The sequence below is a fragment of the Ailuropoda melanoleuca genome, chromosome 2 (genome assembly GCF_002007445.2).
Source record: "Ailuropoda melanoleuca isolate Jingjing chromosome 2, ASM200744v2, whole genome shotgun sequence".
Classification (NCBI taxonomy): Eukaryota; Metazoa; Chordata; class Mammalia; order Carnivora; family Ursidae; genus Ailuropoda; species Ailuropoda melanoleuca.
Window position 1 is genome coordinate 94,002,645 of NC_048219.1, and position 72,089 is coordinate 94,074,733.

The window sequence follows — 72,089 nt, forward strand, 5'->3', positions numbered from 1 at the left end:
CATTTCTAACCTAGATTTTTTTATTTATTCAACAATTACACATATTCTACTACAGATGACCTTAAACAACGTAAGTTTGAGCTGGGCAGGTACACATAGGCACAGATATTTTTTTCTTTTTCTGTTTCTTTTTTTTAGGAGTTGACAGCACAACCACAAGGCATTCATTTACAACTGCTCACCGCAGTCTCCAGGGACCATATCAAAGGCGACTAGTACAAAGGTAGCATCTGCTGCTCTCTTAGCACCCAGGGAGGACTGCAGAAGCTGTCAGGAGCCCCCAGGCCCCGGGACGAAGCAGGTCTGCTGGTAACCCCATATGCCACCCAGGTGGTCAAGTTCAGCATGGCAGAGGGTGGGTTGGCCTCCAGCAGGCAGGAGGAAGGCCTAAAGCAAAGGAATGTGGCCAGAGGGCACAGATGGAGCTGGGCAGGGAGCCTTCTGTTCCTCACCACACACATGTACCTCTCCACATCTCTAGTCCTCCAATCCTCCACTGCTCAGCTCTGGGGCTGCACCAGGACAATCTGGGGCCTGGGGTTCTTCCCAGGCTGTCATGGACCCCTTATGAGAGGCTTCACAACCCCTCCCACTGAGGCCTCCATGAGGCAGGTGCATTCATATATGGCTGCAGCTGCCAAGGGCCACTGCAGGTGATGTTCTTTCAGGCAGATGTTTCAGCTGTACTGCACCTCTGGGGCACTGTTTCTGCCCTAGGGTCTACCTGCTGCTGCTAAGCTAAGGCCACCAGCCTGGGGAACATCACCATCCCTGGGCTGCTGCCTCCCCTGCCCTGGCCCAGCCCTTCTATACACAGATTTTCTTTTTGATACAGTACAGTTCTGTAAATGTATTTTCTTAATAACATTTTCTTTCCTCTAGCTTACCTTATTGTAAGAATACAGTATATAATACATAGAATACACAAAATACATGGTAACTATCTATGTTGTTGGTAAGGCTTCTGGTCAACAGCAGGCTATCTGTGATTAAGTTCTGAGGGAGTCATGAGTCATCACTGATCATCAGGGAAATGCAAATCAAAACCACAATGAGATATCACCTCACACCTATCAGAATGGGTAGAATCAAAAAGATAAGAAATAATAAGTGTTGGCAAAGATGTGAAGAAAAAGAAACCCTCATGTACTGTTGGTGGGAATGAAAATTAGTGCAACCACAATAAAAACAGTATGGAGTGTCCTTAAAAGCTTTAAAAAAATGGAATTTCCTTATGACCCAGAATTCACTACTGGGTATTTACCTAAAGAAAACAAAAACACTAATTTGAAAAGATATATATGCACCCCTGTGTTTATTGTAGTATTATATACAATAGCCAAGATATGGAAGCAACCCAAGTGTCCATCCATAGATGAACGGATAAAGATGTGAAAGATAGATAGATATAGATAGGTATAGATGATATAGATATAGATAGACATAGATATAGATAGATAATGGACTATAACTCAGCCATTTGCAATTACATGGACGGACCGAGAGAGTAAAAATGCTAAGTGAAATAAGTCAAAGAAAAACAAATACCATATGATTTCACTCATGTGTGGAATATAAGAAACAAAACAAATGAACAAAGGAAAAAAGAAAAGAAAACAAACAAACAAATCCAGACTCTTAAATACAGAGAACAAGTTGGTGGTTGCCAGAGGGGAAGTAGGTAGGGGAGGGATGAAATAGATTAATGGGACTAACTGTAAGTCCACCTATCTTGATGAACACTAGTAATGCATAGAAATGTTGAACCATTATATTGTATACCCAAAACTAATATAACACTGTCAGTTAATTATACTTGAATCATTTTTTAAATTTATAAATTCAAAATTGATGGAAAAAAAGTTATACATGGATTTTCAACTGCATTTTAACCCATGCATTGTTCAAGGGTCACCTTACCAACCACTTATCTAGATTCTGGACATGCTGTGGGGAAAAAGAGAGAAAAGTCCTTGTCATCATAGAATAGCAGTGGGAATATTGATGGACCAAATATGTTCTAAAATTTGAAATTTTATTAGAAGAAAGAGATTAATCTGATAAATATGCAAATGATTAACCAAGTGTAATTCTTACAAAGACTACAAAGGAGAAAAAGACGGTGCCATGAGACTTATAATAGGGGGACCCACTTATTTTGATGGATTATGGGAAGATTTTCTGAAGAAATATTATTTATTTTAAAATTTGAAGAAAAAATAAGAAGTAGCCAGGCAAAATATGGAACAGAAAATACCTGTGACAGGAAAGCTCATACTAGGACATGTTTTCTGATAGAAGCATAGCATGTCTGAAGTCACTGAAGTGGTATCTTTGAGGAATGGTTAGAAGATCAATGGAACTAGGGGTAAGAATCATGATACATGAGGCTAGAGGTAGGCTGCAGGCATATTATGAAAAGTTTTGAAGATTTATGAAGATTTGCTCTTTTCTTAGGAGGAAATAGAGATGTTAAATAAGGGCCCAAACGATTGCATTGGCTCATGTACCTTTCCAGGAGCAGGAGCTGCCACTCACAGATTGAGTCATTCTGGACCCTGCCTGAATCCCACCAAAAAGTGACTTTATCACTCTGTTCGTTTGCTAATAATGAATGCGTGACCTTCTGGATGGCCTGTTGGCTGAAGGGGGTGCTGAGGGGACTGTCAGAGTTACTCTCCTCATTCCTCAGAAATGGTAAAACCATCACACATGAAGAAACTTGAAACTGACACTTCATAGAGTGGGCCCAAGACACAACTTCAGAAAGTATTGAAAATAGAAAAATGATGAGATCATTTCTCACCTTGTAACATGCACAAAAATTAACTCCAGGCATATAATCTCCTTCAGTGTGAAATCCAGAAAGAATCAACCTCTTAGGAGACACAGGAGAATCTCCTCATAATATGAAGAAGGGCAAGCTGACAAGTTGATTAAAAAGGAGAAAAAAAAAATTAGTAATGACAGAGGTAAAGATCAATAAATTTGATTACATTAAAAATAACAGCTGCTGTTCATCAAGAGCAGAACTTTAGTGATATATGGAAATTCTTTGCACTATTTAAACATTTTTTAGAATAGTTTTTAGATTTGCAGAAAATTTGCAAAGATAGTACAGTATGTTCTTTTATATCCCTGCACTGCCTTCAGTTTCCTTACTGTTGACATTTTACATTATTATGAAATATTTGTCACATCTAATAGAAAAATATTGATACATGATTATCAACTAAATTCTATACTTCATTCAGATTTCCTGTGCCCTTTATTGTTATAGGATTCCAGCAAGAATCATCACGTCTCCTTAGGCTTCTCTAGATTGTGAGAGTTTCTCAGACTTACCTTGTTTTCGATGACCTCAACAGTGCAGAGCAGTACTGGCCATGAACTTTGTGGAATGTTCCTCTACTTGGGCTTGTTTGAAGTTTTCTCTCAGCATAGATTGGGGTAATGGTTTTGGGGAGGAATACCACAGAGATATCATATCACATTAAGGGTACCTACTATCAACATACATTGTCCCTGCTGATGTTAGGCTTGATCACCAGCCTGAGGTGATGTTTGTCATATTTCTGCACAGTAAAGTTACCTTCCTCCTCCTTTCCCTTCAGAAAGAAGTCACCCTGTGCAGCCTGCACTGAAGGGGTATAGAGATACCTCCTTGAGGGGGTGGTATCTACATAAATTGTTTGGAATTCTACTCTTCTCTCTCTTCTAGTCTTGTTTCTTCTCCCCCATTTGCTTATTTGTGTAATCATTTATTTATATCAATATGGACTTACTGATATTTATTTTATTCCTTGGATTCTAATCTGATATTACATTATTTATTTTGTTTCTCAAATAGTTCTAGCATTAGTCATTCAGAGCACTTTCATTTGGGGCCTGTGTCCCTTTGACACATTCCCATTGGTCTGTTTTTTGAGGACTTCCTTACTTTCTGGTTTAAATACAAAAGTTGGATTCTCTCACATACTAAAAAGCAGAAAGGCAGAGCATACTCCTAGCCTGATGTGAAAAACCATTTACTGATGTCAAAAAGACCCAGATTCCTTTATTTGCCCTACTTGGAGTCAATATCATCCAGAGGCTGGTTTTCTTCCTATTGTGAATAGGAGCTTTGCACTTTATTTTTTTCAAATAGGAGAGAGTGAGAAAATCCTCCCCTGAACCAATATATAAGCCTTCCCTCTGGAATTGAAGAGGAGCAGGTGGAAATGGATGTTGGATTGGCAACCAACAGCGTGTGCTCCATTCCATATTTGTACTAACTCAATAGCTAATTCCCACATCTGTGAACATCTAATCCAAGACAAAATATATTGAAAAGAAGACTAAATAGTGATATAAGATAGGGACTACATGGAATCCCAACTTTATGAATCCAGATACTGAGCTTTAAAGAAGTAAGAACAGCCAGAAGATCTTAGGAAAAAAACAGCAAAATTCAACATTAGCTTGTGTGGTGTCTATATTCAAAGACACAGGTCTGAAAATGAAGGAATTTAGGGTGATATATGCACATGTATGTAGAAGGAAATCAGAGAGAAAAATCAGGACACCATTAAACAATCTCAGAGGAAATACCTAGCACAGGAGGTGTTAAATTAATGAGGGGAACCATAAGTCATTGTTGTAAAATTAATTTAACTATGGTGGGGGAAAATAAATCTAAAATAAAATGCAATTACTACTGGTGGTCCAGGGTGTATGGTAGGAGAAAGTACAGAGCAGTTCCTCTCTTCAATTTGATCGCATTTTGAAAACAAACATACACCAGAGCTTGATTCCCTGGCTAGAAGTATGTAAACTCTTTCATTCATTCAACAAATATTTAATGAACTCCAACAATGTATCAGGTACTGCAGGTATTGTGTCTCAAAGACAATAAGGAAATTGATAATTTAAAATTGGCATGAAATACGTGAACATATTTCTTGTGGACTTTAACCATGCCCCCATTAGTATGGCTCATAGAGAAATTCCTCAAAGACTTTCCACACATCTTCCGTTGTTCTTGATTTATTAGCAGGTCTTCCAAGACCTTTTCCAAATCCTTCTTGACCCTGTTTGTGTTTTCAACCCACAGCCATTCACAAGGTAGTGAATAGCGGTGATGGTTGCACAGCTCTGTGAATATCATAAAAGCTACTGAATTCTACACTTTAGAAGAGTGAATTTTATGGTATGTGAATTATATCTCAATAAAACTGTTATGAAAACAATTCACAAAACAGGAAAACTCCACATACCCACCCTCTGCCTGTAAGCCTATGCACAGCCACGCCTTAGCCTATCTTGCTTGTCAGCATCACCATTTACGCTGAATTTCCCAGAAAGACTCTGGGATGCACCATTGTATGAGGGTACTTTGTATGCCTATCCCACGCTTTTGTTCACATCATTCTCTACTTACATTATTACCTTTTCCTTCAGTGTAACTAAAGTCTGCCTAATAATAACCTTTCTCCAAGGAAGGCAGTGGGGAGAATATTTCCATGTTGCAAGAGCTAGAATTTTCATTTCCTAGATCCATCTTACCCACAGTGACTTCACATTTCAGACTTGCCACCACCACACTAGCCTCCAGGTATGGCCTCTCCCTTAACCATTCTGGTCTAGACTGAACCTCAGTATTACCGCCAACCTCCTGCAGCACAGCAGGGCCCAGGATAGAACATTGGAGGGGACTGAAAGCCCGAGGAAAATTAGCCAGAGTCACTTGGCATTTCAGATGGTGGAGTCCACAGACCCATCCCATATTTTCCTGGCTGCCTACAGGGCTGCCTCCTAACTCAGCTGTAGAGCCATCCCTGATGACCTGGGCACTCTGCAGTGGTGGTGGTTGGGGGAGTCTACTCTGGGGGCCCTGACTTCCTGTGAAATAGGCTATCCTCCTATCCCCCAGGGTTCAGACCCAAGAGAGCAAGATCCAGGGAGGTAGGAGTTCTTTTTCTTTTTGGATCTGCCATTCTCTTTCTACACAATACAGCTAAAATAATAGGCCCCAATCTCCACCTCTTACCCTATTTTATTTTTATTTGTGGTATTTTGGTGTCACATTACTAATTCTGTTATTTATTTGTGTGATTGTTTTGGTTGTCCATGGCCTTCCATTGGCCTTATGAGTCTAGGGGTGTCAATCACCTTGTGTGCTGTTATGTCCCAGCACAAGGAACAATAAGCTCTCAACATTTATAAATGAATTAATAAAGTTCTTTTTCCTATCTGTGGTAGGTAGAATTCTAAGATGGTCCCTAAGTTTCATACTCTGTGTAAATCTGTCCCCCTTAAGTATGGTGCCTATGACCATGCTGGAGTACCCCTCCAATAACCTAATAGTTATGTTATATGGCAAAGGTAAAGTGATTTGCGGATGTAATTAAGGTCTCTAATCAGTTGACTTTGAGAAGGAACAGGGAGCATATTCTGGGAATGGGATACTTACCCTGTGAGATGAGCACCCCAAAAGAAGATCTTGAAATAAAAGACAGGAAGTAGGAGAGATGCTCTTCTGCTGGCCTTCAAGAAGCAAGCTACCATGTTGTAGAGAGGGCTCATGGCAAGGAATGGGGATCACTCCTAGGAGCTGAGACCCTAAATTCTACAACTGCAAGGAACTGAATTCTGGCAACAAATGGTGAGTTTAGAAGATGATCTTGAGTCTCAGATGAGATCAAAGCCCTGGAAGACATCTTGATTTCAGCATGATGAGATCCTGAATAGAAAAGCCAGCTAACCCATGCCCAGCTGTAAATCATGTTTATCATTTATTTTGATTTATTGTCTCATATTATTAGCTACTGTTTCTCTATCTGTAAGTCTTATCTTTCCAGCTGGTGTGTAAATCCTTTGAATTCAGTGACTTCATGAAAGGCAGTATGAGAAAGTAAAAGGATCATGGTCTTAGTGCCTAAAAGAAGTAAATTGGAAGTCCAAATTTACTGTTTTGTAATTTTATGTAAATTATTGTATTTCAGAGTCTTAGCTTAACCTTACTTGTTTCTAAATTTGATATTAGATGAAAAATAAATACATATAAATATCCTGGTATGGAGTAGGGGTTCAGTTGATGAAGTCAGTCACACATTATTTTTTTTTATATCTTTAACAGCTTATAGTTTCTTACATGTATTAGATAATATTGTTGATAAATTGATTCTTTAAATCTTTATAAATATCATTCCACAGGACTGTGTTCTGACATTTTTATATGAAGTTTTGCTGATCTATTCAAAGACTCACCTCCTCTGCTCTCCTCCCAGATTAATTTATCCCATTGCTTTGCAGCTATTTTAACACATTCTGCTCCTGATGAGACAAAGTCTTCCTTGGGAGCAAGACTTGTTTACTCTATTTATCTCTATGTCAGGTACATAGCTTACAAGGCTATGTGTTTGGTGAATGAATAAATCAATAAATAAATCATTCAATCAATCAACAGTGATTGCAAAATTGTTGAAGCAAAAGGTATTTCAGTTTTAATAGGCTTGCTAGAAGAATAGATAATTACTTCAGCCTGAAATAAGGAAAAGCTTGAGGTTTTGATGAATGGGATTTGTTCATGTGATATGAGGACTGGTCCTGGGTTGAAATGTCTCATGCACTCACTCATCTCTCCTAACATTTCCTTTTGGTGGAAGCAATACTTCCAGCCAAATTCTAGTTCCTTCCCTCAATATGTGTAGTGGTTCTATAAAACTGGACAAATCATTTATGCTCTAGGGGTCCAGTTCCTCCATTTTCATAAATGAACATGGTTATTCTTCCTTCCAAGGACTCAATCTCTTAAAGATAGCACATGAGCAAAAGGCTGGCACATAGTAGGTCTTCCACACATGCTTCCCCCCACCTCCACATGCACCTCCTCCCCCTTCGCATACTCCCTTGTCCTTTCTACACGCATACACTGCAGCTACCTGCCCGATCTCACAGGTAGATCTGATTCTTATTGTTAAGGGGACATGAAGTGATTGCCCTAGTGCAGACTTCCAGTTCATGGGGCTGACATTCTGAACTTTCTGAGTCATGTTTCCTAGCTATATGTTACCTTAGGCAATCACTTACTGTCTATAAGTCTAAGTTTCTAACCTATGAAATGGCAATAATTATACTTCTGCTGTTAAGTTGTTGTGAGTTTCAGTGTGGTCATGGGAAAACTGAGGTTAATATTTTGGTGTAAGACACTTGAGTGAGAAATGTTTGCTCTTGAAAAATCTTCATAAAATAATAGTGGATCATCTTAACCATTTTCTACAAAGTGAGGATTGGAGAAACTGCTCTGTCACATTCATGATTTACTCGCAGTGCCTTAAAGATCTGTGCGATGCTGTCCTAAAGAATTGGAATCCAATACTAGAACTTCAGAACATGGAGCAACACGCCTTCATTTCTAGTGGTGTAAAAAAGACAAGCATTGCCAGCCACTAAAATAAAAACTATCTATATCTTATAAGCAAATACAAACAACCTAAAATTAATCAGTAGACTTTCCCCATCATGGAAAGGATAAATGCCTACCATTTAAATGAGATAAAAGTAGAAAATTGGCTATTTTCAATTGAAATAGTGGGAAAAAGAGACTTGAAGCATTTGCATTTTAACAAACCATCTGTAGGAAAATCTGACCAGTGGGTGCTACTACTACTACTAATAAAGAAATAAAAGAAGAAGAAAAAAACAAGGTTTGATTAATAAAACAAAACAATTTTGAGAAGCAGGAGTGCTTTTGCTGCACATTCTCTGAGTTCAGGGAGTGCTCTTGCCCTCCCTGAGAAGGCAGCTGACTTCTGCATTCCCCAGGATCCCACAGCAGCAGCTTTGCTGACTTTCTTCAGTGCTGCTGCTGCTGAGCCTGGCACCATGCATGATTTCAATCAACCCTTTGACTGTAAAAGTAACCTTTTGGTTCCTGAGTTCTCGCTGGGATTATTTACTCTCCTTCCATGATTACTCCTGGGAGCCTAAACACTGAAAAGATGTGGACAAGGTCGGTTTTCCAAACTGCCCCAAGGGCACTACTTTCAGATATCTGAAAGACTATTATGGAAGGAGGGGGTTAAATTTTGTACAGAGGTGTTTAATTATTGTATCATGTAACTTTTAACAACCCTAGCTACCTAGAATGGGAATAGGCAGCTTTGCAAAATAGTAATCTCCCTCTCATTGAATGTGTTCTAGAAGAAGCTATATTATACAGTGTTATAGTAGTTAAGAATTTACATTAGATTTTTCCAACATAAATAGTCCTTTATATAAACATATGTATTTAAAGATATTTTATAAATATTATAAAATACTGATTGTAAAATTTTAATATTTCATAAACATTTATTTTTAATGTATATCTGCATATTTTAATTAATTAATTAACACTGTACATTAACCTTACAGGAATTAAAATAAAATAAATAAAATTTGCAGATGGTGCAAAAATATTTTAATTTTAATTAATTAAAATATTTTATAAAATGATTTGTATGGAACAGAAAAGACCCTGAATAGCCAAAGGAACGTTAAAAAAGAAAACCAAAGTTAGTAGCATCACAATTCCAGACTTCAAGCTCTATTACAAAGCTGTAATCATCAAGACGGCATGGTACTGGCACAAAAACAGACACATAGATCAATAGAACAGAATAGAGAACCCAGAAACGGACCCTCAACTCTGCGGTCAACTAATCTTCCACAAAGCAGGAAAGAATATCCAATGGAAAAAAAAGACAGTCTCTGTAACAAATGGTGTTGGGAAAATTGGGCAGCCACATGCAGAAGAATGAAAGTGGACCATCTCCTTACACCATATACAAAAATAGACTCAAAATGGATGAAAGACCTAAATGCAAGTGAGGAATCCATCAAAATTCTAGAGGAGAACACAGACAGAAACCTCTGTGACCTCAGCCACAGCAACTTCTTGCTTAGACACCTCTCCAAAAACAAGGGAAACAAAGGCAAAAATGAACTATTGGGACTTCATCAAGATAAAAAGATTCCACACAGCAAAGGAAACAGTCAACAAAACTGAAAGACAACTGACAGAATGGGAGAAGATATTTGCAAATGACCTATCAGATAAAGGGCTAGTATCCACCATCCATAAAGAACTTCTCAAACTCAACACCCAAAAAACAAATAATACAGTCAATAAATGGGCAGGAGACATGAACAGACATTTCTCCAAAAAAGACATCCAAATGGCCAACAGACACATGAAAAAATGCTCAACATCACTTGGCATCAGGGAAATAATCAAAACCACAATGAGATAGATACCACCTCACACCAGTCAGAATGGCTAAAATTAACAAGTCAGGAAATGACAGATGTTGGTGAGGATGTGGAGAAAGGGGAACCCTCCTACATTGTTGGTGGGAATGCAAACTGGTACAGCCACTCTGGAAAAGAGTATGGAGGTTCCCCAAAAAGTTGAAAATAGCGCTACCCTACAACCCAGCAATTGCACTACTGGGTATTTACCTCAATGATACAAATGTAGTGATCTGAAGGGGCACCCTCCCCGATGTTTATAGCAGCAATGTCCACAGTAGCCACACTATGGAAAGAGCCCACATGTCCATTGACAGATGAATGGATAAATAAGATGTAATGCACACCCATACACATAGACACACACACACACACACACACACACACACACGCACACACAATGGAATACTACTCAGCCATCAAAAATGAAATCTTGCCATTTGCAATGATTCGGATGGAACTAGAGGGTATTATGCTAAGCAAAGTAAGTCAACCAGAGAAAGACAATTATCATATGATCTCACTCATATGTGGAATTTAAGAAACAAAACAGAGGACCATAAGGGAAGAGAAGAAAAAAATAAAACAAGACAAAATCAGAGAGGGAGACAAACCATAAGAGATTCTTAATCATAGGAGACAAACTGAGGGTTGCTGGAGGGGCAGGGGTGGAGGGATGGGGTAACTGGGTGATGGACATTAAGGAGCACATGTGATGTAATGAGCACTGGGTATTATATGCTACTGATGAATCACTGACCTCTACCTCTGAAACCAATAATACATTATATGTTAATTAATTGCATTTAAATGAAAAAATAAAAATAAAAACATAAGTAAAAAATAATCTAAAAAATTTAAATGTATTTTTATTATATATGTGTATATATTTTTAATCAATTAATTTACTAAACCATGTAAGAGTGAAGAAAAAGGAAATACATGGGGGGAGTGTAGCAATTACTGCCACCAGAATGGCAGATTGGAGGAGGAAACAGAAACTTATTAAAATTGGTCTCTCTTCCTTCAGAAACTCTTCCCACAGCAGAAGGTTCTCTTCCCATTCTATATGTACAGTATGTTTTCATGTTAATCTAGTGGTTTTCGTTCCCACAAATGCAATGATCTCCTTAATTTTCCCTTCGGGTGTTCTGAACATAGAAATATGCCCTTTGGAGTGAAGTTCTGCTATGGCTGTGTAGTAAAATAAATGTTTTAGGATCTCCACCATTTATTTAACTTTTCTTCTGGCAATAATCCTTCAACTTTCTTTTGTAAAAGGGCTTCGGTAATAATGACTGGTTCAGGGGTAGGCATGCATCCCAAGCCGATCCCTGTCAGAGTAAATGCTCGGACCCATACAAACCTTTCTGAGAAGACTCATTCTCTCACCTTTTATCTGTACATAAAATAGGAAGGAAGATGTGAATCCACAGTTACCTAAAGCCAAGACATGGAGCCCAAGAATGAAGAAGGCAAAGCGGCAGAAGACAGAGCCAAAAGATGCAGAAACTTAAACAATGTTATATGTCAATTATACCTCCATGAAGTGGGAAAAATGTTTTAAAAGGATAAAAATAAGCCAAAGTCGCAGAGAAATGAAATCTTAGCTACCTTATTGAGCTCCTAGACTAAGCTGAACCTCAAATCAAACCTAAAACCTTTTCATTACATGAATCAACTTGGTTTTGTTCTTTCAAATTGGTTTCCTATTTTAGTTATCTAAAACGTGGAGGTTTTATTTATTCTCCTTGTGTCAAGGAATATAGGGAGAGGTGCTCTCATTTTTTCCTTTGTTCCTTTACTATCTTTCCCAGTCCACAAGAAGACTGCCCCACTGAAACAAAATATCTTTAGTATCCTGTGGGCCATATTTGTGATGTGAGCAGCTCCTTGACTCTAAGGACAGGGGCCCAGGCTGAGATTTCTGTGTTCCTGCTGCTTGTCTTCAGGTGTTCATTAGCGCCTGCAATTCCAGCTTTCAGGGTAATAATCTGCACAGGCCTGGCTCCTCTGGACAGCCCGCCATCCTCCTCTCTTGTACTTCATTCAGTGATCAGCTCAGGGCTCCTCCTGGCACCTGCCGTATCTCGTTCATTCATTCATTCATTCATTCACTCTCTTATTCATTCATTTATTGTGCTGGTTTATCCTGAAATTGAGGGTGTATGGGTGTGGAGGAGACAGCAAGTGCTCAGCTTTCCTTTAGTTTTCCTACCCTCAGGACAACTTCTATCAGAACTTTTCAAGAGCTCACTTCTTAGCTATAAATAAAACTTTAAGCTGCATTTTTTTTTGTTTTCTCATTCTGTTTTTGTTTTGACTTTCTATACTTTTTTTGATTGAGAACCTCAAAGAGGAGGAGAGTTGATTGACATGATTTAGGAAAAAGTCACCTTAAATCCTGATAATCCGTATTTGTAAAATTATATAAGGCGTTATTTCATTTGACCCCTATAACTCCCTGCATAGTGATTGAAACAGAGCCATTATCGTGTTTTGAAGATGATGAAATTGAGGTTCATAGAGACTAAGAGAGTTACAGAGCAAGTTTCAAAGTCAAGATTTAAATGTGTGTCTTCCGACTCCCAGTTCAGCAAGTCTTTTGCTTGTTGACACAGCAAGTAAACCGAAGTTGTTCCAACTACCATGGCTCCAAGTTTCCACTCAAATTAAGCTCTGGTTACATGCACTAGGACATAGTGAGATTTGGGCTCCCAGACACACAAAGGAAATAAACTCCTGAGATGAGATATGTGCACATGATCTTGGAACTTTGTAGAAACCTAGAGAAGTGGGGCTAAGGGATTTGCCAGAGTCTGAGCCAATTACACTTCAAAATCCAAGGGCAAGGGGTCCTAGAAGCCATCTGGGTCATGTTTCAAAGCCTGAAATTCAGAAGTGCTCAGTAAATGTGATTACTCTTACCTCCCAATCTAATCCTACCTTAATGCTAAAGATTTTCAAATTCGGCATTTATCTTAACTACTTCTCATTCTTCAGCAGTTTTTGTGCTCTTTATCCAATCCTCTCCTAAAGAAGGAGGTAAAAGTCTCCACGATCAAAAATTATCTCTCCCAAGGGGATGTACCTTGTAATGGGCATAGACATTGTATAGGATTGAAGTTCATCTATGAAGGTGCAATTTGAATCAGCAGGACATATGCAGAAACAATTGTAAGAGATGAAAGGGCTTACTGGTGGGGATAAGTCTATGAAAATACAGAGTATTCTAGCCGAGCTATTAGCTAACTACTGTGTGTCTTCAACATGCTGTCACCATGTCAGGCACTAGTAAGACATAAATAAGGTAAACATTGTTCTCTCTTGAAATTGTGGACGGATATGAACATTCCAGTTCTACAGATGTTTACTGAAGCTCTTTATGTACCAAGTTCAATGCTAGGAAAAAAAGGATACAAAAATTAAGATGAGACTTCTGCCCTCCCTCTAACAAGACTATCAGGAAGCAGGGGAGCTTTTCCGGGTTTCACACCATTTTTCTCCATGTGAGATTTTGGTGAACTTCCTGGAGGAAAAGTGATCTCCCCCTATGACTGTGGCCCCAGGAGCTCCACACTCTCCAGCTAGCCCACACTTGGCTTGTAGCTATTCACCAAAATCCCTAATATTCCTTAGGCTTACAGTATCCCACAGTTTCTGATCCAGAAAACACAGGAAGAGGAAGGGCTAGAAGTGCACCATGTCCTGGATTGCTGTCCACTCCCCTCTAGCCCAGACACCTTCCAAGTCTTTCCAAGGCCCCCATGGTTCCAGGCTCTTCAGCACCCACTACATCATTGATACCAGACAAAGAACTGGTTCTGAACTCAGGTTCAGCTGTCCCCTGTTTGAAAATCAATATTGAAGAAAGTGATGGTGAGAAAGGAAAGGCTGCTTTATTCAGGAAGCCAGCAACCTGGAAAGATGGTGGACTAACATCCCAAAGACATCTTCTCAGTCCAGGTGAAGCTGGAGGGTTTTCTAGGGGAAGCCATGGGAAAAGGGAAGGGGTCTGTGTGCAGGAGAACCAGGAGCACAGGTAGTTAGTCATATGCAGACATGATCTTGAACAGACTTGCTGACATCAGTAGCTGCTGTTTTCAAAAATGGTCAGGATTTAGCTTTTGGAATGTCTGGTCCTTTACTCCTCAAGGCCAGTGGTCTGCAAATCTCTAGGAGAATAAGTTAGTTCTGTTACAGACAGCAAGAGTCAGCTAACAAGGAGTGCATAAGCTTGAAGTAAGTCAACCTTAGGACTGGTTGGAGTGCTGTTACGTCAACATGGGTGCCAGTGACAACAGTACTACACAGCCATCTGGATCCTAGCTTAGTGTCAGAGACCAAAGCCCATCATTACTCACATCTAAAAACACTAGACAATGTTCAAAACCACTTTGAAAACAGATTTTCCATGATTTAAAAAGATGAATAGTTGTTGCCATTGTCACCATCATCATCATCATCATCATAATTCTCTCAGAGGGATCTGAGCACAGTGTTTAAAAATACATGTTGAGAAGTATGTATTAGCAGTTCCTGTGCTTCTTCCTTTGCATCTCAATCCCATCTACTTGGGGTTTCTCGCTGGCTAACAACACTTAGTATCTTATACTCATACTATACCAGTTTACTCACTTTGCAAATATAGCTGACCTCTTTTGATATCCCTAACCCCCACATTGTTCAAGGATCAACTGTCAGCTTCCAATTCTATCATTTTATTTAATTTTGTTTATACAGACTTCTGCCATTCAAAAAGTTGTGAAGTGAAAATGTTTTCAATAATGTCTTCATTTCTATTTACGGTTTTCATTTCCTGTCTTTCTTAGCAAGTTCTTGCCAGCTTCAATGTGAGGTACACGTTGTGTACATTCCTTCCTTTTCTAGGCATTTCCTTTTGAAATAAGTATTGATCCAGAGAAGTTAGAAATATGGTAGAGAGAAGTCCCATATGTAGTTCTGTTATTTTGTAGTAAGTACAACCCCAATCAAAATGCAGAAGTTTTCCATCATCACAAAGACCTTTCTTATTCTACCTCATTGTGGTCACTCATTCTTCCCTCTTACCCACCATCCCTAAACCCTGGCAACCACTAGTCTGTTCTCTATTTCTAAAATTTTGTCACTTATAGAATGTTGTATAGTTGCATTTAGGTACTGTGTGACATTTTGACATTGGCTCTTTTCCCTCAACATACAAACTTATGGTCCACCCAAGCTGTTAAGTATAACAATAGTTCCTTACTACTTATTGCTGAGTGGTATTCCATGGTATGGCTGTACCACTGTTTGTTCAGCCATTCACAAATTTTGGTTATTTCCAATTTTTGGCTATTATAAATAAAACAGGAGCATTAGAAATAATTAACAACAGAAAATACTTGTCCTTAAGAATGATACAAGTTAGATGGATATATAGAAATTACAAAGCTTAAAACTGTTAAGGAATTTCTTCTTCTCATCCTAAAGAGACATAAAATGAGATAGGGTGGAATGATGCTTAGTTTTATGTGTCACCTTGACTAGACTATGATCTCTAGTTATTCAGTCAAACCCTGATTTAGGTGTTTCTGTGAAGGAATTTCATAGATGTGATTGAAGTCCATAATCAGATGATAAATCAAGGTGATCATCCTAAATAATCTGGGTAGGCATGATTTAAAGAGTTGAAAGTCCTTGGAGCTGAGGATTCTCTGAAGAAGAAATTCCACCTGCGGACAGCAGCTTCAGCTTCTGCCAGATAGCAGTTATAGCCTGCCCTAGGGATTTTGGAATTGCACAGCCATTCTCTGCAATGGTGTAAGCAATTTCAATAATTCTCTTAATATATATTTCCTTCTCATTCTGTCTTTTGACTGAACCCTGAGTGATACAGGCAGGGAGAGACTTTAGTGATCACATAATCACACATTGAATTTTCTAAATTTTCAACATCTTCAGAGCATTGGGGTTAATTTCAAGTCACACAAAAGCCTATTTTGTAATTCAGATGCTTATTATCATTGGTGGAGTTTTACAGGTGTTTTCTCCCTCCCTCTCTTCCTTCCTTCCATCTTTCCTACTTTATTTCTTTCCTCAACTCATCTCTTCCCTTCCAGGCTGATCATAGGCTTCAAGGAAATTCCATAAGTTATCCTTAGAAAAACTCTGAGTTGGATAACACTGAAACCAAGGAAGATTTAAGAGAATTATACCTTTCATCTATCAAAAACAAACAAACAATCATAAAACCCTAAAACTATTTTAAAGCCCAGTATTAACAGTAGGGTAGAAATATAGATAATCTATACACTTTTAATAAGACAATAAATTGGTGATTCTATTAATATTTTTTACAAGAACCAAAGCATCTACTTCTTTTCCACTAGTGTACTGAGGCTTGAATATTAAGATACACAGGTAAATATATTGGATATAAACTTCTTTTTTAAAATTTATTTTCCATTATGTTATGTTAGTCACCATACAATACACCATTAATTTTGATGTAATGTTCCATGATTCATTGTTTGCATATAATACCCAGTGCTCCATATAATACGTGCCCTCCTTAATACCCATCACTGGGCTAGCCCATCCCCCCACCCCCCTCCCCTATGAAACCCTCAGTTTGTTTCCTAGAGTCCATAGTCTCTCGTGGTTCATTTCCCCTTCTGTTTACCCTCCCTTCATTCTTCCCTTCCTTCTCCTACCAATCTCCCTGCTATTCCTTATGTTCCATAAATGAGTGAAACCATGTGATAATTGTCTTTCTCTGCTTGACTTATTTCACTTAGCATAATCTTCTCCAGTCTTGTCCCTGTTGCTGCAAAAGTTGGGTAATCGTTCTTTTTGATGGCTGAGTAATATTCCATTGTATATATGGACCACATCTTCTTTATCCATTGGTCTGTTGAAGGACATCTTGGCTCCTTCCACAGTTTAGTTATCATGGACAATGCTGCTATGAATATTGGGGTGCATATGGCCCTTCTCTTCACTATGTCTGTATCTTTGGGGTAAATACTTCTTACAACCACAGAAAATTGGAAATGAACCAAAAATACATCAGTATAAGGACTATATATCCATTGTATGCATTTCTATTAAATAATATAATTTATAATAATGCTAGTAATATAATAATAATAATGGGGAATTTAACTTCTGTTAAACTGAGTGAATTAGCTTGTTGAATCCTGGTTAAATTAATGCAGACTTTTCATGTTTTCTTGCCCACAGCCTGGTTTCTTTTTCATTTACACCAATTTCAATGTGGCTCTTATAGTTGTAAGGACCAGCTCATTTTTATAGCTTTCTTTCTCCTGAAGTAAAAGTAAGACGGTGGTATTTGCAGGATACCAAATAGTCTTCTCATTTCTCTACAAAACATTTGTCTTTTATTGGTTGCAAATAGGCAAAGATGGAATTAGAGTCTGGGGACCAAGAAAGGAAGTGGCTGGCATTTCCCACTGTGTTCAGAGCTGGAAGCATTTGTTACTACATTGTTGCCTTCTCATTTGTGTATATACTTGGTATGTCTAACAGTGCATTCCCATTAGAGCAACAGGAATTTACTTGTTCTATTGTACTTTATAATTAAAGGGGACAAATGATATTGCCATTGTCTGAAAATAAATATAATTATGACTTATATCTCACAAGTTACATAACTAATATAACTTCTCTCATGTTTCCAGTTCTATTATATTTCTGACATTTGAAACACTCCTGACAAAAGGCAGAAAATTGTCTTAAAATTGAGGCACTGATGGGACCCCTGGGTGGCTCAGTTGGTTAAGGGTCTGCTTTTGGCTCAGGTCATGATCCCAGGGTTCTAGGACTGAGTCCCATCCTGGGCTCCTTGCTCAGCAGGGAGCCTGCTTCTCCCTCTGCCTGCCACTCCCCCTGCTTGTACACACACACTCTCTCTCTGACAAATAAATAAATAAAATCTTTAAAAAAAAATGAGGCACTGGGACATGAATATTCTCCTCAGCCTGCATTTCTTTCCTTCACTCTGCTCTCAGTACTTTGGGAAATGTTACAAAATTGGGTCCTCCTTGTAAGGATCCTGAGACAGATGACTGAGTTGGTGGAGCCCAAATAGAATACATTTCTAAGTTCCACTTACTCTTTTATGAGTTTTTCAATTCTCTACCCTACCCCCTTTGTCTTAGCGGAAAAGCATCAAGAAACATCTCTCGTTGGGTGTTTCCCCATCACGAGTCCCTTTGACTGGATCCCCTAGGAAGCGCAGACTGAAGCAAGCATTGACACGCTGGCTTTATTTGTGAGGTGGAGGCCCAGTGTTGTGATGGAGAGGAAAAGGGACATGGGCCCAGGAAGACTGCAGAGCACTCCTTGTAGTGTGTGACTGCCTGGGCCACTGGCAGCACTAGAACGGCAAAAAGAACTTCAAAGCTGGAAGCAGGAACCACAGAGAGCAGTTCATTTCCCTGCAGCTGGAAAATGCCTTTAGCTGCACCACCTCTTCCCAGGATGGTAAACAGTGTGAAAAATGGAAGTGTGTGGATATCTCAGCAAAATGCCTAGAGCAGAGGATTGCAGGGAAAGGAAATGAATTGCCTCAGATATTATGGAATTTCGAAGTCCGCTTTGATATGCATTTTAATTACTCTTTGCCAGGACAAGGGGGGGGGCAAGCAGTGTGATTAGCCTCATATTCTCCAGCTCCATCTGGATCTTGCAAACACACCACTGTCCTCACATGACCCTGAAGGCCAGCTTGGCTCAGTCAGAAGGCAGAGTAAGATTTGTTCGATTCCGGGGTAATATTTCTGTGCCTTGTCTTCTGTTTGGCTGCTGACTGCAGATGACCTTGGGTTGAAGTCCTAAAATTCCTCCCTCTATAAAATGTGACGTATGATGCTTTTGACCTACCTCAGTGTGATAGATGGCTCTGGAATATATGAGATCTAATGAGTTAACATTTACAAAATGCTAGGAGCTATTTTAGAGAATGGCATTCTCTAACCACAAAAGATTGTTATTCATTACCCAGAATGCATACAAATAAAAATAAGAGTGTTTCAGAAGAAGAAGACTGATGCAGGGAGCTGTATCTGCCCTGTGTGAAAGACAGGTTGGAGATTAATTCAATGGATAAACTGTTTTAAAACCCGGCAGTTTCACGCTAATGAAAAAGAGGCCTGCAGACTATATTTTGGTCTGGCGGTCACAGCAGAACTGGAAATGTCAAACTGGTATGATTCACTTCTAGTGTTTCCTCTCAGTTTTATTGAATACCTTCAGGCTATGCAGCCTAGGGTTTCTGGAAGGAAAATTATGCTGTATGTAAGTGTAATGATATGAAGAATACAGTTTTCTTATCTGTATCACTCATAATAGATATGATGTGGAGACAACCTCCACCAGAGATCAGGAATCTGACTACATATCTCTGGTAGTTTTAGCTTTTCCCCCTCACCAACCAGGGTTAACTCTTTCACTACTGTACTCTGCCAACCAGATAGGTCAATATATAATATTCTCTGAGTGTTGCCTGTTGATATAAAACTGTGAACCTATTATTTTATAATAGCCCCCTACTCTAAATATATATTTACATATATCAAAATAAATATAGATGTATTTATCCACCTAGGAACATCTCACTTTTGTATATCACTTCTTATCTTACAAAGCATTTTATCACATTTTATCACACTTATTTATTATGATAGTCATGTAACTGAACATAATTTTAAGTTTTATTTATTCACCCTTTGAGCAAATACTCTGTATAGTGGAATATGCCATCCCCAAATATGCCTCTTTTGCATACGAATTGCTTCGAAATGATTATTTTGAGAAATAGCAAACACAAGAGAAGTTCTGAAAACAGAGTCCAGGTTATACTTTTGTAAGAGAAATTTACATTTATAGAGGACATCTCTGTTTGTGAGGGTGGCACCCACTCTGTACCTATAAAAGAAGAATGTCTATAAATCACGAAACTGTTACTCTTGTTTACTTTTCCTTGTCATGTCCCCATCCCCATAACTAACCCCCCTAACCCTCTCTCTTTTGTCTTTATTTGAATATAGTATTCAAGCCTGAATTCTAAGCCATCTCTGAAAATTAACTCTTTTTCCTTTTGCCTCCCATGTATACATGAGATACACATGTAAATTAACTTCTGTTTGTTTTTCTCTTGTTAACCTGTCTTTTGTTACAAGGTTCCCAGACAAGAACTAAGAAGGCTAGAGGGAAAATTATTTTTCCTCCCCTGCAATTCCAAATGCTGATCCAAGTATGGAAGATACAAGATTCTTCCTGCTTACATGAAGTTGTATTCTAGGAGAGAGTAAACCAATAAAAACAGACAAAAATTTAGATGAAGCTAAGTACTAAAAAGGCAACTAATCACATTAACATGATATAGAGTAAAAGGGTGGAGGGATATTTTTGATGTAATAATAAAGGCTTTTTGGAAGAGTTTATGTGCGAGCACATTTGAAGGTTAAGAAGTCAGCTGTGCACACAGAAAGAGAAAGAGCATTACAGGCAAGGTGGGTAAGGGCATGCAGTGGCCTCAGGAGGCAACTGAGCTGGGCATTTTCAGGGATTAGAACAAAGTCTGGGGGGCTTGGAGCATATGGAGCAAAGCGAGGTAAAGTCTGAGAAGGAGACTTGCAAGTCCCAGTATGATTTGTAATTTATTGATGGAATGGGATGCCACAGGAGGATTTTTAAGAAGGAGACTGATGAAAACTTATTTAGATTTTTTTTTTAAAGTTCACTGAATTTGCTGGAAGAAAAATAGATTAAAGATACAGTGACCATATGTCCTGCTCTGCCAGAAATGTCTCCAATTTATGACTATTGTCTTAGGGTAATTATTAATGTTATCCTTAACTTTCAAAAATGTAGATTTGACTGAGGCATTTTGGAATTCCTCTCATCATAAAGAGGGGGCAAAAGTAGAAGCAGGGAGTCTGGGTAGGAAGCCATTTCAGTGGCCCAGTAAGGGATGGTGTCGGCCTCAATACGATGGCCAAGGAAATGCACAGAAAGACAAAGGCTTACAGATTTTCCAAATCTCGTAGATGGAGGGAGGTCCTGTTTCTAAGCCTCAGGAATCTGAAGCTTACAGCTCATTGCTCTTCCTCAATTATGTCATCAGCTCATCAACACAGCAGAATGTGAAATGTGAATTCCCCCTAAATTAACTTCTCTGACAACTGACTAGTAAACTGTGTGTTAGGAAGGGGGATTGCTAGGGCAAGGCAAATAGGGAACAGTGTGGGGGAGGAAGCTTCTATTTTACTCTGGCTGAAAAGAGAGGAGGTAGTGGGATGATGGAGTGTGCTGTATATGTTTTGAAGACAGAACCTACAGGATTTGCAGACGGATTGGATTCAGGCTAGGCAAGGAAATAAATGGACACAAGGACGACAAGTAGTTCAGCCTCGGCACCTAGAAAGGAGTTGTGGTTTTCTTCTTAAAATATGTTATACTCTCTGAGTTCTTAACACAAACCTCCTGAGCATTTGCTAACTTATTCTTGATGGCTCTGGATCATTTGAGCTATACTGTAAGGAAAAGGGCCCAAGCTGAACAGGATGATTATTTATCCCTTCATAAAATAACCCCAGGGGCTACACCTTTCCAGTTCTTGCTTCTACTTTTGACATCTTTTTAACTTGTTTCCTCCTGAATTGTCAGCAGTCACTGTCTGCTTCTAGCAGCCACAGCCCCCATTTTATTTGTGATCAGTCTCCCAGTTTTGAATCTGTAGTTGATTCAATGCACTGTAATCAATACCTTTTTATTATAAATTAACTCTGACTTAGTTATCATTACCATAGATACATTTATGTATATGCTTGTAAAATTCAAGCTAAACATTGTGGTTCACCTTTTTAGCCCAGATCCTGTCTTCTAGAAAGTCACTGCCAGTTCTTAATCCCTTCAACAACCATCCACAGGCCCATTGCCTGCCTTCCTCCCTCCCCTGCCACAGGGCCCTCTTCTGCTCCAGGAAGCTCTACAACGTGCTTCCCATGCCCCAGTACATGAATACACCCTCACAAGGCAGCCCTCCGTGCCTGATGCACAGAGCCCCTAACACTGTGTTAGGTCCACACCATTGCAGTGATGACCATTTTCTTCCCAGGGTCCACCCAGACTAATTCCATCATGTCTCTCATCATATCGCTTATCAGTGTCTCCCTCAGAAGTCTGAATCCTCAAAATTTCTTCTATTATGAGACACTGCTGCCTTAAGACCTAAAGATCTGTCCGCCATTTCTCTTCTCTTTACTCGGTCTCTTGGCATTGTGCATTTTTCACTTAACTGGTGTTGCTGAGAGAGAAATCACACTTCTTCCCACAGTGAAATAGGCCGAAAACACCTCCTGCAGTAAGAGCAGACTGTGCACAAAGGTTGTGGGCTCAGATGGAGCTGCCCTCCCACAGATGATACCGTTTGGAGGGCATTCTGGCTGCCCCACTGCTTACCTGGAGATCTCTCGCTCCCTTCCATATTTGCAGTTACTGCAAAAGTTCCATTACAGAGGTTTCTAACTAGGCATCCTCTGATCCAAAGAGCTACAATACTAGATTGAGGCACTGGGGATACACATACACAAAAACCCCTCATCTTATACTAAGTCATTTAAGAGGCTTGAGATAGAAAATTTCTATATCCTAGCAATAAATGTTTTGTATCCTTTATTTATTAGAGATATTTATTCTATATCTGCTTAATTTCTTTTCCAAAAAAAAAAAAAAAAGAACTTAGACCAGCACATCATAATTCAGTAAGGGCTAATTAACCAAACTTTTGGTGGCAAAATTCGGTAAGTGGTCCATTTTCTTGCCCTGCTCCCAAGAGATGAACTTATAAGCATTCAGCCTGTTTATCCACCATCTTAGATTTTTCTTCCTGCCTCTGCCCTCCCAGGGGCTCACACTTGCAAATACAGATGTCCTCACCTGCAGCCCTACCTACCCCTGTCTGCTATCTGAGACAATTTCTGACAAAACACACACACACACGTGCATGCACATAAGCAAGCAAGCAAACAAACAAACAAAACACTCCTCCGTAGTTCAACCAGCGTGTTCAAGAAGGGCTTGGCTACCGTTACCCATCTCCTATGTCTACTGCTTTCCCAGCCCTGTCTCTAATTACAGGATTGAAAATTATTTTAACTGCCTTTGCCCAAGTAAAGAATTAAGTATGTTTTTTTCTGTCCTTCATTCTGCTATATTTTTAAACCAATTCAGTTGATGAGTGCCTGTGTTCTCATCTATATCTGAGCATTAAGTAAATCTCTGTGTATTACAAATAACTATCAATACTGCAGAGAAGACATTCCCTCCATCCCAGATTATAGATACTATTGATTAAGTCATTACTTTCTGAATTTCTCATTTTCTAGGCTTGAAGATTTGCTTTGCCCAGCGTTTGTGATAATTGTGTTGCTGAATTTTAAACAGAGTCCTCAGTCAACCCTGTATCACATCCCAAGCAGGGAGTAAAAAAGAACACTGTTTCCATTTTCCAGTGATCAACTTCTGTTTCAGCTCAAAGAAAATCATTAACCGTCCTCTTTGTGGGTGACATTTGATCACAATTTGCTAACAGAGTGGGTGGAGACAGTGCTAAACATTCCACTCCCTCCATTTTTAAAAACAGAAATTGCTCAAGAGAAATGTCATTGGAACTGTTGAAGCCAGCAGGGTTATAGAAAGGGGGTGTGAAATTCTAAAGGTTTGAGCTTGCTGTGCATTTAGAGACAGTGTAGATTTCTAGTGAAACTCAGCAGTGAGAGCAGGCGTTACCCTGGAAAACCAAAGGCAAAGGGACAGAGTTCAGTGATCTTATATAGACAAGTCTGATACATAAGAAGGTTTTTTGCTTGTATGTTTTATTTTCCAGGGTTTTTGTTTTGTTTTTGTTTGTTTGTTTGGTTTTTGCTGGGGGTTGTTTTGTCTTTCTTCCTCCTCATGCATGGTGTGTCAAGGACTTAGTTTACTTTTGAAACCAAATAGAAACAAAAGAAGTAACTCTCTTTCTGTAGATATCTGATAACTGAAAACTTCTGGCGAATGATGTGTTTTCTTTCACCAGTGATGCCATAGGTAAAAGATGGTAAGTATCACAAAGACTGATATCCAATATACACTCTCCTACCAGCCAGTTTATGAACTAAGACAAGTTACTTAGCCTCTCTGGGATTTAATTCTCCCCAATGCACTGGATAATCTAAGTTCCTTTTAACTCCAGAATTTAAAAGATGAGCAACAAATAGCGCTTTGCTTAAAGTATTATTGACACTGAAATCTATCAAAGACAATCGTTTTGTAGGAACTACAAGAACTGAATCTGCATCAGGGTAATTAAAACTTCTTTTCATGGAAGAGTTAAGGAATATATGAATAGATAAGGTGAACAAGAGCAGAGTATTCAGAGGAGAATACTGGCCCTTTGAGCTGGGGAAAAGGGGAAGAATAAGCATATTTAGGGTTATTTATGTGACATGTCTTCACCTGCTGTTATGCATTTCCAGTAAGAGCAAAAAAGAATTAGGTTTGCCCGTGGCCATTCATATCAGGGCTTCCTCTCTCAAATGATAAAGAATTTCAATGACTACAGAAATAGATAATAGTATGGTAGACTAACATCAGGCAAATTTGAGTTCCAATTCCAGTTCTGGTATTGGTCTCCTTTGTCTTGCTTTCTTTCTCTGTAAAATGAGAACAAATAATAGCAAATATCTTATAAGGCTTTGTGAAGATTAAATGAATAATAACACCAAGGCACATAGCACAGTGCCTCCCACATAATGAAAACTCAACAAATGTTAATTGTAATGATGGTGGTCGTGGTGGTGGTAAAGATGGTGATGATGATGTTCTTAATGATTCTGGATTGAAGATCATTGATATTGTTTAAGTGTGGCCTCGCATGGCCAAGAAAATATGATTTGGGTTGTTCCAACACTCAGAATATATACAGAAAACATTTTACATTCTAGATTCCTTCTTTGGAGATCTTAGTAGATATTTCTTAATCCCACCTTTATCCCATACAAATCACTATATCCCTGTGACACCTTGACATAGTATATACAAGTTGTGTGTAATCAAGCAATCATAGCAGTAACGTAGCAACAGAAATAAGACCACCATCTTCAAGGTACTTCAACTTAGTTTAGTTTAGCCATGTACTTATTTCTCCTTTCTGATCCCTGTGTTGAATTTGCAAGCTTTTGTGCATTTGTTGGCCTGGCTTGCTTTGGACCAGATTCTGTTATCTTTGTTCCTCATCCAACCATCTTTATATCAAGTTTTATTACACTCAGTTTTATAAAAGTCATGCTGTGACTTGTAACACCCCTTCCTTTTACCTTCAGGACTAATATAAATTATTAATCTCTCATATTCAAACAGTGTCATGGGGGTTGGAACTATATGTAAGAATAAATAAAAAGGCCTAATAATATGGATTGAAAATAATTAACAGTCTCTGAAATCTTGTTTTTGAGTATTATTGATAGTCTTTGATCATAGATAGCTGGGGGCATTCCAATTGCTGCAGATGTCTGGTAACAGCACAGCCCTGGCATGCTGCTAATCCATGTCACTAACATTTGCTTCTACTTCCTGGACCACAAGATAAAAAAGAAATGCTATTAAAGAAATAAAACCAATGATTTATTGCTGTTCCTACCCCCCAAGGAAAGCTGTAATATATGATGTAATAATAGATTTTATTGATACAGTATATCCAAGTAAATTGCTGGTATGGAGAAAATGAGAGGCCAGAAGATGAATAAAATGTATAAATATTCTATCAGCCAAATTCTTACAAATGGAGAACCAAAGATAATAGTGTACAGAAAAAAAAATGGCACCTCATAAGTGAAGTTGGATGAAGGCTCAAGAAAGTAAAATTCTGAGTAATTCCTATGAGTACTGAGATGGATTCTGCATTCTGAAATTAATCTATACCACTCTCTGAGAATGAGAAATATAAAACCATGATTCCCAGAAAGTTGGATTCCTTCAGAGCTGACATTGGGTGACCAATTTTATTATTTGATTATATTATATAAAAAAAGACAATCATACCTACCATCTATTACCATTATTATTTCATAAATAGAAATTATGACTTAGAACAAACTTGGAAAAACATAATAGCAGAAAAATTGAAAGCCCTTTAAGTTGAATACATTTAACAACCTGAAAAACTAATAATAGTATTCTTATGATTTTGATTTTGCTACAGACTCACAAAAGTTTATTCCAGATTTGCACTGCCCCACAGGACAGCATTTAAGAACCATGATGCTGGAATCAGACACTGTCGGGGATCCAGGACCAGCAGGGACTCACGTTCTGTGCATCACTGACTCCTGGTGATGTTCGTTTCCACACCCGGTTCCCTAGGCACCCATGGCATGATGTGTATTCAGTAGGAGAGCTCAAGATGAAGTGTCTAAAGTTCTCTGTTAGCAGGAAGACCCTTTCAGACTCCCGAACACATGGCATGCTCCAGGGCAGAGGCTGCCTCTGAAGGGCAAACAGCTCTTCTAGCCACAAGTCAGCCAATTAAGGGGCTACTTAGTACCTGATGGAGTGGAATCTCATTGTTTGCCTTGGCATCCATATTTCACAGTGAACTAAAAAACAGCTTTTTATTTAGCAATTTTGGGGGTACTCCTTTCCTTTATTTTACAGCCACTCAGTGCCTGACAGTATAAGCTCATACTATCATTTTTCAAGCCATTAAATGCTAACTTCATTTGCTTGTATGAATTATGCTTTGCACTTTTAGTTTTGTAATGAAAAATAAGTACAGGTTATGCAAGCAATAACCCCTGTGTATGAAGCAGCTATCTTTCTAAACGGTTTATTATGCCACAGTCTGGTACTCCATTAAATATAGATTACAGACTGCTGAATAAATGAATATCAACTAAGCGTCCCCATCCTTCTGTATATATCAATGCAAATAATGAATTGTGGCGTCTCATGAAAATGGAAAACTAGAAAGAGTGGGTCAAGAAGTAATTATACATTTGTCTTATCTCATGCTTCTTGTCCTCAAAACAGCAGAATATATCATGGAGTTGAGAGGACATTGCAAAGATATTTCTGATCTGTTATTATTGATAGAAACACTATTCTTGTTTGCTTTCTCCCCACAAAGTTTTATGTGGGAGAGGCCACCTTGAACCTCTTTTCCACTCATGTTTGCTTTTACTGAGCTCTGAAACGAAACCTTCTGAAAGCTCGAGCATAGTTGTTTGAAAAGAGAAAATGGTGTCAGGTAGTTATCCCTCTTTTTCACCTGGTGCCTGAGTGAACACTTACCTCTCTTCACCCATACTGACACTGGAAACTCCTGAGCCAGAGAAAATAGCATGGTGTCATGGTAGACTGGGATACCAATGGATACTTCCATTGCTTCTCTTCATCTTTGACTTTAGACTGGTTACTTCAACCATGTTTTCTTTTAGGGAGCTATGGGCCCTCGTTAATTTCACTCATGTTTTTAAATGAGCACTATTTTAAAGGAATAAAAACAAGGAAGAATTTTCCTCCTGGGAGTCAACACCTTAAGTGGGAAGGTAGCATGAAGGGGTATTTCAGTTTACATTTTGAGAAGATAAAGAATTATGTCAATCAATTGTAATTTTCAACATGAGGATTACCTCTACTGAAGAGCAAAATAGGCAATTTTATTTTCTTTTTGATGGTTTGAATCATTGTCTCTTAACACACTGTTTTACATTGACTCTCACACCATCCTGACCCTTCTAGGACTTAATTACTTCTGTGTCAACTTCTGTCTCCTCATCTTCACTTCTCCCTTTGCCTCTGCTTTCACATGTTAGATTTTCTCATTGTTTAAGGTTAAAAAAAAGATCCTCACCAGGCTAACCCTTCATCCTCCGAAACTCCTTAGAAGAGTGGGAGATACAGGCTTCCGGTTACGTGATGAATGTCATGGGAATAAAAGGCACAGCACAAGGAATACGGTCAATGGTATTGTAATAGCGTTAACCTGGTGAGAGACTGCAGCCACACCTGTGGTGAGCACAGCATGATGTATAGAGTTGTTGAATCATTATATTGTGCACCTGAAACCAATGAAATAGTATGTGTCAACTACACTTCAATTTAAAAAAATACAATGAAATAAGGAAGTTAAAAGAGTCTTGTTTCCTTGCTGGCCCCTCCCTGCTCTTAATCCACTGCATTCTGGTTTCTTCCTTTTTCCCACACTGCTAAACTGCTCTCTCAAAGGTCACCTGTACTTTCGAAATGCTTTCCCCACCCCCAGCCTCGGTCTCATTTCTCACTATCCTTTACTTTTCTATGGCACTTGATATTATTAACTCCCATTCTGGTTCTTGAAACTTCCTTCTTTGTACCACTGCACTGTCTTATTTTGGAAGCCACTATTCTTTTCCTTTTCTTTCTCCCTACTGCTATTACTTCTTTTTCAAATCTCTAAAATGTTGGTCACCTAGGTCTTATCTTTAAACTCCTCTCTTCTTTCTTTTAAAGTTAACCATGATGTTTGCATCTTCAAGGAAGCAAATTTTCTGCCTATCCCTTTCATCCAGGGGTAGTCTATTCCCCCTGTCTCCTGGCCTTTTGACACCTGAATTATCTATCTCCCAAAACAGATGGTTGTAACTTCTTGCATCTTTTCAGTGTTAATGCCCTCTGCATGGTATGTTCTCAATAAATGTGTGTGGAATAAGTTACTGAGTGAAAGCATATTTTAAATTGTTTTTGCCAATAACAAGTTCCAGTGCTTCATAAATATCTCCCCATATTGCCCTTATCTTCCTAACTACAAGGGTGTCATATGTGGCCAGGGCCATCTCGGGGTCACACACCTCCGGCATTTGGTTGTCAGAAATGGCAAATGGGGTATAAATCTCCAAGAGAGAGTTGGAAGTGTACAGGAAAGTGTAAAAGAATTTCAGGAGAGATTTTCCAAGCCTCAGAACTACAGCTAAGATGTAAATCTGAGGATAAAGGCACTAAGTACTCCACATTCCAAGTTTATGAAGATACACAGTTGGAGACAGCTCCTCTGGAATAGGAAAACAGAAACACCAGTGTATTCTTGGCTCAGAAAGGACATCTTTCCCTTCCTAAAGGCAAAGAATGGACTGCCACAAGAATTATGCATAAAGCAGTGATGAGGCTGATGACTTTTTGGGTAGACATCCATATAGTCATGAACTTGCTCTTTGCTATCTGGGCAAGACAGGAAGAATTGGTGAGATGATAAAAAATGGGCAGCAACAGTGGAGTAGAATGTAGTCCTGCCCTTTGCTGTGCCAAGCAAGTTTCCCAAGGATTTGGGGGACACTGTGGAAGCTAGTTGACCATGTACCCCAATCAGGAGAGTTAGTTTCCAGTTCAAAGGCGGCTGGGCAAAAGAGGGTCCATGATGGAGCCCTGTGGTGGAAGCTTAGAAAGTAGAGGAAATGAGTCCAGTACTAGATCTCGTGCCAGAGAGAACAGTGCAGTGGAGTAGGTCCTGGCCATATCCTCCAGAGAGCGTTTGCCTGCCCCCTTTGAAGAAGCCAGTTTTGTTGCCTATTATCTAATATCAACCAGTGAACTAATGACAGCCAACAAGGAGGAACTCTCATTCCCTCAAGTAATCAGACAAGCACCATTTCCTACTCTAATTGTCCTTGCCCCAATACACCTGAGGACTTAACACCTAAGGAAGGGGGAGAAAAAGGAATGTAAAGATCTCAACATGCAGCACTTCCCCCACCTAATCCAAGAGACTAGACTGTGGGACAGCTGAGCCTGAGTTGGGGTGAGGGAGAGGGGTAAAAGGATAAGGACATTTGCATTATGCTTAAGAATAAAGCTTTAAATAGAGAAAGACTGCGTCTAAATATTGAAATGATATATTTTTTTTTTCAAAAAGCCAAGAGTCACTGAGAAGTTATAGAATCTTGCCAAAGTGTCATTAAAGGTATCCATTACCCACCAGGAAAGAGAAGATAAGCAGAGCAGCATACTGAGAGACTACTCTGTGTTTTGAAAACAAAACGAGGGAAAGACCAAGGTCCAGCAAAATGATTGGCAAAATACATCACTATAATCTCTAATATTGAGAGTTTGACTCTCACCTTTACAAATTTGGCCAGTTCACTTTTTTATGTTTTTATTTTATTTGTATTCATGCATCCTAGTATAAACTAGATATGAGAATGCTGATTCATGCCAACCCAACTCATAAAAACTAACCCAGCTCAGAAGAGTGAGTGTGATATGTGAAATTGAATATGGATTTATTCATTAACAATATAGCACTATGTCTCAGAAATTGTAGGAATCTGGAATCTGTTACCCAACTCTTTAGGTGGGTTGCACAAGTAGAAAGCTGTTTTTAAAGTATGGACAGTGGGGGTGCCTGGGTGGCACAGTGGTTGGGCGTCTGCCTTCGGCTCAGGGCGTGATCCCAGCATTGTGGGATCGAGCCCCACATCAGGCTCCTCCGCTATGAGCCTGCTTCTTCCTCTCCCACTCCCCCTGCTTGTGTTCCCTCTCTCGCTGGCTGTCTCTATCTCTGTCAAATAAATAAATAAAATCTTTTAAAAAAATAAAATAAAGTATGGACTCTGGATATAGTGGGCAGGCTAAATATTGGAGGTATCAGATGACACCAGATTCTGAAATCCTGCCACATCCAGCACTACAATAATATCCAGCCTGCTACCAGCTCTGTGGTAAGCCATTTTCCTGAGACAGGGATTCCCCTTGACAAGATGGTTCTGGGACAACACTGTAGGCTTGGTCTCTGCAAGTCTTCCTTACCAAGCTTCAAAGACTGAGGAAAAGTTTAGTTGTGGGGACATATAGTCATTCATTCAGCCATAATAATTTCTAACTATCTCTTAACATGCCAGAAACCATGCATCAAAGTGGATGGAACTGGAGGGGATTATGATAAGTGAAGTCAAGCAGAGAAAGACAATTATCATATTGTTTCACTGATATGTGGAACATAAGCAATAGCATGGAGGACCATAGGGAAGGGAGGGAAATCTGAAGGGGGAGAAATCAGAGAGGGAGATGAACCATGAGAGACTATGTACCCCAGGAAACAAACTGAGGGTTACAGAAGGAAGGGGGTTGGTGGGGGTAACAGGGTGATGGATATTGGTAACAGGGCACGTGTTGTGATGAGCACTGGGTGTTATATGCAACTGATGAATCACTGAACACTACATCAAAAACTAATGATGTACTATACAGTAGCTAACTGAACATAATAAAAAAAAAAGAAAGAAACTATGCTTGATACTGAGGTGTATAATTTGGAAGTGTGGCATCCCATAAACAGGCAAAAACAACAACAACAACAACAAAAACTGCTCAACTAGTCCAGTTTCTTCTACCTTGGTCAAAAGGCAACCACAGAGTAATTGAAAAGGGAGAACACCAGTAGGGAGGGGTCAATTGGTAGGGTAACCAAACTTGAAGATCCTCAGTGCTGAGCCCCTGAGACTCTGCCAACCTCTAGTCCCTAAATGAAAGTTTCTGACTCAAACACACCACATCCCATTAGAGAATTACAGCCTCTCTATTTTTTTTCTTCTTTAGCCATGGTTGCAGCAATTGCCTTTTAAAATGAAGATATATGTCCCAACAGCTAAAACAGAAGGATGCACGTGTACATGAATAGAACAGAGGAGGGAAGGGTTTTACAAAAGAGATTGCAGGAGAACATGGCTTAAGCACATACACATCTGTCTGAAAATAAAAGTATAAATCTACATTTACTTCTCTATTTCCTTCTGTAGTAATAATAATGATGATACGGGTAGTAGTAATAGTAATAGAAAAATCTTATACAGTGCTTGTTCTGTGCCAGGCTCTGTTCTAAAGGCCTTACCTGAATGTATTCACACATTTGTCTTGGTACACAGTTATCATTATTGTTGTTGTTGCTCAAGTGGCAGCAGCAGGATTTGCTCGGGTGGACTTGCTCAGGCACCAGCGTTGTTAAGCACCACGCCTGCACTGCTAGGGAGGCTCCTGTACTAAAGCTCTCTAGTTCCATCTTCCTTTCCCTGCCAGGACAAATGTGCAGCCAGCTGTGAGCTTATGGTGAGTGTGTGTCTCCTAAGCGTCTCAGTTCTGCAATCCCCTCTGAAATCCATCATGAGTATAGGCACAGCATTCCCACAGAGTCTCAGCTTGTAGCCGTGGTTTAAGAAATGCTCAGTTTATGGCTCACTCCTCCCTTAGATTCCCTAAAAGAAGTAAATCGTCCTAATAGTTATGAGAAAAAAGGTGCAGATAAATGGGCATATGGGCTAAAATAGTCAGTATACAGAGAAACCCCTGCTAGCTAGGGAACATCAGTGATTTTCTCTTCATTTACCACCATTCCTGTTCAACCCAGCAGGAAGGCAAAGCAGCACATTAATATTTGCAATAAGGCTCAGAAGTAAAAAAAAAAAATACTTTAGAGTCTTATATGTGATAAGTCTTTGATTTCTTCAGAAGGGTGATAGTGGAAGAATTCACAAGCAGTGGAGAATCAGTCTTTTTCAGTATTGCCATTCCTTGTTTTAGATGCCCTGGTACTTGGACTTAACTCTGAAATGATGCTTCTGAGGCTGTATTGTTATTGTTTGTATATGTATCTGCCATAGATTCAAGCGCAATATTGGGCCATTGATATTTGAAAAACTGAGCGCATAGATGGATAAACACAGGCATACCTTGGCTATACTACATACCACTACAATAAAACAAATATCACAATAAAAAGAGTCAAATGAATGTTTTCGGCTTACCAGTGCAAGTACAAGTTACATTTACACCATACTATACTATACTACCCAGTGTAAATTAGCATTATATTTAAAAAAATAATGAGCAAACCTTATTTAAAAATGCTTTATTGACACAGAGACATGAAGTGAAAAATGCTGTTAGAAAAATGGCACTGGTAAACTTGTTTGATGCAGTGTTGCCACAAAACCTCAATTTTTTTTTAAATGCAAAACTGCAAAGTACAATAAAACAAGGTATGACTGTGAATGAATGAATGAATGAATGAATGAATGAATGAATGAATATAATAGCATAACTTGGCTCCTGGGAGCTCTGTGCTTTGTACCTGTCAAGTATTTTCTTCCTGATGTTTTTGAAAGTGCCAACTTTTATTGCTAACTCATGCTCTACACACTGCTGGCAAGTTTCAAGATGGCAGGTCTCCCATTCACTTGGACTGAGTTCCACAATTCACAAAGGGCTTTCATATGTGCATTTTCTCACATTCCTATTTATCACAAGTCATCCTTCAGTTTATGCTTTTGAAATAAATTGATGTCTGCTGAAATTTTGCAAGTAGATGTATCTCCTTATTTTCTATGAGATTTTGTATAGTGTAGCACGTACAAAGGGGCCAGAATGATGATTAATTTCACAAAAGAAAACCATTGAAAGGAATTGCAGCCATATTCTGACCAAACTTCCCACTTATTTGATGATGGTTACTTAGCCTTAGCTAGAGAATTTTTAGTGTCAAAAGAAAATCAGTTAGCAAAGTTGATAGCAAGCACTTACAGTGGAAAGTCAGTAGATTCAAAGTGAAGTCTAAATGGAACTTAGAACTGGGTCTAGGCTTGGCACTAAATATGCAGGGATTCCTACGCTCTTGGCTTATATCAGACAATGACTGAAACCTTGTGCGCTGTGGGGTCAGACAGATCCAAGTGTGAGATGGGGCTCCGACATATGACTTCCTGGTAGTGTTGCCTTGAGCCGAATTTTTAACATCTTGATTCCTGTATCTAAGAAAGGGAAACAATCAGCTATCTAGCTCATAGGTTTCTAGAGTAATTGAATATGGCGATGATACATGAAAAACATTACAAGTTAGTACCAAGTAGTTGTTCCACAAATGTCATTGAATATTACTATTATCATTATTTTTACAGTCCATTGTAGAGTTAACCATCATATCTCTATAGATCTAATTTTTATTATCAAAGTGCTTATTGAATATCCTCTTTGATTAGTATCTTAGTTTACATTTCTGAAATATTTTAGAATTGAGCACCAATGTTCAAGTAGGGATGCAGTAAGGTAAGAGTGTTGACTCTTGAAGAGTGTTGCTACTAAATCATGATCAGTTGCAGAGGAATTGACTTTGTCTCTCTATAAAGGACAAAGGAGCCTGCATATTCTTAGGTGGGTAAACGTTTTATCCAAAATACAGCTTTGAAACTAGCTGTGTATACATCCAGCCACCAACTGTTTCTCAGGTTCATCAAATAAAAGCATAAATAAAATAGCGCCCGACCTTCTCATTCATTTTGCTCTTGGTCTTCTCATGGTAAAAAGTAAACAAATATTCCTCACTGAAGATTCTAGTCCTTCCAATCACCCAGAGAAATTCTAGCAATTTTGCTTTTGGGATAAAAAGCTTCAAACAATGACAGTTGGCAGTGTCCTATTTTTCTGCCTGAAGGCTATCTTTCAAAGAATTCTCCCTTCTACCTATTTGTGTTTTTAAGCTACTAATCTCTCAGTGTAGGCATTTTTCTTTTTTTTTTTCTTTTAATCAAACAGGGACCTGATGACTGCCCCTTCTCCATCCTATGCCTCTCTGATTCTTCCTACTCAATCAGCAGAAGTGAAGTCTTAGAGAGCTGTGTGCATCCAGAATTCTCTTCTTGGCATCTCTCCTTTCCCTTCAGCTAGAGAAAATGTTAGCTTCATCAGGCTTGCCTAAAAATGGTGGGTTTTGGTTTAGGATTCTTTCTTCTATGAAAATCTGGCAGGTGATTTAACATTTACTGAAGCTTTGGGAAAACTTATTCTCAGAACAAATTCCACTGATTAGTAACCAAGTGCAATGACACCATGTCCTCCATATCTCTAACATTTCCTTTGATTTTGACAAGTACTTTCTAGAGAGGGCATGAAAAGTAAAAGCACTGTCACTCTACGGATACAGAATTTAAGGATCACAGGAATGAATGAGTTTTCTTAAATGGAAGAGGGAAAGGGTAGCTAGACTAGAATCTTCCATTTCAGCACTGTGTAATCAAGGTTATGAGGGATGAGGTTCAAAATCTCTGCTTACTGCCAGGTAAGATTACCATCCTGTGCCCAGGCTCCAAACCCTCTATGTTGCCATGCACTTCCTGGTTTCACAATGGAAGCAGCTTCATTGTTGTCACTGAGAGAAAAAATAATTGCCTTTTTCAGCTTCAGATTAGAAGCAATTGACAATAACAGATTAGCGGACCCAAAAAGCTAGGTACCTCAAGGATGGTTTTTCCAGAGAACTGAAATATGTCATGATAGCCAGTTCCTCAAACTCAGGCTGAACAGAGAAGAAGATCGTGCCAAGCTTCACCTGGAGACATCTGTCCAAGTATTCTGGGCCTCGTGTACCCCACAATTGCATGATGGCCATGTCTTCCGCCTCCCAACTATCCCAAAACTCCCAGGGGATTTCAGAGGGTCTCTGAGAGTTAGTTTCAGGTCTTCCTGAATATGTCCCTTCTGCTTCCAAATGTCATCTAACACTTCTCTTTCCCTCCTTTTAACAGTCACTTTCATTGATGTCACCCGCGAAGGCTCATAGCTACTTCCTGTTTAGTGGTGGACACATAGGAAGATACCTCCTATGTGGTCATAAGACCGTGCTGCTACCACACTGAGGTCACCTGGTTGAGGACCAGCACAACCAAGTGCTGCCTCTCACCATACCACAGGTGAACACAAACACACACACACACACACACACACACACAAACACATAGCTTTGTTTATCACAATCATCACATTACCAAGAATGCTGTTGTGTGTTCACTTCTCATGTGCATTTTAATTTTTGCATAAAACTGACCTATTATTCTTAACCCTCTTCCTTCCAGAAGTATGGACAAGACTCTGTTGGGGTGGGAAGGGGAGTGTGGAAAAGAAGACCAACTTCTGTGACAGTCCTCCATACGCCTTGTACTGCATACTTTTGGCCGTGTGGGTCTTATTCATGGTTTTCCTTCTCTAGATATTTTCCTATTTATGTACTTCCCCTAGACCACCAACTAAAAGTTGTAGGACAATTGGGTTGTGCCCAGCAGTCACATTTGTATCACTATTTATCAGAGTCATGAGTGAAGCCTCATTTGAGTTGAGCCAGTGAGAGCCCTTCCCTGGAAATATGACTCCATACTAGAAGGGTGCAGTTGAAGACTGAGCTTCTCTATCACATGGAGGAGACATGAAAAACACTGAGAACACAACACTCTTTTGCCTTGAGGGCAAGCAGTGGAGAAGGCTGGTTTACAAACAGAGAGGAACATACAACGTTTACAGACAGAAGCATGAAAGACCAACAGAAAGAAAACCTGGAGACTTGTGAGTTCTGGTGCTTGTTTTAGGACCCTGGCTGCATTCCTGCACTTTGGTTTCAGGAGATACCCATAACCCGGAGGAAAATGTGCCGTGAGATTAGATGAATATCCTTAAGTGGCAACCAATTTATTCAAATTCAGAAAATAAGCAGCACTTGAAAAGTTTTCTCAAAATTAAATATATATCTCTATAGTTTATAGATAAAAATATAAATGTATCAAGCATCTATATCTACATATGGCAAAGAATTTTTGAGCCCTTGATGCTAAATATAAGTAATCGAATGTTTAACTACTTTGTCCTTTAGAGTGGTATTAGGTTATTTCCATTTGTCTGGTTCAAAATACCACTTTTCTTTTTAATTTTCTTTAACTGAAGAATAAAGATCTGTAAATTGCCGTTGGTTGCACTTCGTGCGTTTGTGCTCGTGAGCATGTGCATATATATGTTTGCGCGTGTCTTCTAACTGCAGTAATGGCGGGAATTTACTAATACACCCTCTCTAGTACTTGTGTTACTTCTTCCAAAGCATCTTTCATGTCAATCTTTGGCCTGCCTTAGATCATCTGCCTTCACCTGGTCTGAATTTATAGCCTTTCATTCACATCTCACTTCTCAACATGCTTGGAGGACCTCATGGTCCCAGACTGCTGGTATCTGGCATGGTTCTCACCCCTGATAACTGCATTCCTTTATCAGTGGATGCCACCCTCATTTCTTGAATGGATTACTTTCTCTAGTCTTTGACCATCTCTCATGACCTGCTTTCTCAGGGCCATGGCTCCAGTTTGGAACTGTGACCTTTGTGATGTCCTGAGCCTTACGGAGATTCATGTAACTGACTCTATAAGACATAGTTACTAACAGTGAGAGAGACAGGCAACCACAATAATGGGCCATCCTAAAATGAGGTAATTTTTTTAATTTTGGGAAACCAATTCATTTGCAGTTTTAGAATACAACTTTATATGTTTTAGTATGTAGTTTATGAGGGTTGAAGTCAAGATTTCTACCTCAAATAAAATAACTAATTATAAAGATAACAGTTTAAATAGTGGGGGAACATGTGAGTATGTGCCCTGGATCAAGCCAACTACTTGTTCTGACACATAACTGAGGACATAGGAGTCTCCAACACTGGGAATAGGTCAGTCTGGATGAGCTCACTAATAAGATATGCCAGTCCTAACCACAGCATATTCCTTAAGATTTTTCACTTTGACTACAAAATGATTTGTTACTTTACTTTTTAAATTTTCCAAAACTATTTGTTTGTTTATTTATTTATTAGTGAAGTGTAGCTGACACACAATGTTACATTAGTTTCAGGTGTACAGCATAGTGATTTGACAACTCTATACGTTATACTATGGCCACCACAAGTGTAGCTTGTCTCCACACAATGCTGTTATATCATTGACTATATTCCTTATGCTATACTTTTCATCCTGGTGACTTACTCATTTCTTAACTAGAAGCCTGCTCCTCCCACTCCCTTTCATCCATTTTGCTCATCCCCTCCACCCCATCCCTCTGGAGCCATCAGTTTGTTCTCTGTATTTATAAATCTGCTTCTGCTTGTTGACTGTTCTGATTTTTCACTTTAAAACTTAAGGCAGTTTTAAGGTGCACTTCCTCCGTACCATAAATTTCCACACCCATGCAGCAGCCAATGGAAGCAAAGCAATATCTGAGCTTCAGAAGCTTCAGGAAATTAGGAAAGCATAAAATCTCATAATTGTTTAGCCTTTCCTCTCTCTCTGATACACAGGCCCACCCCTATGCTGCTCTTGTCTGCTCAGATGCTATTCTGTGGCTCCTTCATGAGGACTCCTTGCATTTTCCTGTTTCTCACCCCCTCCCAGGCTGAGTCATCTTAGCACCATATCTGTGTGTCCCTGGAAGTGTCTCAATCCACCTGAGGTGCTTTCCTTGTTCTGGATCACTATATGCTCCTGCCCAAGGCAGATGGATCCTGTTTGTTCCTTTTGACTTTTTAACCCAGGACCAACTGTGTCACTCAGGTGGTCAATTCTGTAAAAGCTATATAGGGTCTCCACTACCCTTCCATATTTGTAAGTTTTCCATTGTGAACAATAGTCTAGTACTTTGATTTTCAAATCATGCTTAATGGGGTCTAAAGCAGGGGTGCCTCAGAATAGGCAAGGAAAGCTCTGAGCACACCTGCCCCAGAGCCCCTTGTCTGCATCTACCAGAGCAATTCTGCTTTTTCAATTTGTTTTTATGTTAGATCTCCTTGCAATGATTTGCTTGAAATGTAGGAAATACTATTAAAAAGTAAAATCCTTGCTCTAGGGGGAAAAGTTGGTCCTTTATAATATTAAGTTCAAGATCTTCGAGAAAAAAATATGAGACCTCTTTAGATGCTGTCAGATGAAGTACTGCATGTGTAGGTAATTAGAGCACATAGGGGCTTCCTTTTCATTGATATACTTAGACTAACAAGGTGTATGGAAATCAGGAGAAGTAAGTCATAATTCTTTACACCGAAATAATCCATGTTGTTTGTAAATGCAGTGGTGAAGTACATAATAGCCTTCAGTCTAGGTAGTCAACTTTCTGGTAAATATCACAAATGAGATCCAAAAGATCTCATTCGGATGTGAGAGAATACACAAAATAAACAGTATCCTTTGCTTGGCATTAAAGGTAAGTGAAAATAAAATCCAGGGTTAAATGCAACCACAGCCCACATGCAGGATTCACACAAAAAATCAGTTTGCATTTTATCTGAATAAGTGATTACTTTTAATCACAAAAATATATATAATATCTGTAATTGGTCTAGACTAGATGTCTCAAGAGTTGAGTAGTTATTTCCCCTTTTTGGATTTGACATTTTTATTTACTTCTAGCTCATTCTTTAATAATGATAAAACTCTGTCTTCCTTCTTATACCTATTTATGATTGATTCTTTGCAAACACATGTCACCACATGTGTTATGAACCAAAATAATTCATGTTCAAACTCCACACTATTTCTGCAAATCTCTACTTTTTTTAGTGGCTAACAACAAGCAACAGTATTATCCAAGGTTTTTGTTTAAGTCCAGACTTAAACAAAATACTATAATTACAAATATATTGCATAAATTATTTGAATGTATATGATGTTTAAAAGTACATTTACACTGTTATTAAAGTGTATCTACATATTTTCCTGAGCAGGGGGAATCATTCAAAGGAACTGGGTCACAGAGCCGGGGGCTGAATGAGCAGAGTGGGGGAATTCCTGGCTGTGTTATTAACTGTGAGACCTGAAATCCAACACAGGAAAGACTGTTAAGCTTATTAAACAAGAATGAGGCTCAGAGGGCATAGAAATTAGTTCCCACTAGAGTTTTGGTGCCTCAATCCAGAGTGTCTCATCTACAGTGCCTCAAGTGAGTTTTAGATAGGCAGAGATACTGATTCCATTAGTGTTCTGCGTGTGGGGTGACTAACATCTCCAGGCCAGTCCCCTCCTCCCAGAACAGCCTCCATTACTTATTCTTGGGACAGTACACACAAAATTTCTATGTATGCCAGGACATGGAAAAGTTTGGGGATAGGGTGTGCATAAACTGCTCTAAATCCTCAGAATCAAGGTAATTCCTTCCTTCCTTATTCAATTCAATCAATTATTCTTTATTAAACATGCTAGGCATTTTGCTGACAGACTGAGTAAGATCTAATCTAATCTTTAAAGTAGAGCTTTGTCTATTGAGAGAGGCAGGCACATGCAGATACTTTACCTTGCAATCTGGGAATGTTCCTTCCATGTTAATAATAAAGAGAACTGCAGTTCGTCTTCTGGAGAGCAGTGTTTAAACTGACTTGTGAGATGAGGGAAGCTTTGTTAAGTAAACTCACTGGGCAGGAGCATATCAAGAACCGGATATGGGGCAGCCACAGAAAATGAGGACAAGCTGTAGCAAGTGTGTAGCAGGTTCTGGTGCATGTGATGGTGAGAGATGATGAAAAGGTAGAATTGAGACCTGATCACAGAGTCACTTGTACCTCCAAATTAAAAAGTATGCATTTTACCTTGCTCCTTAATGAAGAATTGCTAATTAATTTCAAACATGGAAGACCTGATATTATGTTTGAATCTTTTCAAAAAATAAAATGTACTATGTGATGATTAGACTGAGTAGAGAAACTGGTTACAAAATTGTTTACTTAACCAATTTTTTTATATCTCTATTATGTGCCAGGCCCTGTTCAGGGAGCTGGGACTACAGCGCTGAACAGAGCAGACAAAAATTCCTGCTTTAAGAGAGCTTATCTTTGGTGAGAGGGCAGACAGCATTCACAAGGTGAGTAGGTGCTGTGTTCTTGATTGGCTTGTGGTAAGTGCTAAGGAGAAAACTGAAGGAAGGGAAGCAGATAGAAAATGTTTGAAGGAGNGTAGTTTTAGCTTTGTTGTCAGGTAAGGCCTTACTAAGTAGGTGATGCTTATGGAAAAACCTGAAGGCGATGAGACAGTGAGCCATGTGGACATCTTCAGGAGGAACATGAAGGAAGATAAACAGCAAATGCACATGTCCTGAGGCAGAAGTATGTCCCGCAAACTCCAAGTCCAGACAGGAGACCATGTGTGCAACCCAGAATGAGTGCGATGGAGAACATTTATATAGGGCTTTGCAGGTCACTGAAGGGACTTTGACATTTACTCTAAGGGCATAGGGAGTTATTGATATCAGGCAGAATCCTCTTAAGATTAATCCAATAAGACAGAAATTACTCTGAACTAAGATATTGGCAAAGGAGGTAATTAGGAAAGGATGTATAAGGAGTTTCTCACACAAAAATGAATGACAAGGAGCATGTAGGAGATGCAGGAGGTTGACCAGAAATAAGTGCCCACAGCGAGAAGGAAAGAGCAGACCAGTGGTCCCACCTCTAGGCCTTAACCATGAGAGATAGTCCTATCCCTACCAAATGTGGGAATCCACCAGGTCGATGTGGTGAAGTGACACATAGCACCAACCTCTTTAATTGAAGTTTAATAAGTGTGCTTTACATACTGTAACGTGAAACCTAAGCAAGCATGGAGGACAACAGCAGGTTTATTTTATTTTATTATTTTTTAAAAATTTTATTTATTTATTTGAAAGATAGCAGAGCAAGAGAGGGAGAAATCACAAGTGGGGTGAGGGGCAGAGAGAGAGGGAGATGCAGACTCCCCGCTGAGCAGGGAGCCCAATGCCGGACTCGATCCCAGGACCCTGGGACCATGACCTGAGCTGAAGGTAGATGCTTAACAGACTAAGCCACCCAGGTGACCCAAGACGACAGCAATTTTAAAGTAACAATTTGTATTTAAGCAACTATTGAGATAACTGGGAATAATTTTATCATCTCATTAAAGAATATACATGATTTTTTGAAAGCTGTGTCTTAACTCTGTCTCCCCTTCCTTTTAAATTTTATTTTTAGAAAAGAATAAAGAGAAAGTCATAAAATAACTTCCTTTAAAAAGTAATATCTTTTAAGTAATTTTTTTCTTTTTTTTTTAAAGATTTGTATTTATTTATTTAACATAGAGACAGCCAGTGAGAGAGGGAACACAAGCAGGGGGAGTGGGAGAGGATGAAGCAGGCTCCCAGTGGAGGAACCTGATGTGGGACTCGATCCCAGAATGCTGGGATCACGCCCTGAGCCAAAAGCAGACGCTTAACGACTGCGCTACCCAGGCACCCCAATTTTTTCTTTTTTGATTCAGGTTTTCCAGGGAATTTTGTGGCCTTCCATTCAGTTAATGATTACAGCTAAATCTGTCTTACACAGGTACACAGATGGCCATTCAAGAGTTGGATTTAATGACAATACACACTTTTCACATATTTATCAAATATATGTTGTGTATATTGCATTTTTCATACATACTGTATTAGTGTCTTATTGCTGCTGTAACAAGTTACCATGAATACGGAGACTAAAATAACAATTTATTCTGTGACAGCTCTGGAGGTCAGAAGTCCAAAATCAGTTTTACTGGGCTAATGGCAAGGCATCAGCAGAGTTGGTTCCTTTTGGAAGCTCCAGGGGATATCTGTCTCTTTGCCTTTTCTGGGTTCTATAGGCTGCCTACCTTCCTTGGCTTGTGACTCCCTCACGTCATTCCAACCTATACATCTCTTACTTTCTCTCCCATAGTAAAATCTCCCTCGGTTTCCCTCTAAGGACACTGGTCATCACACTTTGGGCCCATCCAGATCATCCAGAATAATCTCTCTCTCCCCAAATCCTAAAAACTGCCACATCTGCGAAGTCCTTTCCCATATAAAGTAACAATGACAGATTTGAGGGATGATATGGCTATCTTTGGGAGACCACTAGTCAGCTTACTACACATACTATTTATTATATATCACTTTATGAATTACAAAGGCAGTTTATTGTAGTATAAAATATGTAATTTAAGATCAGAAATAGCTCATTTTTAATTACAACTTCACCACTTTATAACCACTTGATCTTGGGAACTTCCTGAGTTTAGTTAGCCTTGGAATTCTACTCTGTAAAATGGAGATAATACCTTGCAGAATTATTGAATGTGAAGAAAGAATAATTACAGCAGCAATTATTAAGTACCTAATATATCTTTGCAACAAATAATACAGACCTATCCTCACCTTTACAGAAAGCAATGACTGAGTCATGAGACAGGCACTGAAATAGGCAAAAGCACTGAGCAGTGATGGGTGCCAGAACAGAGAACAGATGTTGTCATGTTACAGTAGATTGTGTAGCATCCAAAAAAAACCAAAATAAAACAGAAAATGAACAACAAAAAGTCTTTGAAAACTGGGGATGGCTTCTAAGAGGAGTGACTCCAAACCCAAACCTAGAACATGAGAAGGAGTTAGTAAGTCAGGAAAGGAAGGTGAGGGTTTTCCAGGCAGAAAGGTCTAAAACACATTAGAAAGGGGGTGGGGCTTAAAAAATTAAAAATATAATATCTCTATGGAGTTTAAAAGACATAATCAAAGAGAAGCCTAAAAATTAAGCAGGATGAAGATTAAGACAGGCCAGGTAAACCATGTTGGGGATTGAGCTTCAGAACCATGGACCGAACTAACATTTGCAAAGCCTGGTGGTGACAGTGTCACATTTGTGCCACAGAAAGATCCCTGTACAGCACCTCCCTACAGGCAAGAAAGGCACAGCAGACTGCACTCTAGGAGTCATAATGCCTCGAATGTAGGAACTGGTGGTAGATTTACGGAAAAGAAGAGGAATTCTGCTGATGCTAAGTTAGAGTAGATAGAACTTGAGGTATATGAAGTATAAATGATAAGAAGCAGTTAAGATGAGGTCAAGTTTCTCTCTTGGGTGAATGTTGGCAACAAACTCTGAGACAGACAACAAGGAATATGGACAGATTGGGAGTGTGTGTGGAGGGGAAAGATTGGTAGTGAACCATCCGCTGTGGGTATGTTTAAGATTGAGATGCTGCTCAAAGAAGCTAGCTGTGAGCAGAGAGTCTATAAAAAATGTCAGGATCATATTTAGGTAGAAAGGCTGTGGACTCCATTGCCCAGCATGTATGTGTAGACTAGGGCAGGTAGAGGGATGTACCAGATAATTCTTCACCAGAGGAGGTGATGTGTGGACTATGGATGGGGGAGGACACCGGGCCAAGAAAAGACAGCAGGAATAGCATTTCTATAAGTATCGCATGTGAACATAACTACAGACATTTAAAAGAGTCTGATTCCTTTCATATCGTTTGTGAGCTAGAAAAGTCTCGGAGACACACTGAAAAAATAAAAACCCTCCTAATGTGAGGTTCATGACTACCAGAGATGTGAAAAAAGGGATGTGGAAGTAGTCAATCCCAATATAAAAAAATAGCAGAGAGTCACACAGCTCAGGCGAAACACTATGCTTTTGTCTGTCTGGGCTTTTTCACTGTATCTGAACATATTACCCCCCACCACCACCACCACCACCACACACATGCACAACCTGAGATACTAGCTGTTAATGGACGTGGATTCCTCTGGAGTTCTTGCTCTATTTCTTTCCAGCACGAGGCTGAGCTCTTGTTAGGTTAACACCCCTCTGCAGGATCAGGGAGAAGTGGAGCAGGAGGCACAGAGAGGGCGCTGGAGCCTGTGTTTGTACGGCATTGAATCAGGAGCATCCGAAGAAAACCTGACTGACTTAGATTGAAATGGGATGATGGATTGCCCTGCACTTGACTGTTATGACAGCTGTAAAACTCAAATCAGCTCCTAAATGGTCAATTACCGGTGGGGCACATAAACAGAGGCAGGCAGGGAGTGGAGGATTCAATTTCCTTGAGCTCTGTTGCCTGTTTTTCATTATGCCCACTCTAATTTATTTGGAGCCCTAGGCTTGAGTCTTTGGTTCTTCCTGATTTTCATGCCTAAATGACATTTTCCTAGTTCCCAGCTCACCTTCTGTCCTTTGTCAGCTTCTAATGGGCTCTGCTCTGACCATGAACAGCCTGCGGTGCTGGCGTAAACCCGTGGGCTCCAGAGTATATTCAGTTTGGTTAATTCCCATAAATGTGTTTTAAGTAATTATGCAAGCAAGAAACATGAGCCCCCACCGTGGGAACTGACCACCAGCACATGAAAATCAGTAGCTCAATAACATCAGCCTCCAGTCAAACTTGATAAAGAATGCCAGTCTCTTTCCCTCTCATGAAGCCAACAAGCTTGTGCTAGTGAAGCCTTTGCCACAGTCTTACAAAACAAGTAAGCAAAAAATCACCCCAGAAAATTATCTCTTCTTTCTGTTATTGAAAAAGCAAGGGCACTTGCTGCCACTTCCCTCTAGGCTTCTTTAACTACAAGAAACATGTCAGGAGAGTCCAATCAATCTTATTATACCAGAAAAAAAATTACTACTAAGCAACTGACTTGACTGGAGCTTTCAAGAAGAATGCATAGGTAAAGCCCAGAACGGAACAAACTGGTTAGATGCATCACTGCTCCTGAGGCTAACTTCCCGCTAGGTCAAGGCCAGTTATATTCGTAGCAATAAGAACAACATGACAGCTAAAAGTTACCATTTAGTTACCATCCATACACTGTTTTTACATAAAAAAACCATTTTTAATTTTCAAACTGAAGTTTAAGATGATAAATTAAAAATAAATTATCCAAGACCACATATCAGAGCCAGATTTTGAAAACAGGTCCTTTAAGGGCAGTGTCTGGAAACTCAAGTAGGTCTTGATTTTTGAGTAGAAGCATTGAGCAGAGCGTACCTTGGATCCATACAGTTTTCCCATTGCTCATTCTTGTTCTTCCTGCCATTTAATCATAGTGTGTCCTATACTCTTGGGACAGTGCACATAGAGAGGGAGACATTAATTTTGCAATTAGTCATACTTGATTTCACATCTAGGTTTTGCCACTTTATTTTTTTATTTACATTCAATTAGCCAACTTATAGTACATCATTAGTTTCAGATATAGTCTTTAATAAATTGTCAGTTGTGTATAACACCCAGTGCTCGTTACATTGCATGCCTTTCTTAATGCCCATCACCCAATTATCCCATCCCCCCCAGCCACCACACCTCCAGCAACCCTCAGTTTGTTTCCTATAGTTAAGAGTCTCATGATTTTTCTCCCTCTCTGATGACTTTGCATTCTGTTTTCCATCAGTTCCCCTATGGTCCTCTGTCCTGTTTCTTATATTCCACATATGAATGAAACCATATGATAATTGTGTTTCACTGATTGACTTATTTCGCTCACCATAATACCCTCCAGTACCATCCATGTCGATGTACATGGTAAGTATTCATCCTTTCTGATGGCTGAGTAATATTCCATTATATATATATGCAATGCCACTTACTTTATCCTCAGTTTCTCCATTAATATAATGGGATGTGATCACCTATTTAAAAAACTCCATAAGAGGGGCGCCTGGGTGGCACAGCGGTTTAAGCGTCTGCCTTCGGCTCAGGGCGTGATCCCGGCGTTATGGGATTGAGCCCCACATCAGGCTCCTCTGCTGAGAGCCTGCTTCTTCCTCTCCCACTCCCCCTGCTTGTGTTCCCTCTCTCGCTGGCTGTCTCTATCTCTGTCAAATAAATAAAATCTTTAAAAAAAAAAAAAAAAACAACAAAAAAAAACAAAACTCCATAAGAGGCATAGCATATTGAGTTGCCCTTGTTCTCAGAACAAAGGAAGGATATTTATTTCTACATATGCATTTCATGGGGTCTCTGTATCTTAAAGTAGTCTCTTATTCTTCCTTCCTTCTCCCCATCAGAACATGTTTTTATAAAATTATTTGACATCAGTAACTCTCTACAAAGTCCAGTCATTGAGTTGATGACAAGAAGCTCATTATCTTGCTACTCAGACACACCCTTCTATCTCTGAATGTGTCTATTAGAAATTCAATTGTTTTATGTAGCTGAAACACTCAATTTTAAAAGTTTTACTTGGCCAAATTTTCTCTCTCTTTCCATGACCTGTTTGAAAGCACTTTTAATGCCACTCTGAGTATGAACTACTCCAGGCTAAATGTAGTAAGTTTCTGCAGGCACTGAACTTCAAAGTGGTGTGTGCATTAGTTCGTTTTCCCTTTTTTATGAAAAAAAATGTAAGTAGACTTAAACATAGAAAAAAATAATATAATAAATATCCATTGTAGCCATCACCCAGTAGATGAGATTCTAGAGTGGAGAGTCTGCATTAAAGATGCTAATTAGGGTACAATAGGTAATTTTCCAGCAGCATACGGAAAAGAGTTAACCAACAGTGGTGGTTTCACCATTGTAAACCTGGTTTATTTTCCTTCATTTTTTAGAATAGGTTTGTGACTTGCTTGAGGACGGGGGCTATGTCATTTACCACTGTATCCCCAAACCCTGGCACTATGGGAAGAAAAAGACAGAATGAGCAGGAGGGAAATTGGGAGAGAGAGAAAAAAGTTAAAAGACAGGAAGAAATGAATGAGAAGTAGAGGGAAAAGAGGAAGGAAAGGGATTAATGGAGAAAAAGGAAGATGACTTCTACAATAGGAATCTCTGATGTTTTTGAGGGTTTGACACACTGCTATCAGTTTGTTTTTTCCAGGGAAATTATGTTATATTAACTACAGCAAATGTTTACATTTTGCTTTAAAATTTGTAAAGTTATTTGGTACAATTATCATAGTTTATATTATAATGATAAATAATAAAATAAACAATTTACCAGGCCAGAGTGTGCCAGAGGAAGGATGAAGAATTCCATTGGGATTTTTGTCATTTCGGTGATAAAGCACGTATTTGCAGAAAATCTAAAATTATAGCCTTGTCCTTTGAGAGAAATAAAAACCACTGATCTATGAACTTTCCCCCAAAATATAACAAAGGAATACATAATACTGAATTTACATTTAGAATTTTGTTTAGAATTGTGTTTATTTATTTATTGGCAAAGACTCACTTGGGGATAAAAATATTAAATGTGAGAAGGGGAAAATTTTTAAGTATCCTTAAGTTAACATTAAGAATTTCTGTAAGACTCCAAAAAAACTCCAAATCAACTTAACTGTGCTTACCCTATTGACCTCCAATGATGCAACTTACCAGAGGCTAATATTCCTGCTAAATTGTTGGAGATAACACAGGGCTGTCTGGTGACATGAATTTACATATGGATAAAATGTGACCAGTCTGCTTAATTTCCCTGAGGATGTAAACTTGGTCGAACACTACAAATAAAAAGTCACTTTTTATTCAAAAAGCAGCACGAAGTTCTTCCAGCAAACACGCACGTTCAGAAGAAGCGCTGTAGTGTAAAATTAATTTTATCCTTTTTTATAGCAATCTATTTAATAACACATTCTCTGATATATTGAGTCTGTCATATTGAGCTGGTGGTTTGAAATAGAACATCCTTCCCCCTGCACGCACATGCAAATAGGTCGTTATTAGAAGTTGTACCTTGGAAGTTCTTTGTGTTTAAGTTTCTATTCCTCTATTCTTTTTAAATTATGAAGTATCTACAGTATGCCATGTATTTGGATGAGGTCTCTTACATATAGTAACAAAATAAATGTTCTTCATAATTTGTAAATTCTCCTCCTTGATAGCTAAGTGATGGCTATGATTCCAGTCTAAACTAAGAATAACCTTTTTATTTTATGTAACTTCCTTATGCTTCCAAGTTGAAGGCAATTAGATAAAGTCATCCATAGTCCCCAAACTATGTGAAGACAATAATGACAATTGATGTTGATGAGGTCATGCAATGGTCCTCTTAGAGTCCTGTCTCTCCCAGCTGTGCTTTCCTTCCTGGCCAAATGTGATACCTGAAATCCCACCATTTAAATCAAGCTTTCCTTCAGATTACATACAGAATGCTCTTAAAAATAAGGGCATTTCCTGGAAAAAGCACAAACAATTCATTTTTTGTTGTTTTTTGGAGGAAAAGAGTATGTATAAGAGATATGTGCAATATGTCATTACCAGATACATGATATATAACAGCATACTTCAGTATATATTACTATTTACTAAAAAAAAAANTTAAAAAAAAAAAAAAAAAAAGACTAATGGTTACAGAAGATCTGTACCAAATAAAAGTCACATTTCAAGGGTAAAGGATTCAGAAGTAAACCCTTTGGTGGTTTCTTAAAATAATACTCAACTATTTCAAAATTGATCAAGAGTAAAAACCTTTACAGGCTCCCCATCACACTCATGGTAGACTTCAAATTCTCTGACATGACATAAATCCTTATTTTTTTTTCATTTCTTTCCTTCCTACTCTTCCAGGATCATTTCTCACAGTCTATCTTTCCCTATCCCATTTTTTTAAAAAGATTTTACTTATTTGTTTGTCAGAAAGAGAAATGGAGAGTTCATAACCAGGGGGAGGAGCAGGTAGAGGGAGAAGCAGTTTACCCCCAAGGAAGGAGCCTGGGATCATGACCTGAGCCAAAGGCAGATGCTTAACTGACTGAGCAACCCAGGTGTGCCTCCCTACCCCATTTTAAACTGAACTTCACAGCCATGCTAAATATAGAAATGTGGCAGTCAGATTGCATTCCTGTTAAATAAAAAATAGCAATCTATTTATTCTTTCAGAATGTAGAAAATAATACCATAGAAATTCGGATCTACAAGAAGGAAGGAGGGTGAAATCGTTACGATGGCAATGTAGGTTGCTCCTGACTTCAGTTCCCCTCACAAGATGACCAACTTGCAACTACCCATAAACAAGACATAGAAAATCCCAGAGTATGGGGATGAGACTGAAGCACCCCCTTAACAACCAAGACAAAGAAGGACTACATTATAAAGGTAAAAGGAATGGTTACACGCTGACTGCATTTTTCCTCCCCCAGGATAGCACAAGAGTGCACCAAGAGGACTCCCAGGGCCTCTGGTTCTCCTGTGGGAAAAAGAGTCCAAAGTGGACATCTAGCTTCCCTAGCATTGTGGGTCACTTCCTGGGATTGTGTCACTTCCCACTCAAGCCTTGCCCCACAGAGATAGTGGAAAATTCTGCTTGGCTTGACCACTTGGAATCAGATTACAATGGAGAAGGAGTTTGGTGTTTTCACCAACAGTGCTCAGATCTTGGCAAACTGAGTTCCTCCTCACAGTGACACCCAAGTAGAGACCCAGCTAGAGGTTTCGCCCATTTTCAGAGCCAAACCAGTAACCTGTCTGGCCAAGAAATATGGCACATAGTTCTGTTTGATTCAGGACCCCAAACAACGGGACTTGTTAGCCCTGGGGACCTTTCTGCCACCCTGAATAGGCAGGAAAGGTAACTTGTAACCCATCTACTGCTAAACACTCCGTCTAGCCCTGCCTCATCAGGAAACCCAACTAGAATACCTGGAAAGCTGTGTAGACCATCCTACCACTCCACTGACAGTATAAATTGAGCAAAGAGCCCAGCCAGCAGCTCTGCCTGTTTGTAGAGCTAAGCTGGTGACCTTATCTGGCCAGCAAACTCAGTGTGCATTTTCTGCATTTTCTGGTTTGGATTCACAAACAATGAGCTGTGCCAGCCTTGGGGCCTGTTGTGCCATCCCACTTAAGCATGGAAGTGAATTCATACCCCACTCCACCCCTACTAAATACAGTTCTCCACTCTGCCTGACCAGGAAAACTAACTAGAGTACAGCATCAGGGAAGCTATGTAACCCATCCTACACCCCTGCTTACAGTGAAATCTGAACAGAGAGCTCAGCCAGTGGCTGTCCATTTGAAGAGCCAAACCAGGCCAGAGCGCTTGGTGGACAGCTCTGCTAGATTTGGATCCACAGTGATTAAGCTGTAACAGCTTAACAGAACAGCCGTAGAGCCTGTTCAGTGGTTTCTCTTAGGTAGGGAAACACATTTTCAGTCCTGCCCAGCTGCTGAGAAATAGCACCCAATCCTACCCAACTAGGAAACCTGACCAGAGAATCCAGGCAACCACAGAGCCCGTTCTATAGCTGTACTTGATAAGTAATCAACTCAGCAGTACTATCTGACTGTTCTCAACCAGCAGCACCCTCAGATATCAATTTTCCTTTATATTTCTGTATGTTAGAGATTACATTTTTACCTTAATTAAAAAAAATTTCTTCCACTAACCATTCAGATTGTAATTTCACCAAACTAGTTATCCCAATTAGACTAACTCATTTTTTGGCTTTTTATAATTGAAGGAGAACACATATAGAGAAGTAGGCAAAATGCAGATGTATAGCATTGTTACCATAGAGATCAAGAAATAGAATACCAGCAAGCCAAAAGACACCTTTGCCCCAATCCAATTGCCATTCCTTCCTATATTGCAAATAGTGATGCCTGTTCTGGCTCCTAATGTAAGAGAGTAATTGTGCCTGTCTTTGAAGTCCATATAAATGGAATTTTCCTCTATTTTTTCATTGGTGCTTATTGTTTTTCACCCAGTGATACTTTTATAAAATTTATCTACATTCTTTAACAAAAAAACATAGTTCATTGAATAAGTATACCATTATTTGCTCATTATATCATTATTTGTTCATTCTAACATTGATATATTTTTTCCAGCTTTTATATTGCCAATAATGCTACTACGAAGACATTTATACATTTACTTGGTATACTTTTTCAGACATTTTATTGAATATTTCCCAGCAGTGGAATTACTGGATTATTAGTACAAGATTATTCATATTTAGTAAATAGTATTCCCTAGGTGGACAAATCATCTTATATTTCCACCAGCAAAAAAAGTTACTCATTGCTTCTTTCCTCATTCACACTGTATTTTCAGTCTTTTGAAATATTGTCCATTCTAGTAGGTGTGTATCAGTATCTCATTGCAAATAATTCATGTTTTCTTGATTATTAATAAAATAAGCATTTTGTCATAGGGTAAGTGGGTAGGAGGACATATTCTTTTGCAATATAACTATTCAAGATTCTTGCCCATTTTTATGTTAGGTTGTCTCTTTTTGTAAGAATACTCCTATCTCTGTATATGTCATTTTTGATTATATGTTTCAAATATCATTTTTATATTTTATAGTATTCCTTTTTGTTTGGATGATCTGATTTTTTAATTTGGGGAACCAATTTAACAATAAATTATTCCAACTTTCATTGTTGTCATCTTATTTTAAAAATTATTCCATATTCAGGGCACCTGTGTGGCTGTTGGGTAAGCTTCTGCCTTTGGCTCAGATCATGATCCTGGAGCATCACACAGGGCTCCCTGCTCTGCAGGGAGTCTGCTTCTCCTTCTCCCTCTACTTCTCCCCCTGGTCCTGCTCGCTCCCTTTCTCATATAAGTGAATGAAATCTTTAAAAAAATTCCATATTCTAAATTCTTCAATATATTCTTTTATTTTCTTTTCTCAAAATGTTATTGTTCTGACTTTTTGTATTTTGAACTACAATACATGTGGAACTAGGTTTTGTTGGTCATGGTTGGATGTCAATTTATTTTTCCATATGGATATAGAAATTTCCCAGTACTGTCCCAGAATGTCCTCCATCATTATGTTTAAGTTACCATCAATGTCATAAATTAAATTTCTCTATATATGCTTTGGCTTATTTCTGGCTCATTCTTGTGTTATTACATATCTCTATTTCAATCAGCTTTAGTCCCACTATTATAATGTCTTAAGTATTGTAACTTTATAAAGGTTAGTTTTGGAATCTTGCTTTTATAAATACATGGTACAATTAGTTTTTTAGTCATCAAATTCAAGTAAACAAAAATAAAGCCTGGGATACTAATTAGGATTGCATTGAATTTATAAGCCCGTTTAAAAAAAGGATTCATAATTTTACATTTGTCCTTGAAATATATTAACATAATGTTGTCCTCCATGTACACATGTCTTCAACAATTTTTATCCAAATATATTTTAGCCTTATCACTACTCCTTTGCTATATTGAATTGGAAATCAAAACTAATGAAATAAAGCAAACAAATGAAATAAAACCTTCCCAATATAGATTGGGAAGTAAAAAATAAAATTGTTTTTATTAGCAAGTGATACAATTGTCTAAGTAGAAAATCTGAAAGAATCAAAACAACATCAACAAAACTCCAGGAACTAATAAGAAATTATGGGTTGGTTTGAGGATGCAAGCTTAATATACAAAAGTCAATCACTTTCCAACATCCCAACAATGAATAAGTGGAATTTGAAATTAAAAACACAATACCATTTAAATTAACATCCTCCAAAATGAAACACTTAAGTATAAATCTAACAAAACGTGTGAGATCTATATGAGGAAAATTACAAAACTCTAATAAAAGAAATAATTTAAAAAATAACTAAATAAATAGGTATTCCATGTTCATGGATACAAAGACTCGTTATCGTCAAGATATCAGTTCTTCCCAATTTAATCTATTGGTTCAATGCAATCCTGATAAAAATCCCAGCACATTATTTTATGGATATTAAACTAATTCTAAAATATCCTGTGAAGAGGCAAAAACAAACAAAAAAAACAAAACAAAGCAAAACAGAACAGCCAATAATATGAGATGAAAAAAAGAGGATTGACACTACCCAACTTCAAGATTTACCATACAACTACAGTAATCAAAAAGGTGTGGTATTAGAAAAATAATAGACAAAAAGATTTACTAATCTCTTCTATTAAAGAGAATCAGGAGCCCATTAATATAGCTAAATGGTCTTTGACAAAGAAGCAAAGACAATACAATGATGAAAAGATAGTTTCTTCAGCAATTGTTACTAGAGCTACCTATTGGATATCTGTACACCAAAAGGAAAAAAAAAAACAGGAAAGGAAAGGACAATAATTATGAACAAGAAAAAAATCTTGATGCATAATTTATATGCTTCACAAAACTTAACCTCAAAATGGATCAGAGACCTATATGCAAAAAGAAAAACTATAACCCCCCAGAAGAAAATAGAGGAGAAAATTAGATTACCTTGGATATGGCAATAACTTTAGACACAACATCAAAGGCTTGATCCAGGAGAGAAATAATTGATAAGTTGTAATTTATTACAATTAAAAACTTCTGCTCTGTAAAAAACAATGTTAAGAGAACAAGAAGATAAGGCCCAGAAGCCTGCTTCTCCCTCTGCCCGCCACTTCCCCTGCTTGTGCAGGCTCTCTCCCTCTCTGAAATAAATAAATAAAATATTTTAAAAAATAAATAAATATCTGATGAAAGACTGTTATCCAAAATGTATAAAGAACTCTTAGAACTCGGAGGAGGTTAAGATGGCGGAGGAGTAGGGGACACCTTTTTCAGCCGGTCCCCTGAGTTGAGCTGGATAGGTACCAGATCAGCAGGAATATCCACGGAATCAGCCTGAGACGCAGGAAGATACATCTGGATCTCTACAAATGAACATCTCCAGCGCTGAGTATCGAGGTACGAAGCGGGGAGCCGTGAAACCGCGCACAGATATCGGAAGCTAAACAGAAGGGGGAGGGAGCCGCCGTGTCAGGGCGCCGGGAAGCGGTAGCCACCTGCAAGGGGGAGCGGTCAGACCGCGGACCCGCACGCTTGAGACAGCAGGCTGAGAAGGGAGCTCCGGGAGCGCACGCGGGACGGCTGGCGGTTGGCGGGCCACCTGCACGGGGGAGCAGGCGGACTCGCGGACGGCACCCGCGAGACAACAGACTTAGAACGCAAGCTCCAGGAGCGCGCGCGCAGGGCGGCTGGAGGGCCACCTGCACCAGGGAGCGGGCGGACCACGGACCCGCACTCTGGAAACGGCAGACTGAGTCCGTGAGCCGGGAGCGTGCACCACCAAGCATCTCACGGAGCTCCGGAGCTCCGGTGTGCTCACTGGATCGAGGCTGAGACCGGGAGCTCCGGGAGCGTCCGCGGGGCGGCTGGCGGCTGGAGGGCCACCTGCACGGGGGAGCAGGCGGACTCGCGGTCAGCACCCGTGAGACACCAGACTGAGACGGGGAGCTCCGGGAGCCCGCGCGGGGCGGCTGGCGGCGGGCGGGGTTGGAAACACAAAGGACAGAGACGTGCCGGCCCTGGAAGTGAGGGCTGGGACGCCGGGTGTGGGGCGCACAGCCCGGGATGCTGCAGGGTTGAGCAGCACCAACAGAAACAGAGTTAAAGTGGCCAGAACATCAGTGGAGAACGATCCGCGATCCCTCTGTTCTGAGACAGAGGCTGAATTTCAGCCGCTGCTGCTCTCTCAGAAGAGGCATAGCAAACCGCCAGGGAAAGCCGCCAGAGAACAAAAGCCCGGAAATACCGGCTCACAGGGTGCCCATCCCCATCCCCCCTCGCAAGGGACACAGAGACTCTACCCAAACAGGGTTTTCTGAGTACCTGCAGGCAGGCCCCTCCCCCAGAAGGCAGGCTGAAAAATCAAGAAGCCCACAACCCGGAGCGCCTGAGTGGCGCAGTCACCAAGCACCTGTCTTCGGATTAGGGTGTGATCACAACGCTCCGTAAGGAGTCCTTCATCGGGCTTCTCCACCGGGAACCTGCTTCTTCCTCTCCCACTCCTCTGCTTGGGTTCCCTTTCTTGCTGACTGTCTCTCTCTCTCTCAAATAAATAAATAAACTCTTTAAGGAAGAAGCCCACATCCCTAAGATCTCTATAAAACAAGGGCGCACGGCCTGGGTCCCAGTCAACACTTGGGCTCTGGACAACCCTGCAATCTCTCTTCATCAGAATGACGAGAAGGAGAAGTCCCCCCCAGCAAAGAAAAGATAATGAGTCTGTGGCCTCTGCCACAGAATTGGCCTCGGCCACAGAATTAATACATATGGATGTATCCCAATTATCAGAAATGGAATTCAGAGCAACAATGGTCAAGATGATGAGTAAACTTGAAAAAAGCATCAGAGAAAGCGTTGCTGAGAATATAGAATCCCTAAGGGCAGAAATGAGAGCGAATCTGACAGAAATTAAAAATTCTATGAGCCAAATGCAGTCAAAACTAGAGGCTCTGACGGCCAGGGTCACCGAGGCAGAGGAACGCGTTAGCGAATTGGAGGATGGGTTAGTAGAAGAAAAAACGAAAATAGAAGCTGGTCTTAAAAAAATCCACGCCCACGAATGTAGATTACGGGAGATTACTGACTCTATGAAACGATCCAATGTCAGAATCATCGGCATCCCTGAAGGGGTGGAGAAAAACAGAGGTCTAGAAGAGATATTTGAACAAATTGTAGCTGAAAACTTCCCTAATCTAGCAAGGGAAACAAGCATTCGTGTCCAAGAGGCAGAGAGGACCCCATCCAAGCTCAACCAGGACAAACCTACGCCACGGCATGTCATAGTGCAATTCGCAAATATTAGATCCAAGGATACAGTATTGAAAGCGGCCAGGGCAAAGAAATTTCTCACGTACCAAGGCAAAGGTATCAGGATTACGTCAGACCTGTCTACAGAGACCTGGAATGAGAGAAAGGCTTGGGGGGGCATTTTTAAAGCTCTTTCAGAGAAAAACATGCAGCCAAGGATCCTTTATCCAGCAAAGCTGTCATTCAGAATTGATGGAGAAATAAAGACGTTCCAAAATCGCCAATCATTAACCAATTTCGTAACCACGAAACCAGCCCTACAGGAGATATTAAGGGGGGCTCTATAAAGGTAAAAAGGCCCCAAGAGTGATACAGAGCAGCAAGTCACAACCGATACAAAGACTTTAAAGAGAAATGGCATCATTAAAATCATATCTGTCAATAATCTCTATCAATCTAAATGGCTTAAACTCTCCCATAAAACGCCACAGGGTTGCAGATTGGATAAAAAGACATGACCCATCCATTTGCTGTCTACAAGAGACTCATTTTGAACCCAAAGATGCATTCAGACTTAGAGTAAGGGGATGGAGTACCATCTTCCACGCAAATGGACCTCAAAAGAAAGCTGGAGTAGCAATTCTCATATCAGATAGACTGGATTTTAAACTAGAGGCCATAGAGAGAGATACAGAAGGGCACTATATTATTCTTAAAGGAAGTATTCAACAAGTGGATATGACAATTATTAATATATATGCCCCCAACAGGGGAGCAGCAAGATACACAAGCCAACTCTTAACCAAAATAAAGAGACATATAGATAAGAACACAGTAATAGTAGGGGACCTCAACACCCCACTATCAGAAATAGACAGAACACCCTGGCAAAAACTAAGCAAAGAATCAAAGGCTTTGAATGCCATACTCGACGAGTTGGACCTCATAGATATATATAGAACACTACACCCCAGAACCAAAGAATACTCATTCTATTCAAATGCCCATGGAACATTCTCAAGAATAGATCATGCTCTGGGACACAAAACAGGTCTCAGCCAATACCAAAAGATTGAAATTATCCCCTGCATATTCTCAGACCACAACGCTCTGAAATTGGAACTCAACCACAAGGAAAAACCTGGAAGAAACTCAAACACTTGGAGGCTAAGAACCATCCTGCTCAAGAATGACTCGATAAACCAGGAAATCAAAAAACAAATTAAACAATTTATGGAGACCAACGAGAATGAATACACAACGGTCCAAAACCTATGGGATACTGCAAAGGCAGTCCTAAGGGGGAAATACATAGCCATCCAAGCCTCACTCAAAAGAATAGAAAAATCTAAAATGCAGTTTCTATATTCTCACCTCAAGAAACTGGAACAGCAACAGAGGGACAGGCCTAACCCACTGACAAGGAAGGAGTTGACCAAGATTAGAGCAGAAATCAATGAATTAGAGACCAGAACCACAGTAGAGCAGATCAACAGGACTAGAAGCTGGTTCTTTGAGAGAATCCATAAAATTGATAGACCACTGGCAAAACTTGTCCAAAAACAAAGAGAAAGGACTGAGATTATTAAAATTATGACTGAAAAGGGAGAGGTCACGACCAGCACCATTGAAATTGCAAGGATTATTAGAAACTTTTATCAACAGCTATATGCCAAAAAACTAAACAATCTGGAAGAGATGGAGGCCTTCCTGGAAACCTATAAACTACCAAGACTGAAACAGGAAGAAATAGATTTCTTAAATAGGCCAATTAACTATGAAGAAATTGAGTCAGTGATAAACAACCTTCCAAATAATAAAACTCCAGGCCCAGACGGTTTTCCTGGGGAATTCTACCAAACATTCAAAGAAGAAATAATACCTATTCTCCTAAAGCTATTTCAAAAAATAGAAACAGAAGGAAAGCTACCAAACTCATTCTATGAGGCTAATATTACCTTGATCCCCAAACCAGGCAAAGACCCCCTCAAAAAGGAGAATTACAGACCGATTTCTCTAATGAATATGGATGCCAAAATCCTCAACAAGATCCTTGCTAATAGAATCCAACAGTACATTAAAAGGATTATCCATCATGACCAAGTGGGATTCATACCTGGGATGCAAGCATGGTTCAACACTCGCAAATCAATCAATGTGATACATCATATCAACAAGAAAAGACTCAAGAACCATATGATCCTCTCAATTGATGCAGAAAAAGCATTTGACAAAATACAGCATCCTTTCCTGATTAAAACCCTTCAGAGTGTAGGAATAGAGGGTACATTTCTCAATCTCATAAAAGCCATCTATGAAAAGCCTACTGCAAGCATTATTCTCAATGGGGAAAAGCTGGAAGCCTTTCCCTTAAGATCAGGAACACGACAAGGATGCCCACTCTCGCCACTATTATTCAACATAGTACTAGAAGTCCTTGCAACAGCAATCAGAAGACAAAAAGGGATCAAAGGTATCCAAATCGGCAAAGAAGAAGTCAAACTGTCTCTCTTTGCAGATGACATGATACTCTATATGGAAAACCCAAAGGAATCCACTCCCAAACTATTAGAAGTTATAGAACAATTCAGTAAGGTGGCAGGATACAAAATCAATGCCCAGAAATCAGTTGCATTTCTATACACGAATAACGAGACTGAAGAAAGAGAAATTAGGGAATCCATCCCATTTACAATAACACCAAAAACCATGCGTTACCTTGGAATTAACTTAACCAGAGACGTAAAGGACCTATATGCTAGAAACTATAGATCACTTTTGAAAGATATTGAGGAAGACATAAAAAGATGGAAAAATATTCCATGCTCATGGATTGGAAGAATTAACATAGTTAAAATGTCCATACTACCCAGAGCAATCTACACTTTCAATGCTATCCCGATCAAAATACCGAGGACATTTTTCAAAGAACTGGAACAAATAGTCCTTAAATTTGTATGGAACCAGAAAAGGCCCCGAATCTCCAAGGAACTGTTGAAAAGGAAAAACAAAGCTGGGGGCATCACAATGCCGGATTTCGAGCTGTACTACAAAGCTGTGATCACAAAGACAGCATGGTACTGGCACAAAAACAGACACATCGACCAATGGAACAGAATAGAGAACCCAGAAATGGACCCTCGGCTCTTTGGGCAACTAATCTTTGATAAAGCAGGAAAAAACATCCGGTGGAAAAAAGACAGTCTCTTCAATAAATGGTGCTGGGAAAATTGGACAGCTACATGCAAAAGAATGAAACTTGACCACTCTCTCACACCATACACAAAAATAAACTCCAAATGGATGAAAGACCTCAATGTGAGACAGGAATCCATCAAAATTCTAGAGGAGAACATAGGCAACAACTTCTATGACATCGGCCAGAGCAACCTTTTTCACGACACATCTCCAAAGGCAAGAGAAATAAAAGATAAAATGAACTTATGGGACTTTATCAGGATAAAGAGCTTCTGCACAGCCAAGGAAACAGTCAAAAAAACTAAGAGACAGCCCACGGAATGGGAGAATATATTTGCAAAGGACACCACAGATAAAGGACTGGTATCCAAGATCTACAAAGAACTTCTCAAACTCAATACACGAGAAACAAATAAACAAATCATAAAATGGGCAGAAGATATGAACAGACACTTTTCCAATGAAGACATACAAATGGCTAACAGACACATGAAAAAATGTTCAAAATCATTAGCCATCAGGGAAATTCAAATCAAAACCACACTGAGATACCACCTTACGCCAGTTAGAATGGCAAAGATAGACAAGGCAAGAAACAACAATTGTTGGAGAGGATGTGGAGAAAGGGGATCCCTCCTACATTGTTGGTGGGAATGCAAGTTGGTACAGCCACTCTGGAAAACAGTGTGGAGGTCCCTTAAAAAGTTAAAAATTGAACTACCCTATGACCCAGCCATTGCACTACTGGGTGTTTACCCCAAAGATACAGACGTAGTAAAGAGAAGGGCCATATGCACCCCAATGTTCATAGCTGCATTGTCCACAATAGCCAAATCATGGAAGGAGCCGAGATGCCCTTCAACAGATGACTGGATTAAGAAGCTGTGGTCCATATATACAATGGAATATTACTCAGCTATCAGAAAGAACGAATTCTCAACATTTGCTGCAACATGGACGGCACTGGAGGAGATAATGCTAAGTGAAATAAGTCAAGCAGAGAAAGACAATTATCATATGATTTCTCTCATCTATGGAACATAAGAACTAGGAGGATCGGTAGGGGAAGAAAGGGATAAAGAAAAGGGGGGTAATCAGAGGGGGGAATGAAACATGAGAGACTATGGACTGTGAGAGGCAAACTGAGGACTTCAGAGGGGAGGGGGTGGGGGAAGGGGATAGCCTGGTGATGGGTAGTAGGGAGGGCACGTATTGCATGGTGCACTGGGTGTTATACGCAACTAATGAAGCATCAAACCTTTACATCGGAATCTGGGGATGTACTGTATGGTGATTAACACAATATAATAAAATAAAATTTAAAAAAAAATAAAAAAAGAACTCTTAGAACTCAATATTAAGATAACAACCAATTAAAAAATGGGCTTAAGACCTGAATAGACACCTCATCAAAGATGATATACAGATGGAAAATATGCAAATGAAAAGATGCTCCATATTGTATGTCATCAGGGGAATACAACTTTAAAACAATAATGAGATATTTCTACCCATCTATTAGAATGGCCAAAGCTGGAACAGCACCAAATGCTGGTGAGGATGTGGAGCAACAAGTATTCTCATTTATTGCTAATGGGAATGCAAACTGGTATAGTTTGGCAATTTCTTAAAAACTAAAAAAAAAGCCAACATATTCTTATTATATGTTCGAGCAATTGCACTCCTTAGTATTTATGCAAATGAATTAAAAACTATGTCCAAGGGAAACAAAAAAGCGAAACAAAAAACCCACAAATTATGTCCATCGATGCTTACAGCAGCTTCATTCATAACTGTCAAATCGTGGAAGGAATCAAGGTGTCCTTCAGTTGGTGAATGGATAAATAAACTGTGGTGCGCCCAGACAATGGAATATTATTTAGCGGTAAAAAAGAAATGAACTATCAAGCATGAAAAAATATGGAGAAAATTTAAATGCATATTACTAAGTAAGAGAAGCCAATCTGAAAAGGTTACATACTGTTTAATTCCAATTATATGATGTTTGGGAAAAGGCAAAACAGTAAAATGATCAGAGGTTGCCAGGAATTAGAGGGCAAGGAAAAATGAATCTGTGAAGCATAGAGCATTTTTAGGATAGTGAAACTATTCTGTATAATGTTACCATGGTATATATGTCACTATTCATTTGTCAAACCCATAGAGTAAACCCTAATGTAAATTATGTATTTTGAGTGATAATGATATGCCAGCGTAGCATCAATTGTAACAAACATGCCACTCAGGTTGGGGGATGTTGAGATGGGGAATGCTTGCATGGGTTGGGGCAAAGGGTAAATGGGAACTCTGTATTTCTCACTCAATTTTTCTGTGAACTTTAAACTGCACTACAAAAATTTTTTTATTAAAAACGTTGAGTGTTTTACAGCTTTCTGAAGGCAGGAATTCTCATACACTTTCTGTTAGGTCTCTTCCCAGATCTTTAATATTTTTGTTACTCTTATTTCTAACTAGTGGAGGCTGATATAGAAAAACAATTAAATTTTGCATATTATTCTTTTATTCAGAAAATTGTTGACCTATTGTATTAAATTAATTGATTAAAAAATAGTAGTGTTTGTATTTCTTCTTTTTAAATCTTAAATAAATATTTACTTCATTTTATTTTACTTTGGCTTATTGCACTGAATAGTACCTCTAGTACGATGATGCAGATAAGTAGCATGTTATGAAATCCTTGCTTTTTCCTAATCCCACTAGGAAAGCTTCATTTCCTCATTAACCAATAAGCATGTTATCTTTTGTTTTTGTTTTTGGTAGATTAAGGATACACTTTATTTTCAGCTTGAAAAGCACTATTTTTAAAACTCAATGGATGGTATATATTATCAAATGCTTTCTACTTCATTTATGGAAATGATTACATAAATTTTCTGTATATATCAATGTTGTATCTCTGTAATAAACCCAAATTATTCATCATGTATTATTCTTTATACATATTATTGGCTTTTGTTTGCTCACATTTTCATGTCTGTGTTCTTGAGTGATACTGGCTTGAAATTTTCTTTGTTGTAATGTTCTTGTCAAGTCTTAGAATTAAAAATATGCTGACCTCATAAAATAGCCTCTTTTGTTTCCTATCCTTGGCAAAAAATTTGCATAAGATTGATATTTTTATTTCTTAAATATTCAATAGAATTCACTCTTAAAGACAAAAGGCCCTAGAATTTCCTTTGAGGGAAGATTTTAATTACAGATTACACTAATAAAAATAAGATAATTCTGATTTTATATTTCTTTATATCAAGCTTGGTAAGCAAAAATTTTTTTATAAATCAATCCATTTCTGCTAAGTTTGAAATTTGCTGGAGCATGTTTATAATATATGCATCTGTATCTAAATAGATGGATACAAAGACAGATATAGAAATAAATGTGTATTTCAAACTTATTTGCCAGTCTATTTTTTTTCCTCAAATAACTCTGGATATGATTTAACATTGTTCTAATGAAAGGAAACATGCATAAAGTGCATAAATCATAAATCCATAGTTCAATAAGCATCTCAAAGTGAAGATACTCTTGTAACTATCAACCCTGACAAGGAGAAAATATCATTCTCCACAAGAACCTATCCTCCTGACTTCTACCAATAAATAGCACCTCACATCTCACCAAAGGTAATTAGCAGACTGGATTCTAATATTATATTTTTGGTCATGAATTTTCATTCCTTTAATGGTGTCATTTTATTAAGAGTACAGCTGTAGTTAATTTTAATTTCTGTGAATTTTTTATTGCACAAATACATCATGATTTATTAATCCATTCTAATGCTGATAGGCATTTGGGTTGTTTCTGGTTTGGGGCTATTATAATAAATTATGCTATGTATGTTTTTGTCAATTTTGGTGCACACTTGTACATATGGATTGGGTATATACCCAAGAATGAAATTGGTAGTCACAGGGATAGTGTGTGTTCAATGCCAGTCGATTTATACAAATAGGTTTGTAAGGTAGTGGTTCTTATGTCTATTCTTATCAGCAGTAAGTGGGAATTCCTACAGCTTTACTTTCTCACCAAAAGTTGGTATTACATAAAAATTAGCATTAGCCATTCTGCTGAGTTTTTATTGTATCTCAGTGTAGAATTAATTTTTGTTTCCTTGATTTTAATGACATAAAGTATTTTTAATAGATTTATTGGCTATTTGGATATTCTCTTTTGTTTGTTTCTTTTCCTATTATTTTAGGACTAATTATTTTTATATACAATGTATGAACGCTATTGCAATTACATATGTTTTAAATACATTTTCCTGCACCTTGGCCTGCCTTTTCACTTTCTTAATGGTGTTTTCATTAAGAATTCCTTATCTTAACGTGCTATAATTTATCAGTTCCTTCCTTTCAGAATTAGTACTTTCTATATCTTGTTAAAGAAGTCCCTCTCTGCCCAGAAGGTATGAAGCTACTATCCTATGTCATCTTATAGAAAATTTATTGTTTTTTTTTTCTTTCTGAATTAACACCATAATGCCCTGGAATTGACTTATATGTAGGGCATGAAGTAGATTATCAATATCTATATTTCTTTTTAATTTAGGTATAATTAACATTTACATTATATTTCATCACATCAGGTGTATAATGTAATCATCTGATAGTTGTATATATTGCAAAATAATCACCACAGTAAGTCTAATTAACATCCATCATCACACATAGCTACAATTTTTTTCCGTACGATGAGTTTAAAGATCTAGTCTCTTAGTGACTTTCAAATATATGATACAAAATTATTAGCTACAGTCACTATGTTGTGCATTAAATCCTCATAACATTCATTTCATTCCTTTTACAATAGGAAGTTTGTAGCTTTTGACCTTCTTAAGCATTTCATGCACCTCCAGTCCCCCACCTCCAGCCCCCCACCAATCTGTTTTCTGTAGCTATGAGTTTTTTTATTCCACATACAGTGAGATTATATGGTATATATTTTTCTGACTTATTTCACTTAGTGCCCTCAAGAGCAATCCATGTTGTCATGAAGACAAGATTTCACTTTTTTATGGTTGACTAGGTTTCCACTATATACATACACATATATATAGTGGAAATATATACTGGATATATATTATTATAATTAATATATATAGTGGAATATATACTGGATATATATTATTATAATTATATGCATTTATAGATATATACACACATATCTATATTTATTATATATACACAGACATACATACATACCACAATTCCTTTATCCATTTATCCATTGGTGGGCAATTAGATTGCTTCCATATCTCGGCTTCTGTAAATAATGCTGCAATAAACATGGTAATGCATATATTTAATTGACATAACTGGTTTCATTTTCTTTGAATATACTAATTCTATTTTTATTACTTTGAGGAACATCCATATGTTTTCCATAGTGGCTGGAACAATTAACATTCCAACAGTGCATCAGGGATTCTTTATCTTCACATCCTCACCAACACTTGTTATCTCATTTTTTTCTTTTTTTTTTAAAGATTTATTTAATTATTTTAAAGAGAGCTGGGGGGGGGAGATTGCAGAGGAGCCGGGGACCTTTTTTCAGCTGGTCCCCTGAATCGAGCTGGATATCTACCAGATCATTCTGAACACCCAAGAATCACCCTGAGATGAAGGAAGATACATCTGGACCTCTACAAATGAACATCTCTGGTGCTGAGGATTGAGGTACGAAGTGGGGATCTGTGAATACTCATACAGATATTGGAAGATAAACAGAAGGGGGAGGGAGCTGCTGTGCTCAGGCACCAGGAAGCAGTAGCCACCTGCACCGGGGAGCAGGCCAGATTCGCTGACTAGCACCCACGAGAAAGCCAACTGAGACCAGGAGCCCAGGAATGTGCACATGACCAGACTGAAAACAGGAGCTCAGGAGTGCACATGCAACCAGAATGAAAACCAGAGCTCTGGAATGCTCACTGGAACCAGACTGAAATCAGGAGCTCAGGAGCATGCACGGGAACTGGGGGCAGCCTGAGGTGTTAGAAGTACAAAGGACAGGGGCGCCTGGGTGGCACAGCAGTTTGGCGTCTGCCTTCGGCTCGAGGCGTGATCCCAGTGTTATGGGATCGAGCCCCACATCGGGCTCCTCTGCTATGAGCCTGCTTCTTCCTCTCCTACTCTCCCTGCTTGTGTTCCCTCTCTCGCTGGCTGTCTCTATCTCCATCAAATAAATAAATAAAATCTTTAAAAAAAAAAAAAAGAAAAGGAAGTACAAAGGACAGAGATGTGCTGGCCCTGGGAGCAAGGGCTGGAAGAGTGGCTGTGGGGAGCACAACCCAGGACGCAGCAGGGTTTTTAGCAGCACCAACAGAAACAGAGTTAAAGTGGCCAGGAGAGCTCAGTGGACAGCTGAATGCGATCTCTCTGTTCTGAGACAGAAGCTAGGATACAGCCACTGCTGTTCTGACTCTCAGAGGAGTCACAAATAACCACCAGGGAAAGTCGCCAGAGAACAAAAGCCCAGAAATACCTGTTCGCATTGTGCCCATCCCCACTCCCTCTCTCAGGGGACAGGGCAACTCTACCCAAACAACCCACAGGGTTGCCTGAGTATCAGTGCAGCAGACCCCCCCAGAAGGCAGGCTGAAAAAATCAAAAAGCCCACATCCCTAAGGTCCCTATAAAACAAGTGCACACTGCATGGGTCCTGGTCAATAATGTGGGCTCTGTGCATCCCCGCAACCTCCCCTCATCAGAATGACTAGAAGGAAGAATCTCCAACAAAGAGAAGGAGGCAGAGACTGTGGCCTCTGCCACAGAACTGATGGATATGGATATAACCAAATTGTCAGAAATGGAGTTCAGAGTAACAATGCAAGATGATGTGTAGACTTGAAAAAAATATTAAGGAAAATATTAACGAGAATATAGAATCTCTAAGGGTGGAAATGAGAGTGAATCTGGCAGAAATTTAAAATGCTATGAATCAAATGCAGTCTAAACTGGGTGCTCTGGCAGCCAGGGTAAATGAGGTAGAAGAACGAATTAGGTATTGGAAGATGGGATGATAGAAAAAGGAAGAAATAGGAACTTGGCTAAAAAAAAATCCAATCTCAAGAATGTAGATTACTGACTCACTGAAATGTTCCAATGTCAGAATCATCAGTATCCCTGAGTGGGTGGAGAAAGAGAGAGGTCTAGAAGAGATATTTGAACAAATTGTAGCTGAGAACTTCCCTAATCTGGCAAAGGAGAGAAGCATTCATGTCCAAGAGGCAGAGAGGAGAGGACCCCTCCACGATCAATGAAAACAGACCAACTCCACATCGCATATTAGTACAATTCACAAATATTAGATCCAAGGATACAGTCTTGAAAGGGGACAGGGGGAAAAGAATCCTCAACTACAGAGGGAGGAACATCAGAATAACGTCAGATCTCTCTACAGAGATCTGGCAAGCCAGGAAAAGGTGGCAAGACATATTCAGAGCACTAAGGGAGAAGAATATGCAACCAAGGATCCTTTATTCAGCAAGGCTGTCATTTAGAATGGATGGAGAGACAAGGACCTTCCAAGACCAGCAGAAACTGAAAGAATATATGACCACCAACCCAGCCCTACAAGAAATATTAAGGGGGTTTCCATAAAAGTAAAAAGACCCCAGGAGTGATACAGAACAGAAATTTACAATCTATAGAAACAAAGACTTCACAGACAACATGACATCATTAAAATCATATCTCTCAATAATCACTCTCAATGTGAATGGCCTAAATGATCCGATAAAATGCCATAGGGTTGCAGATTGGATAAAAAGACATGACCTATCCATATGCTGTCTACAAGAGACTCATTTTGAACCTAAAAATACATCCAGACTGAAAGTGAAGGAATGGATAACAATTTTTCATGCCAATGGACCTCAAAAGAAAGCTGGGGTAGCAATTCTCATATCATACAGATTAGATTTTAAACTAAAAACTATAGTTAGAGATGTAGAAGGACCCTGTATTATTCTTAAAGGATGTATCCAACAAGTGGATATGACAATTATAAATACTTATGCCCCCAGCAGGGGAGAAGCTAGATACACAAGCCAACTCTTTACCAGAATAAAGAAACATATAGATATTAATACATTAATAGTAGGGGACCTCAACACTCCACTCTCAGCAATAGACAGATCACCTAAGCAGAAAATCAACCAAGAAACAAGAGCTTTGAATGACATACAGGACCAGATGGAACTCATAGATATATACAGAACACAACACCCCAAAACAACAGAATACTCATTCTTTTCAAATGCACATGGAACTTTCTCCAGAAAGTTCTTCCTGGTCACAAACAGGTCTCAACCAATAACAAAAGACTGAGATTATTCCCTGCATTTTCTCAGACTACAATGTTTTGAAACTGGAACTCAATCACAAGGAAAAATTGGGAAGAAACTCAAACACGTGGAAACTAAGAACCATCCTGCTCAAGAATGATTGGATAAACGAGGGAATCACAAATAAGCTTAAACAATTTATGGAAACCAATGAGAACAAAAACACATCAGTCCAAAACCTATGGGACACTGCAAAAGCAGTCCTAAGGGGAAAATACATAGCCCTCCAAGCTTCACTCAAAAGAACAGAAAAATCTAAAATGCAGTTTTCATAGTCTCACCTCAAGAAGCTGGAGCTGTAACAGAAGAACAGGCCTAACCCATGCATGAGAAGACAGTTGATCAAGATTAGAGCAGAGAGCAATGAATCAGAAACCAGGAGCACAGTAGAGAAGATCAACAAACTAGAAGCTGGTTCTTTGAAAGAATAAATAAGATCGATTAGCCAATGGCCAGACTTATTCAAAAGAATAGAGAAAGGACCCAAATTAATAAAATCATTGAATGAGAGGGGAGAGACCACAACCAACAACAATGAAATAAGAAGGATCATTAGAAACTATTATCAACAACTACATGCCAATAAATTAAACAACCTGGAAGAAATGGATTCCTTCCTGGAAAACTATAATCAAGACTGAAACAAGAAGATATTGATTATTTAAACAGACCAATTAATTAAGAAGAGATTGAAGCAGTGATCAAAAACCTCCCCCAAAACAAGAGCCAGGGCCCAACAGAGTCCCTGGGGAATTCTACCAAACATTCAAAGAAGAAATAATACCTATTCTTTGAAGCTGTTTCCAAAAATTGAAACAGAAGGAAAACTACCAAACTCATTCTATGTGGCCAAATTTACCTTGATCCCCAAACCAGGCAAAGACCCCATCAAAAGGGAGAATTACAGATAGATATCCCTGATGAATATGGATGCTAAAATTCTCAACAAGATCCTAGCTAATAGGATCCAACAGTACATTAAAAGGTTTATCCATCATGACCAAGTGGGATTCATCCCTGTGTTGCAAGGTGGTTCAACATACACAAATCGATCAGTGTGATAGATCACATCAACAAGAAAAGACTCAGGAACCATATGATCCTCTCAATTGATGCAGAAAAAGCATTTGACAAAATACAGCATCCTTTCCTGATTAAAACCCTTCAGAGTGTAGGAATAGAGGGTACATTTCTCAATCTCATAAAAGCCATCTATGAAAAGCCTACAGCAAATATTATTCTCAATGGGGAAAAGCTGAAGCCTTTCCCTTAAGATCAGGAACACGACATGTGTCGTGATCCATGCTCATGGATCTGAAGAATAAACATAGTTAAAATGTCTATGCTACGCAGAGCAATCTACACTTTCAATGCCATCCCGATCAAAATACCAATGACATTTTCAAAGAGCTAGAACAAGCAGCCCTTAAATTTGTGTGGAACCAGAAAGGTCCCCGAATCATCAAGGAAATGTTGAAAAGGAAAAACAAAGCTGGGGGCAACTCCTTGCCTGATTTCAAGCTATACTACAAAGCTGTGATCACCAAGACAGCACAGTACTGGCACAAAAACAGACACATAGACCAATGGTACAGAATAGAGTCCCCAGAAAGGGACCCTTGGCTCTATGGGCAACTAATCTTTGACAAACCAGGAAAAAACATCCAGTGGAAAAAAGGCAGTCTCTTCAATAAATGGTGCTGGGAAAATTGGACAGATACATGCAAAAGAATGGAACTTGACCACTCTCTCACACCATACACAAAGGTAAACTCCAAATGAATGAAAGACCTTGATTTGAGACAGGAATCCATCAAAATCATTGAGGAGAACATAGGCTGTACCCTCTTTGACATTGGCCACAGCAACTTTTTTCATGACACCTCTCCAAAGGCAAGAGAAACAAAAGAAAAAATGAACTTGTGGGACTTCATCAAGATAAAAAGCTTCCTCACAGCCTTGGAAACAGTCGAAAAAACTAAGAGGTAGCCCACGGAATGGGAGAACATATTTGAAAATGACACTACAGATAAAAGACTGGTATCCAAGATCTACAAAGAACTTCTTTCTCAAAGTCAATACACAAGAAACAAATAATCAAATCAAAAAATGGGCAGAAGATATGAACAGACACTTTTCCAATGAGGACATACAAATGGCTAACAGACACATGAAAAAATGTTCAAAATCTTTAGCCATCAGGGAAATTCAAATCAAAACCACCTTGAGATACCACCCAATGCCAGTTAGAATGGCAAAAATTGACAAGGTCAGAAACAACAAATGTTGGGGAGGATGTGGAGAAAGGGGAACCCTCTTACAGTGTTGCTGGGAATGCAAGTTGGTACAGCCACTTTGGAAAACAGTGTGGAGTTACCTTCAAAAGTTAAAAATTGAGCTACCCTATGATCCAGCAATCACACTACTGGCTATTTATCCCAAAGGTACAGACATAGTAAAGAGAAGGGCCATATGCACCCCAATGTTCATAGCAGCATTGTCCACAATAGCTAAATTGTGGGAGGAGCTGAGATGCCCTTCAACAGATGAATGGATAAAGAAGATGTGGTCCATATATACAATGGAATATTACTCAGCCATCTGAAAGAACGATTACCCAACATTTGCAGCAACATGCATGGGACAGGAGGAGATTATGCTAAGTGAAATAAGTCAAGCAGAGAAAGGCAATTATCAAATGGTTTCACTCATCTATGGAACATAAGAAATAGCAGGGAGATTGGTAGGAGAAGGAAGGAAAGAATGAAGAGGGGGTAAACAGAAGGGGGAATGAACCACGAGAGACTGTGGACTCTGGGAAATAAACTGAAGGCTTCAGAGGGGAGGGGTTTGGAGGACAGGGACAGGCCAGTGAAGGGTATTAAGGAGGGCACATATTGCATGGAGCACTGGGTGTTATACGCAATGAATCATGGAACATGGCATCAAAAACTAAGGATGTACTGTATGGTAACTAATGTAACATAATAAAAAGCTTAAAAAAAATAGAGTGGGAGAGAGAGAGAGAACAGGGTGAGGAAGAGAGGAAGAGAAAGAGAGAGAGAGAGAGAGAGAGATCCCCAGCAGACTCACCACTGAGTGTGGAGCCAGATGCTGAGCTCAATCCCATAACCCTTACATCATGACCTGAGCCAAAATCAAAAGTTGGATGTTTAAATGACTGAGCCACCCAGACACCCCTCTTGTCTTTTTGATACTAGCCATTCTGTCAGGTGTGAGGTGGTATCTCACTGTGATTTTGATTTACATTTCCCTGATGATTAGTGATGCTGAGCATGTTTTCCTGTCCTTGTTAGCCACCTGTATATCTTTTTTGATATAGTTTCAATCCAGATCCTCTGCTCATTTTTAATCATATTTTTTTCTCTATTATCTTTTTGATTATAGATTTGCAATTTACTGAACATTTTTTAAAAAGATCATGTATTGAAGTGTTTTAAAATTTCTGTTCATAATAGTTTTTGACAGTTTCCATGTGGAGGATTTGCACATCTTTCATTAGATTTATTCCTAGGTGTTTGTTATAATTCATACTAATTTAAATATGTTTTTAATTTTTCTAAATTTCAGCTTCCATTTCTTGCTGAAATGTAGATATGTAGTTGATTGTTAATCAAGTAATCTTTCCAAATTCACTTGTTAATTCTACTGATGTGTCTATATTCTTGTATTTTTGTTTACACAATCTACTGTCCTCCAAATTTTGACTGTTTTATTATTACATGACTGCTTGAACAGTATAATAGTGAATAGATCTGAGACAACAAATATTTCTGACTCTTTTCCAAACTCAGAGGGAAAGGTTAACAATATTTCACCATGAAGTGGGATGTTTGCTGTGTTACATGGTATCAGATTTAAAGAAATTATGTTCTTCCTAGTTTTCTGAAAGTTTTTTAAAATTTTTAATACATTTTGTTTGTTTTAAATGTGTTTTTGTATCTATTAACCTATTTTTCCTTATTTTGTTTTATATATGTTTATTCCAATGATTTTTTTTTTAAAGATTTTTTATTTATTTATTCGACAGAGATAGAGACAGCCAGCGAGAGAGGGAACACAAGCAGGGGGAGTGGGAGAGGAAGAAGCAGGCTCATAGCAGAGGAGCCTGATGTGGGG